Source organism: Rhinolophus ferrumequinum, chromosome X (genome assembly GCF_004115265.2).
Source record: "Rhinolophus ferrumequinum isolate MPI-CBG mRhiFer1 chromosome X, mRhiFer1_v1.p, whole genome shotgun sequence".
NCBI classification, from domain to species: domain Eukaryota; kingdom Metazoa; phylum Chordata; class Mammalia; order Chiroptera; family Rhinolophidae; genus Rhinolophus; species Rhinolophus ferrumequinum.
The window spans coordinates 104,861,249-104,933,337 of NC_046284.1; the positions used below are offsets into that span (position 1 = coordinate 104,861,249).

A 72,089-nucleotide genomic window follows, 5' to 3' on the forward strand; every position below is an offset into this window, starting at 1 on the left:
CTAACGCCGAGGTCGCTGGTTCGATTCCCACATGGGCCAGTGAGCTGCGCCCTCTACAGCTAAGACTATGAAAAACTGCTCTCCCTGGAGCTGAGCTGCGATGAACAGCCGGAGGTCATTGTGTGCTGCTGTGAGCTGCTGTGAGCGACCGACCAACTACTGGCGACTGTCTGCCTCAGCTGGGGGGAGCGCAAGGCTCATAATACCAGCATGGGCCAGGGAGCTGCGTCCTACACAACTAGAATGAGAAAATGGCTTAAAAACCGGGGTGGGGGGTCAAGGGCCAAAAAAAAACCGTTAGACCTGCGCACGTCTGGATTTACATACTACCTCTGAAACTCAAGGGCTATTTTATCCTGAGAAAGTTAACTTCTTGGAGTTTTAATTTCTTACTGATATTCTAGGTCTTCTACATCTCACAATGTTATTTAAATTATATAACATGTACAAAGATATTTTGAATATGTAAATGGATAAATGAATAAGAGCAAACCTGTTAAATATATGAACTTATTCTTGCAAAACTTAAGAATAACTGTCATCAATCTTTGTATCTTACAATATTTGTGGTGGGGGACTCTGTGGGGACACAGTCCCAGAGAGCAGTTTCCAGGCTCTCGACCTCACGTGCAAAGGTGCTGGCTCGGGTAGTAGATGGCGCTCAGGTGTGACTGGTTGGCCATCAGCTATAACTACTAGCCAATTAGCCAATTAGCCGCTAATATAAGTGCCGTGACTGTGTTGGTTGGTTGGTTGGCTAGTTGGCAGGCAGAAAAGTGGATGGTGGACTGCGGATCATGTGGATCCTACTCCCTGTGTCTCCAACCCAGCCGCCAGTGAGAATATAGTGGTATGACTCCCCCAGCTATGGCTCCACTGGTGTTCCTTTTTGGCCTCACCATATCCTGCGTTCTTATGCGGGGAGCGGGACCAGAGACCCCTCATGACACCCTGCATGGCGCAGCAAGCAGGGTACGGCGCCCGCCAGAATGCCCAGAGGGGTAATGGAGCAGTTTATATGTGTGAAAGCTCAGCTTCGGGAGGCCTGTGAGGAGCGGTGCCAGAAGTGGGAGGTGCAGTCTGCCTGGGAGACTCGAGCCTCCAGACGGCACACAACCCTCTTGGATATAGAAGGCGTCGCCTTCCTTTTCATAATCTGCTGCTGCTGTAGGCTCTGAGGGTTGTGGACATCTTGCACCGAGGAAGGCCACCACCCACTCGGACACCTGGCACAGCGAGCAGGATTCCGGCCAGGTAAGAATGGAGTCTGACTCTGGGCAGGAGGACATGTGGCCCCCATACAGTGTGTGGTACCCTGTAGCCACTGTTCTCAGGAGTTGGACCCCCGAGGAGAGTTGGGAGGACATGGATGGCTCTCCGGCCAGTGTGGAGAGGGCCCTGCAGGTTCTAGCTGAGCAGTTGCCGGAGTTGGCGAAGGTTACAGCCGGCCATGTGGGCTAGATGTAACTCACTGCCTTGCGTCAATACGTGGAGGACGGGCTTAATGAATTAGCTCAGGTGCCACACCAGCAGCCCCAGGGGGGAAGCTCTGGAAGCTCGGGAACGCTGGTTGGAGGAGGTTCTCACCGCGTTGCATCATATCTCGGAGGAAGCACTTGCTGGAATAGCCCAGGTGCAGGACCAGGTGTCCCGGTGGGAGGCGTTGGAAGCTCAGGTCCGTCTGTTAGAGGAGGAGCCCCACAGTGGAGACTCTGAGGCAGAGGCGGACTATGTGAGTGGAGACAATGTAGCTCCCAACCCCCAAGCCCTGCCCATCTTGAAGCAAAAGGTAAAGCACGAGCAACTTTTGGGCTGCGGGGGCATTGCTGCCGGCAACCCAGCTGTGACTGAGTTCACAACCTACACCCCTTACACTCCCACTGAGTTGCAGGAGCTGGGGAGGCGGTACAGACAGAGCCCTGGAGAGCCAGTCCCGGCTTGGCTACTGCGTTTATGGGACGAGGGAGCAGACAGCATTCTCTGCTCCCCAGTCGAAAGGGAAAAGCTAGGCTTTGTGATGCAGCATCCATCCCTGTGACAAAGGTTACAGAATTGCCATAGGTTGGCCCAAGACCAGGGTAACCATTCTCTAATGGAGTGGCTCACGGCTGCGGTACACACAGTATGGGGAGAGGTTGGCGAGCTGCCAGGCACTGTGAGTAAATGGCAGTCATATACGGAACTTACTCAAATCATCCGTGAAATGGGTATGAGACATGCTATGTTCAACCCTAATGTGCAGGGGCCGGATGACGGGCGTTTTACAACCAGCATGAGAGATCTGGTTTTGGATACTGCCCCTGCGAGTGCTTTTGGATCCTTGGTTGCCATTCTTATGACCTATGTGGGGCGGTGGATCCATGAAGTTACCATTGCCATGGCCAGCCTAGGGGATGTTGAAAGCCGGCAGCAAAGGTAGTTAAGACAGGAGGTCCGAGAAGTTAAGGCCTGGAAGCCCAAATCAAAATTAAGGAGGCAAGGTCACGGGCCTCAGAGAGTAACACACGCACAGATGTGGCGTGATCTGGTGGCAGCAGGGGTTGATCAGGAAAAAATAGACCGAAATCCAATGCACTCTGTTAGAACTTTGGAAACAGTTGTGCCCGGAACAGCAATTCCGGCAAAGCCTGAAGGAGAAGTCTGGGAAAGCGCAACCAGTGTCCTTCAGGACTTCATGTGGCCGCTTGAGGCTGACTCCTTTCAGCTTGATTAGGGGTGGGGCCTAGGTACCCAGTCAGAGGGGACTAATGGCGACCAAAAGCCCCACGTGGAACTGTCCATACATTGGTCCCCTTCTAATGTGCAGAGGGTTTCGGCCCCAGTTGACACCGGCACAAAACTGCAGTCTTGTTTATGGGAACCTTGGTTGTGCCCCGAAAGACTGCTGGTACACTGACAACCCTGTCGGTGCCCTGGGCACTCTGGCTGTGCCCAGAAAGTAGGTGGACATCGAGGGACACCCCCTGGGACATTACTTGAACTGGACTGAAACTTTTTCTCGTGAGCTGGGTTCCTGACACAGGCCCCTCGTGGAAGACGCTTATCGAGTAGATTGTGAGGCAAGACCCTGTAGGGGTGGAGTGTGGGGACAGAGTCCCAGCGAGCAGTTTCCAGGCTTTTGGCCTCACATGGAAAGGTGCTGGCTCGGGTACTAGATGGCCATCAGCTGTGACTGGTTGGCCTTCAGCTGTAACCAGTTAGCCAATTAGCCACTAATATAACTGCCGAGACTGTGGTGGTTGGTTGGTTGGCTAGTTGGCAGGCAGGAAAGTGGACGGCGGACTGCGGATCATGTGGATCCTACTCCCTGTGTCTCCAACCCAGCTGCCAGTGAGAATATAGTGGTATCACTCTCCTATCTATGGCTCCGTGGGTGTTCCTTTTTGGCCTCACCATGTCCTGCGTTCTTATGCGGGGAGCAGGATCAGAGACCCCACATGATACACTGCATGACAGACCCTTATACGTATTAAGGGCATATACTTTACCATATATTTACGTAAATTATACCACACAAACTTGTGTGATATAATCTATTCATTTTACATACCGTGTTTCCCCGAAAATAAGACCTAACCAGAAAATAAGCCCTAGCATGATTTTTCAGGATGACATCCCCTGAACATAAGCCCTAATATGTCTTTTGGAGCAAATCTTAATGTAAGACCCGATCTTATGTTCAGAAATAATAATGTAAGACCAGAGTCTTATTTAGGAAAATCAGAATCTCTGAGTGTTTTTGTTTTGTTTTGTTTTGTTTTGATTTGTTGATATCTGAACTTTATTAAATATAATTGCTGGGAATCAAGGACATTTTGTCAATTTTATCAAGACCACTGTATTAATACCATCATATTTAATCTTCAGAATAAGTCTATAAAATAAGTACTATTACTACCCCATTTCATAGATGAAAGAAATGGATTTTTAGAAGAATTACTAGCATGTGAGGAAGCAAGTGTTGAAATCCAACTTTGTTGGACTTTAAAGTCTATAATTTTTCAATTAGTAATGGTACCTGAATTAATTCAGTGACTAGAACACAATATGTAAGTAATATATTTTGATGAATGCATACTGATTACTTTTATAGTTTGCTACTTTGGGTTAATATTTTATTCTCCTACCCTGTAAAGGGGGTGAAACATCAATCAATCTGTGGATGACAGAAAAATACCTGGCTGATGTTCCAACCACCTTATATTAACATAATCTGTGATAGAGAATTTCACAACACCTGGCACCCCTAAAATTAGAATAAATTTAAGACTATTAAGACCGGGTATAACAAAAGAAAAATATTCTCATTTAACAGATAAGATTTTTTGAATGTTCCTTTGAGATAGAGTTGTTACTTTACAGAATTACATAAAGAAAACTCTGCTCCACATTGACCATAATCTCTTAAAAGATGGAACAGTTAGAATATTGCAGGGAAAGTAGGATAGTAGACAATTACATTACAGAAAGGTGTGGGAGGATGAAAAGTATAATTTGTTTGATCAGCATAGAAAATGTTGAATGATGTAACAAAACCATGGATAGATATTTTTTAAAAAGGAAAGAAATACTACTTATAATGGGTTGAATTGTTTCCTCCAAAAAGATATGTTGAAATCCTAACCCAAGGAACCTTTCAATGTGACCTTATTTGGAAATAGGGTCTTTGAAGATGTAATCAAGTTAAGATGAGGTCATTAAGGTGAGTCTTAATCCAATATGACTAGTGCACTTATACAAAGAGGGAAATTTCAGACACACACAGACAGAAGAATGCCATTTGAAAACACAGACACAAGAAAAGACACCTATGTAAAGATGGAGGCAGAGGCAAGAGTTACGTTGCCACAAGCCAAGGAACACTTGGAGCTACCAGAAGCTGGAATGCGAGGCAAGGAGGGATCTGGCCCCAGAGGCTTCACAGGGAGCAAGGCCCTGTGTGGGGACAGAGCCCCAAAAAGCAGTTTCCAGGCTCTCGGCCTCACATAGAAAGGTGCTGGCTCAGGTAGTAAATGGCCATCGACTGTGATCAAATGGCCAGCAGCTGTGACTAGTTGGCCGTCAGCTGTAACCAGTGAGCCATTAGCCATGAATATAACTGCCGTGGCTAGGCTAGCAAAAAAAAGGGGAGCTAGCAAGAAGATGGTGGCTGAGTCTGCAGGCAGCACAGTGAGGGTTGAGAATTGTGTTGCTCCTGTTCCTGTGTCTCCAACCCAGTGCCAGTGAGAGTATAGTGGTATGACTCCCCTACCTATGGCTCCGTGGGTGTTCCTTTTGGCCTCACCATGTCCTGCGTTCTTATGTGGGGAGTGGGAGCTAAGACCCTGCAGGCCTCCCCGCACGAACTTGGCGTAGTCGGCAGGATACCCTGCATGACACCCTGCCAAGATATTGATTTCAACTTCTAACCTCCAGACTTAGAATAAATTTCTGATGTTTTAAGCCACCAAGATTATAGTACTTCCTTACAGCAGTCCTAGGAAACTAATACACTATTTTTAAAATCTTCATTGAAAAAAAAAAAAAAAGAAAAAAACTCCATACTTACCTTTTCATAGGCCACAGAGTACACAAAGTTGCTTTGGAGTGGAGAGTTGTGTGAAACTCTCAATTTTCACTCTGTAAATATCTTAATATGGATATATTCTCATTCTTGACGAAGATTTGAAGTGAGAATGAAAGCTTTTTCACTGTTTCATAAATCTGTGATAACATGATTTTTTTCTTTGTCTTCAATGATAAACATGATTTTTTCCTCATTGCTCTGTTTGCTCAAATCTGGACAAAGTAAGACTTAGCAGAGAAAGGTTGAGCCAACCTATATTTTCCTCTGAATTACCAAGATTAGAGGCTTCAGCATTAGTTATTTGGTAATTTCTTGAAGGTTTTACATTTCACTTTGATACAGGGTCCTGGCCAGAACATACTACCAGAATACAGCAGTTTACAAAAGCATGAATACCTTCTCTGTGTGAGTTATTGATTGCTGTGTAACAAACTTCCCCAAAACTTACCAGCTTAAACCAACAACAGTTAGTATCTCATAGTTACTATGAGTCAGGAATCTGAACACGATTGAACTGGGTCTTTTGTCTTCAGGTTTCTTTCAAGCTTCATTCATCTATAGACTCAACTGGGAACAATCTGCTTCCTACTTTATGGGGTTGTTGGCAAGATTGAATTCCATGTGTGCTGTCGGATTGACTCCTCAGGTCTCCTGAGCTGTTGGCTGGAGGCCCTCCCTTGGTTCCTTGACATGTGGGCCTCTCTTTAGAGCATCTCACGACGTAGCACCTAGCTATATCATCAAGTGAGAAGGCAAGAGAGAGTACGAGCAAAAAAGAGTTCCAGTACGATGGAAGGCACGTACTTTTGTAACCTAATCACACAAGTGATATCGCATCACTTTTGACATACTCTATTCATTAGAATAAAATATCCTAATAATCCTAATTCTACTCATTACAAACAAGACACTAGGTCCAACTTATACTTTAGGGGAGGGTTTACACAGGGCATGAATACCGGGAAACTAGGATCATTGGGAGCCACTGTAGAAACTGTTGACCATATTATTGTGGGGTCAAAAGATAAATATGCCCACTACCATTAAATGATATTTATTGCAATAACACATAATAATAAATAGCTTCTCATAATCTGAAATCAATAAGTAGGTGTAATGATCTTATTAAAAAAAGACTTTGCAATTAATAATACAGAAATTACATAAATTTTAAAGAAAAAAGCAAAAGACAGTAATTGAGAATTGCAAGTTAATATTTTGGCAAATTCATATAACAATGCCAAATATTTAGCCAACAATTTTAAGTATTCCATACTGGATGAGAGTAAATGCTTTGAAGTCATACATATATAGGTTTAAATCTAGGGTCCACCACTTACTAGTTGTGTGACTTTAGGCAAATTATTTAAAACTTCTGAATGTTTATTTCTTCACCTGTAAGTTGAGGGTCTTAATGCCTGCATATCAGATATTTAAATCTGATCTTACATATGTGATGTTTAAACTGAATAAATAGTAGCCATTGCTATTGTATGAGTTTTAATATTTTAGGATGACCATTTTCTTTGCAATGACAGAGAGTTATAATTAATTAGAACAGAAGGAGTGTTTAAATATCAGTTAGAATGTAATCATTGAAGCCAGGAGTAACATGGGGCAGAGGAATAAGGTTCATTTATGACAAGCAAAGATACCGTGTTTCCCCGAAAATAAGACCGGGTATTATAGTAAGCTGTGCTCCAAAAGACACATTAGGGCTTATGTTCAGGGGGTGTCATCCTGAAAAATTATGCTAGGGCTTATTTTCCGTTAGGTCTTATTTTTGGGAAACACGGTACAGAAAAATCATGGGACAGGTGAAAAATTCTGCCTATAAACTGAACAAAATCAGAAAACAATGCTGAGGAAAAGATAGTACATTCAGGTATACAAAGAAAGTATGAAATTTGGCAGTGATTCCTGATAATGATATCCTTGCACCCCAGGGACTGGTTTTATTGATATTCACATGCATATGACAGTTTTTGACCTATTTCTTCCTAAAGTGATTATATCATTTGTATAGAAGAGAAATCTGAATTTGAGAAGATTAAGAGATATACCTATGTCTCCCGTTTACCAGCTAAATGGGAGATATTGGGTTTAAACATAGGTCTTCTGACTTCAAGGTAAGTGAGCTTCCACTATAATCCTTGTGCCAATAAAATGCTAGAATTAGGGCCAGATGAGATTGATCTAAAAGGCAATCAAATCATTTAGGTTAATATACTTTTTAAATGATTGTGTTCATTTGCATTTGATTTATATTTGTTTCCATGTTGCAAAAAAAGTATGTATTTTTCACACGACACAATGGAATGGATGTTGCACACTAATTATTGCAGCTCAGATGGTAAAGCCAGAAAACTCAGGTGCATGAGCAAAATACAAGGTCCATGTCTCCTCATGTATAACATCATGAGCAAGAAAATGCAGCCATAACATTCTATTTTGTTTCTGAATTTCTAAAACTCTAAAGAAAATAAAATTATATTTTTCCAGCTCTTTATTGTATATGTTTGGCATGTTCTTTCAGGTAAAGCCCGAAATGAGTAGTCTATACATGTATATAATGCTGTGCAATGGCAGTGTAGGTAACCCACAACAATATATTTATTGGGGCTGAATAAACAAGCTAACTTAACTAGAATAGCTTCAAACAATTTTTTTTAAAAAAGAAGAAGAAAGTTGGAAGAATCATAGTATTTGATTCTAAGAATTTCTATATAGCTACAGTGTGATTTTGACAGAGACATGTAGATCAATGGAAGAGAAGAGAGAAGCAAAAAATAGACTCACACAAATTGATTTTTTCCCCAAAGTGTAAAAGAATTCAGTGGAAGAAGATAGTCTTTTTAACAACAGTGCATAAATAGGCAAAAAAAAAAAAAAGAAAAAAAAGAAAAAATTGAACCTCAACCTAAACTTCACATCTCATACAAAAATTAACTCAAAATGCATTACAGACTTAAATGTAAAATGTAAAACTATCAAACTTTTAGAAGAGAACAGTAAGGAAAAAATATTCCTGACCTAAGATTAGGTAAAGAGTTCTTTAAAATGACACCAAAAGCACAATCCATACAAGAAAAAAAAAGGATAATTTGGACATCACCAAATTATTTATTTTTTTTACTTTGCAAAATACACCGCTAAGAGGATTAAAAGACAAGACGCAGACTGGGAAAAAATATTTAGAAATCACATCTCTGACAAAGGACTCATCAGGTACATAAATGTATTAATCCAACACGTTGTACACGCAAAACTTACACAGTACAATGTCAAGTATATCTCAATAAAAAATAAAAAGAATATATAAAGAATTCTCTAAACTGAATAGTAAGAAAATCTGTAATCCAGTTAGAAAATGGGCAAAGGCTTGAATAGACACTCTACCAAAGAAGATATCCAGCAAGAACATTTTTGACTAATGGAGCAGAAGGTGAAAAAGTTTTGGAAAATATTTGTTTCACTGACAGAGGTACCAACCTTTTCTTTCTCATCTTTCTTCATATTCCTGCCTAGAAAAGTACGTACCATTTGGAAATGCAATAGCCACGTTGAAATGAGAAAGACAAAACTCGCTTGATCAGGATGGTCAACTCGGAAGCTATAAAAAAAGTGATACCTTAATGATATTATTGAGTTACTGTATCAACTTTCCCCCCTATTTTTAGGGTTAAATTTCTTCTTTCTCCCTTGAATATTGTCCCATGAAAAAAGGAAAATAAATACACTGGCAATGTGAGTGATCTGTATTATTTGAGAACATTCAATTATGCTATAGAGGGCGAGAAAACAAATGAAATAGACGAAGAAGTTATACAGTGTTAAGTACAGAGAGTAAGTTAAACAAATAGCTCAGGAAATATGGCTGAACCGCACAGGATTTGTTAAGAATCAATAATAAGTAAGCAAGTGTCTTGTAAGCCATAGGCAAACTTCATGATATCTCTTAAATTTAGAAAGCAAGTTAGTAACTGGTTGAAGAATCCAACTCCTGGCTAAAAACCTGTGTGTGATTTTTCAGGCCTACCCACAGGCAATTATAATGGCTTTATCTGACAGGAGGAAGCAGCCCTCCCCACACCAGACTTGGTGCAGTCAATACATTTTAGCCTCTGAAGGCAGTTGCAGCCGAGGTCTCAGGCCCCATGGCTGGTCACACTATTTCATATATTTATATTCCTAGCCCCTGTGCCTTCATTCCTAGGTCTCGATCAGAGGCCTTGGACAGAGGTCTTCTTCAGGCGCCTTTGCTAAGGAATCTTTAGGGGTTAGTAAAGAGGGGGAAATTTGAAGACACTGTTCTCCACTCTGACTCAGTATTCAATACTTGTCCACTCCTAGCTCTTTCCTCTCACCCCCACCCCCCCCACCTCATTCCCACCTCAGGGTCCGTAAAACTGCTGGAGCCTTTTATTCAGGACTGCCTCAACAGTGAGACAGCCCCCACATCTGTGCAGATCCACCTGACCCTTGACCCGTCCACCCCTCCATGGAGGAAAATGGAACAGAGTGAGTCAGCACTTTCTTCAGCTTTAAACTTTCACTTACACCATCACAGTAAGTGATTAAAGACTTAACTCTTTCCTTGTTGGCTTGCTGCTTTAATCAGCTACTCTGATACCTGACAGCTCATCTCTCCTCCCCCAAACTCACCTGAACTCCTGACACTTGTAAAACATATCAATATCTAATATATGATGGGAACAAGAAGTGTGTTATGTATAGATAAAAAGGAATGGAAGGACAAAGTATTAATCATGCCAAACTTGGGCTGACATTTGTGTCATCCCTAGTCAGTCACCCATGGGCGTTTCGAATATGGTTCCATTCTGGTCCCATATGACATCTGCCTAAGTAATACACACGTGCGCACGCGCGCGCACGCACACACACACCCCATAGATCTTCATAAGGCTAATTGATGAGCTCCAGCTGTTGAGCAGGCGTATTGCCCCTACATACCTCCAAAAGAGCAAGCATGTGTTTGGCATAGAAGATTAATTTTGACCCACTTACTTAAAACTCAATTCTTGTCCTCATAAACAACTTTCAGGGGAAGGCTAATGCAATAGAGTTAGAGAAAGGCACATGAACCTTGCACAACCCATGATTCAGGCAGCCCCTTACAGTGGAAAGCAGTCCTTCAATCCCCATTTCATATGGTGGATATGTTAACATACCTCCTCCTTCAACCCTTACTTTTAACTCTGTGATTTAAATGGGTTTATTAAACTGTGATTAAACTACCTTGATTTGGTCTGTTAACCTTGGTTCTATGCAACATCGGGTAAAGTTTGCCTGACAGTCTATGTAGAAGCAACTATTGAATCAGGGTTATTTCTCATGTCACATCAATTAAGACTATCAATTGTCTCTTGAGACCTGCTTTGTTTTTATATATAGAATATTAACTGCCATTCATTTAAAATGTTTCTGCAGTTTCAGTTTTGACTTTTAGGAAAAAGTAATTAAAAGACTGTGTTTCTCCCCTAGTTTCTAGGCCGATATATTAGATTTTGTTTTTCAAATGTTTAGTTTTTAATTAATCGTCACTGGATTGTTACATGTGTGAACTTATGCTATGTAAATTATATCTCAATAAAATTGTTAAAACAATCAATTCCATTTCTCTAGGCCAGAAATGTAAAGTCAGAAATCAAAATTTAGAAAACATTATCATTGTCAATAGTATGAAAAACAGGAGGAATTTGGTGCAAATTAATAGCAGATAAGCAAGATTTGTACAGTGAAAAGTTGAAGAAAATCACTGAAAGTTACTAGAGATAATCTAAGTACATGGATCAATATTCCATGATAATGGATTTGAAGAGATAGTATTGTTAGATATCAATATTCCTCAAATAGATCTACAGTTTCAACATCATCATTCTCAAAATGCCTGCCAGAGGTTTTGCAGAAATGGATAAGCTAAACATCGAATGGAAATGTAGAGGAGGCAAAATGGCCAAAACAATTTGAAAAAGAAAAACAATTTTGGAGGAATAACACTTCCAGATTTTAAAATATACTATAAAACTACACGCACTAACAGAGTGTGGTACTGACATTAGTTTACACATACAGATAAAGAGAACACCATTGAGACTCCAGAAATAAAACCATACATATTGGAATCCTTTGTGTTTGGAAAAGTTGCCAAAGTAGTTCAATGAGGACACTATGCTTGTTAAATAGGCCAGTCACAGAAGGACAAATGCCCCATGATTCCACTTATAAGAGGTATTTAAAATATTCAAACTCATAGAAGCAGAGAGTAGAATGGTGGTAGCCAGGGACTGGGGGCAGGGGGAGACAGGGAGTGGCTATTCAGTGGTATAAAGTATCACTTATGCAAGATGAATAGTTTTAGAGATCTGCTGTACAACACAGTTAACTATAGGTAAGAACACATATTGTGCACTTAAATATTTGTTAAGAGAGTACATCTCATGTTAAGTGTTCTTGCCACAATAAAAAAAAAAAAAAGACAAAATTATAGAGACAATAAAAAGATTAGTAGTTACCAGGGGTTTCAGAGGCGAGAGAAGGGATGATTAGGTAGAGCACAGGGAATTTTTAGGGTTGTGAAACTATTCTGTCTGATATTGTGATGGTGGGTAAATAACATTATGCATTGGTGTGGGGACAGAGCCCCAAAAAGCAGTTTCCAGGCTCTCGGCCTCACATAGAAAGGTGCTGGCTCAGGTAGTAAATGGCCATCGACTGTGATTGGATGGCCATCAGCTGTGGCTAGTTGGCCGTCAGCTGTAACCATTGAGCCATTGGGCACTAATATAACTGCCATGGCTAGGCTAGCAGAAAAAATGGGGGCTAGCAAGAGGATGGTGGCTGAGCCTGCAAGCGGCACAGTGAGGGTTGAGAATTGTGTTGCTCCTGTTTCCTGTATCTCCAACCCAGCCACCAATGAGAGTATAGTGGTATGACTCCCCTACCTATGGCTCCGTGGGTGTTCCTTTTTGGCCTCACCATGTCCTGCGTTCTTATGTGGGGAGTGGGACCAGAGACCCCGCCTGACACCCCGCACGACACTTGGCGAAGTCGGCAGGATCCCCTGCACTACACATGGCGCAGCGAGCAGGGTACGGTGCCGGCCAAAGCTCTCCAAAGGACAGTGGAGCAGTTTGTGCATATGAACACTCAGTTGCAGGAAGACCAGGAGGAGCAGCTGCCTGAGAGCTGGACCCCGTGGAGGGGTGGGAAGACGCGGACGGTTCCCCAACCAGCAGAGGTCGGAGAAAGCGAAGGTCATTGCGGCCCTGTGAGCTGGGAAGTGCTTGCTGAGACAGCCCGGATGCAGGACTTGTAGTCCCAGGAGGAAACACTTGCTGAGTCCTCCGTGGGAGCTGAGGGTGAGGTCAAGGTCATCCCTCACCCCCAGGACAGCCCTGGCGAATGACTATGGACTATGGGGAATTGCCTTTCACCCCTAATGGACAGCTTGACTATTTGTTTGGGAACATACCACTATGTAGTGGAACTGGCAGATGTTTGCTATTGTGTCTTGACTGGCCACCATTGAGAATATGTAAGCACCTTGACTGTGAGTCGCTATTGTTCCAGCACGGTACCCTGAGAGGCCCAGAGAGAGTGGCAGTGCCCCGAGAGCCCTGGCTGTGTCCAGGAAGTCTGGCTGTGCCCAGAAGTACTGGTGGTGCCCTGAGAAACCCTGGCTGTGCCCGGGGAGACTAGTGTTACCCTAAGAAGTCCAGGAAGTCTGGCTGTGCCCAGAAGTACTGGTGGTGCCCTGAGAAACCCTGGCTGTGCCCGGGGAGACTAGTGGTACCCTAAGAAGTCCAGGAAGTCTGGCTGTGCCCAGAAGTACTGGTGGTGCCCTGAGAAACCCTGGCTGTGCCCGGGGAGACTAGTGGTACCCTAAGAAGTCCAGGAAGTCTGGCTGTGCCTAGAAGTACTGGTGGTGCCCTGAGAAACCCTGGCTGTGACCAGAGAGCTTGGCTGTGTCCAGGAAATAACCTTCACCTCCAGGCTCCTCGCACAGGGCCCCTCGCGGAAGACGCTTGTCGCGTGAATTGTGAGGCGAGAGCCTGTAGGGGTGGAGTGTGGGGACAGAGCCCCAAAAAGCAGTTTCCAGGCTCTCGGCCTCACATAGAAAGGTGCTGGCTCAGGTAATAAATGGCCATCGACTGTGATTGGATGGCCATCAGCTGTGGCTAGTTGGCCGTCAGCTGTAACCATTGAGCCATTGGGCACTAATATAACTGCCGTGGCTAGGCTAGCAGAAAATGGGGGCTAGCGAGAAGATGGTGGCTGAGTCTGCAAGCGGCACAGTGAGGGTTGAGAATTGTGTTGCTCCTGTTTCCTGTGTCTCCAACCCAGCCGCCAGTGAGAGTATAGTGGTATGACTCCCCTACCTATGGCTCCGTGGGTGTTCCTTTTTGGCCTAGCCATATCCTGCGTTTTAGTGTGGGGAGCGGGACCGGAGACCCCGCCTGACACCCCGCACGACACTTGGCGTAGTCGGCAGGATCCCCTGCACTACAATTGGTTTATCAAAATCTATGGACTCAGACAACACAAAGAATGAACCCTAATGTAAACTGTGGGCTTCAGTTAGCAATAATTTTTAAATATTGTATCATCAAGTGTAGCAAATGTTCCACACCAATGACAGAGATTAATAACGGGAAATTGTGGGTGAGGGAAACTGTGAAAGGGGAATATATGGAAAGTCTGTGCTTTCTGATGAATTTTTGTGTAAACCTAAAACTGCTCTAAAATGTAAATTCTATTAAAAAAAATTCAGTGAGGAATATGGTCATCTTTTCTGCAAAAGATGCTCCATTTGAATATACATGCTCAGAAAGATGGTTATAGACAGCTCACACTGACAAAAAAAAAAAAAAACACCTCAAAATATATTATGGACATGACTAGAAGGAAAACAATCTCAAAAATCTTAAATGAAATCATTGAGTAAATACCTGTGATCAGGGGATACGCAAAAAATGTTTGACAACAACCAAAAGTACAAATAAAAACTAAATGACGGGCCGGCCCGGTGGCTCAGGCGGTTAGAGCTCCATGCTCCTAACTCCAAAGGCTGCCGGTTCGATTCCCACATGGGCCAGTGGGCTCTCAACCACAAGGTTGCCAGTTCAATTCCTCGACTCCCACAAGGGATGGTGGGCTGCACCCCCTGCAACTAGCAACGGCAACTGGACCTGGAGCTGAGCTGCGCCCTCCACAGCTAAGATTGAAAGGACAACTACTTGACTTGGATAAAAGTCCTGGAAGTACACACTGTTCCCCAATAAAGTCCTGTTCCCCTTCCGCAATAAAAATCTTTAAAAAAAAATAAATAAAACAAACAAAAAAAACCTAAATGACATCAGCAAAATTAAAAACGTTTGTGCTACAGAAGTCTCTATTAATGAAGGACAAAGAGAAGAAACACACTGAAAAAAATATTTGCAAATAACGTAAGAGGTAATGAAAGTGAGTCCAGAATATATAAAAATTATTTTCAACTGAAGAAGTGCAACACAAATAACCAAATTTTTTAAAAATTGGCTGAAATTTGAAGCGATATTTCACAAAGGTAAAACTATGAATGACCAAGAAGCACATGAAATAACACTTAAACCATTAACAGGAAGTGAAATGAGTGTAACACTTTTGTCCTGAAGAGTTGCTGTAATTAAAAAAAAAAAAAGTGGGGGTGGGAGATGAGGGTAAGGGGGATCAAATATACGGTGATGGAAGGAGAACTGACTCTGGGTGGTGAACACACAATGTAATTTATAGATGATGTGATATAGAATTGCACACCTGAAATCTGTGTAATTTTAATAACAATTGTCACCCCAATAAATTTAAATTAAAAAAAAAAAGTTTTCATACCATAAAAAAAAAAAAAAAAGAATACAGGAAATAACCAACATGGTCAAAATGTGAAGTCACGGGGAACCTTATACATTCGTGGTAGGAATGCAAAAATTTGCAGCTACTTTGGAAAACAGTATGACAATTTCTAATAATTATTTCCAACAGGATACAGCTATAGCAGGATTAGTAAACTACACAAAAAAAATTAAAACCTATATTCACCAAAAAACATGGGCACAACGGTCATGGCACCATCATTCATAGCATCAAATAAATGGAAAGGAACATGTGTCATTCAACCAGACATTATACATAAAAAAGTTCCATCCATATGTGGAATACAATTCCATGGAATACAAATCCATGTTCATGGATTAGAACAGTCAATATTGTTTAAAATGCCAATAGAATTAGGCAGATCTACAGATTCAAAACTGTCACTATTAAAATACCATATGAATTTTTGCATAAATTGACAAGTTGATGTTAAAATTAATGTGGCAATGCAAAGGTCCAAGAAGAGTCTAAATAATCTTCAGAGTGGGAGAACAAACACTTTCCAAGTTCAAAATGTACTACAAGCCTATAGTTATCTAGAGAGTATGATACTGGCACTACGATCGAAATATAGGCCAATGGAATAGAATTCAGATCTATAAATAAACCCATATACGTTGGTTCAATTGAATTTTGACAACACTGTCAAACCAATTTGTTGCTGAATGGTAGTCTTTTCTAAATGTGATGCTAGGGAAATTGGATGTCCATATGCATAATATAAAGGCAGACTCTAAATTCACAGCAAATAAAACTATTAACTCAAAATGGATCATAGACTTCAGTGTAACTGTCAAAATTTTAGAAGAAAATATACATGCACATCTTTGTTCCTCTAACATTTGCAATGATTGTTAGATACAATACTGAAACATACTAAAAAAAAAAGAAAAAAGAAAAAAGAAGAAAGAATTTTAACTTCATCAAAATAAAAACCTTTGAGCTTCAAAAGTGAATATCAAGAAAGTATTAAGGAAGAGCCCAGATAACTCAATTGAATGTGGGCATTCATAGATGTTTCCCTCAAGATCTATAAATGAGAAGAAAGAACATGATAAGGTGCTCAACACCGACAGTTTTTTGAAAAATGCAAGTTAAAATGACACTTCATGGACAGTGTAGGTGCCTGACCACTACAGTGTACACCTGAAGCTGAAGCTGAATAATAATCAATGTCAATTATAATTTTACATATATAGATTATATATATATATATATAAAATATTACATATATAGACATACATATATTATCTATATAGTCACATGATGTGAAGTACAGCATAGGGAATAGAGAGAGTGGAATTGTAACAGCTATATACGATGTCAGAGGGGTAGTAGATTGGGGGAGAGGGGTAATCATTTTGTGAGGGGGTGTAAATGTCTGACTATTACATTGTTTTGTACACCTGAAACTAATTTTTAAAAATTTAATTGTTAAAAAAAATGACAAGGAGATACGAATTCACAATTACTCGAATGGTAGTAATAAAACAGAAAATAACAAGTATTATGGAGGATGGTAGAGAAACTGAAACCCTCACAAGTTGCTAGTGGAAATATAAAATATTACAATCACTTTGGAAAAGTTTGCCTGGTTGACAAAATGTTAAACAAACATTTAGTACAAGATTCCATATTTGAAAAATTAATTTCTATCCAAGATAAAGATTTTCACCTGAAGTTTTATAGCATCTTTATTCATAATGGCCAAATATCCAGAAAAGGCAAATCAGTAGAGACAGAATGTAGTATGAAACCTGAAAAACATTAAAGTAAGTTAAAGAAGATACTCAAAAATAACAAGTATATAAAATGTCTAGAGAAGGAAAATATATAGTAGATTAGTGAGTGCCGGAGGTTATCAATGGGAAAAAGAAGTGACTGGAAACAGGTCCAAGGTTTCTTTGCTATGGTAGTATTGTTAAAAATTAGATTTTGCTGGTGGCATACAACTTGCATATTTATTAAAATTCATTGAATTTTACACTTAACAACAGTGAATTTTATGCTATGTAAATTATATCTCAATAAAATCGCTAAAAAATCAGTTCCATTTCTACCAGCAATGTCAAATCAGAAATAAAAAATTGAGAAGATATTATCATGTCAATAGCATGGATCAGAAGAGAATACTTGATACAAAATAAATATAAGTATAGCAAAACTTGTACACTGAAAACTAGAAAACATTGCTGAAGGAAACTGAAGATATCTAAATAATTCAAGAAACATTTCATGTTAATGGATTCAAAGAGTCACTGTTTGGATGTCAATAATCCTAGCAGATCTAAAAATTCAACCACAATGTTACCAAAATACCACTTGCTTTTTTTGCAGAACTTGACAAGCTGAGGATAAATTTCATATGGCAATCCAAAGGATCCAGCACAGCCAAAATAATCTTGAAAATTAAAAGGAATTTAGAGAATTTTCTCCGACTACAGAACTAACTACAAATCTACAGTTATCTGGATAGTGTAGTACTGACCATAGGATAGACATATAGATTAATGGGACATAATTGAGAGTCACAGATAAGTCAGCCTGGGGCAAATACTTGCTAATCTTGTATCAGATAAGGCAACTGTATCCAGAATACATAAATTATTCTTTCAACTCCAGAAGAAAACACATAACTCAATTAAATGCGGGCAAAAGATTTGAATAGAAATTTCATTCAAGAAGATATATAAATGAACAAGAAGCACAGAAAAACAGGAATGACGGCTATCTTAAAAGTTAGGTGTAAGTGAATGTTTCACAACTTAGTATATTTATGAGAAGTCATTGAACTGTACACTTAAAACTGAAGAATTTATGGTATATAAATTATGCCTAAATAAAGTTGTAAAATAATTGCATTTCTGTACACAAGCAATGATGAACCTGAAAATGAACACTGAAATTTAAAGGTAGAAATTTATTTGCTATGAAACTCATTCATATCTGCTATTTTTATTTCCAATATTGGAATCATATTTTTCACTGTTTCTCCTTCATTCATTTATTGCTAAGAAGAAAACTAGAAACAATACAATATTATGATAATAGCCTAGATTGTTATTAAAGAAGAATTTCTACTATCTTAAAAGAAGATAATGGAGGCTGTATATCAGTGTCAACACATGTATTTTAATAGAATATATTATTTTTCAAAAACTTGTACAGATTTTGTAATCGGGCACATATCCATTAGTGACTTCAAATATTAGGATGTGAGATTATGCCTAATACATGTATACCTGATTAACATTAACATTTGATTCAGGATTTTTTGGTGTCACATAATTATTATTTAACATTGCCTAGAATTATACATGTTGAGAGATTAAGCTAAATTTAGGATAACTCAAAGATTAATGTGTAAAATGCTTTACTGATTCAAACTGTTTTATCAACTTGTTCATTTGTATCCTTAATCATACTCAGAATAATGAATATTTTTGTTTATTTTTACTTTATTCTTCAGATCCCAGATGATGACAAAACCACAACAGGTGTCTCTAATCAACTTTTATATCACCTACCCAAGAATGAAAGAACTTAGAAATTTGGCCCATAGCCTGCCCTTTCTGTGGCTGTGTTTTCTACACCAGCCTTCCTTCAACTGTAGTTCACCAATGCCCAAATGCCATGGAATCAATTTTATTAGAATATGTGGAACTTTTGATTATAACAGCATGCATGCAAACAATTTAATACATTCACATATTAACTCAAGACTTTTATTTAGTAAAGCTCTTGCTATAACTTTGTCTTTCCAGTTCTAACCCCAAGACTGAGACTAGTTATGTCTACGTAATCTCAGGAAACCACACACACACACACACACACACACTATACTATACTATACTATACTATACCATATCACCAACAGAATTGGTTCTTATGGAAATCATAAACTGTCTGATCATTTCCATTGCAAGTTCTGTATAATTGTGGGGACAGAGCCAGAAGAGCAGTTTCCAGGCTCTCAGCCTCACGTGGAAAGGTGCTGGCTCAGGTAGTAGATGGCTATCAGCTGTGACTAGTTGGCCATCAGCTGTTACCGGTTAGCCATTAGCCACTGATAGAACTGCCGTGGCTAAGCTAGCAAGCACGGAGTGCAGTTAGCAAGTGGGGTTGGTTGGCAGAGAAGCAGACGGCAGGTTGCAGATCGTGTGGCTCCTGCTTCCTGTGTCTCCAACCCAGCTGCCAGCAAGACTATACTGGTATAACTCCCCTATCTATGGCTCCATTGGTGTTCCTGTTTGGCCTCACCATGTCCTGCTTTCTTATGTGGGGAGTGGGACCAGAGACTCTGCATGACAAATGGCGCAGCGAGCAGGGTATGGTGCCGGCCAGAATTTTCAAAGGGGTAATGGAGCAGTTTATATATATGAAAGCTCAGTTTTGTGAGCAGGGTATGGTGCCGGCCAGAACTTTCCGAAGGATGATGGAGCAGTTTGTGCGTATGAACGCTCAGTCTCGGGAAGCCCATGAGGAGCAGAGTCGGGACCAGAAAACACGACCTGCTTGGGAGAAACATGACACCTAGGTGAATTGGTGGTCCTCTGAAGCCTCCGGATGGCATGCTACTCTGCTGGCCAAATCAAATGTCATCTTCCTTTTGGTGGTCTGCTGCTGCCGTGGGCTCCTAGAGTTGTGGACATCTGATGCCGAGCCCTCCACCCACTCGGACACCTGGCACGGCGAGCAGGATTCCGGCCAGGTAGGAATGGTGTCTGACTCTGGGCAGGAGGACAGGTGGCCCCTAAAGCAGTGTGTGGATCCCGGTAGTCACTGTTCTCAGGTGTTGGACCCCCAAGGTGGGGTGGGAGGACATGGATGGCTCTCCAGCCAGCGTGGAGAGGGCCCTGCCGGTTCTGGGTGAGTGACTGCTGGAGGAGGCAAAGGGTACAGCCGGCCGTGTGGGTTGGATGTTCCTCATGGCCTTGCGTCATAATATGGAGGATGTGCTTAATGAAATAGCTCAGGTGCTGGATCAGCAGCCCCGGGGGGAGGCGCTGGAAGCTCGGGACCCCCCGGTGGAGGAGGTTCTCACAATGGTGCATCATAACTCGGAGGAAGCGCTTGCTGGAATAGCCCAGGTGCGGGACCAGGTGTCCCTGTGGGAGGCGTTGGAAGCTTGTGCCCGTCTGTTAGAGGAGGAGTGTGGGGACAGAGTCCCAGAGAGCAATTTCCAGGCTCTCGGCTTCACGTGGAAAGGTGCTGGCTCGGGTAGTAGATGGCCATCAGCTATGACTGGTTGGCCATCAGCTGTAACCAGTTAGCCATTAGCCACTGATATAACTGCCACAGCTAAGCTAGCAAGCATGGATTGCAGTTAGCAAGTGGGGTTGATTGGCAGAGAAGCGGAAGGCAGGTTGCAGATCGTGTGGCTCCTGCTTCCTGTGTCTCCAGCCCAGCTGCCAGTGAGATTATAGTGGTGTGACTCCACTATCTATGGCTCCGTTGGTGTTCCTTTTGACCTCACCATATCCTGCATTCTTGTGCGGGGAGCAGGAGCTGAGACCCTGCATGACAATAATCATTTAAATTATTTTCTCAAATTATGAAAATCCTTAGCGTTCATAACTTAAAACCCTTGAGATAAACTCCCTCTACTCAAAATCAGGTTATATCTTCATTTCAGTTCTCTTTAATAAAGAGATGACTCAAACTCCTTCTGATTTCCTTTTTACACTGGATTTTTTTTTTTTTTTCACTGTTTCTGCATTCATCCCTTTCTGATCATTTTACCTTTGTTCATACTTTCTGCCTTGGTGCCTTGTTTGAGTCCGCGGTTCTTTTTGTCCTTTCAATACATAGTTCATAACAATTTAAGATGTTTTGGAACTGCTTTTACATAGAATACATATTTAGTAGTCTGTATGTCTAATATAACTATCTTTTTTGCACAAAAGAGACTTATTTAAAACATACAAATAATTAGAAATATTTTATACAAATGAAGTATAACTTATTTACACAGTATTCTCATTCAATTAGGTACTCATTGTTTCCAAATAAGACTGAACTGATTCTAACTCATTATTAATATCTATAAAGCACCCAGGGGATACTTTATGTAGCTTAAGCATAAAAATTTTTGCTTTTCTTTTTACAGTTATTATTATTGTAATTTGGATATATTCATTTGCTATCAACTTGGAGATGGGGAATTCCTACGCTTCGGGGGTCACATTTTTTTATCTTTTCAAGTTAGTATAACAAAATTTTACAAGTTTTAAATAGAAGAGAATTGTTGAAGCTCTGGAGGATTTTAATTTAATCTGAAAATCACTATGAGCAGGAAAATAATTTTGAAAGGTTTGAATTTTCACTGATTACTAGTTAAGACATTGTCAAGAGCTCTGTAAATACTACACAAATACTTTCTTATATCCTTCAGTACTTTTGTGTTTTGCTGTCCCTGAGCAGACAAATAATGTTTAATAATCCTCCAACTCTATCTGAAATTGTTAATACTTGTTAATCAGCAATGCTAAAATACTCTAATCGTTTGTTACCGTTATAAAAAAACAATACCTAAAAGAATTTACTTGTGTTGAGAAGAGGGAGGCTGAGAGGAGGATGAGCAGGATAAGGGGGGTCAAATTTATGGTGATGAAGGGAGATTAGACTTTGGGTGGTGAGCACACAATGCAATATACAGATGATGTATTATAGAATTGTACACTTGAAACTTATTAACCAATGTCATCTCAAAAGCTTAAATAAAAAAAGAACTTACCTAGATGCCAACAATATGTCTTTATCCTTGAAATTACATCAATTAAAAATGCCAAACACCAGAAATATCTCCTTGAATTTCTTACGTATTGATTTACATGCTAATTCATTCATGTTAATTTTCCTCATTCTAATGTATTCAACAACAGAGCATCTAAACCATGGAGGCCACAGATCCTTTCGTCCACTACCCCTATGCATTTTTCTGCTTGACTTAGATCAATTCATTTGAAGCAGAGAATGGCTTTTGGGTGAAGGTTGTCTGAGGAGATGGCATCTTCTAACCTTGAAAAATGGTGTACAAATAGAAGTGGGGAACCAAGAGGGAAGGAAGAGACTATGATTGATTATAACTAGCCATACCTTCCACTTCAACACCCAAACCATGACTGCGCACAATAACATTCTCTCTCATGCTTTACACCTAAGTAGGAAAGTAAAGTGGAGATAAATCTATTCAAATCTAGATAAAAGACTTTAATTTTTCATTAAATGATATAATTTGATGTATTATAATTTAACACCAAAGTCTTTCTTAACTGGTTTTATTTTAACCTACACAAATTAAGCCATTCAATTAATCTGGTTTTCTTCCCCATCACCAATTACACAGTATTTTACAAAAAGTTAAATGACCTTTATGCGTTTACTACTTGAAAAAATCACCTTTTCATCATGTCTTATGTTAATAATGGTTAACATTTCAGAAAGAATTTAAAACAACATTGCATTGACCCAAGCTTGTCAGATTACAAATGATAGCCACTTGGAGTTTTACGTTATTACTGAATTAATAAAACCACGCATAGAATGAAGACACCAACACACACACACATACACATACAAATTAAAAACAAGACAATTTGGAATTACTCTTTCAGGTACAGGGGGGCTTGCCTGAAACATAAATGAGACGCTATTGTAAGGTAGAATAGTAATCTCAACATACCAGTTTATGTGATTTTGACAGATGTCGTTCTTGGCGTAAAGAAAAGAGTTTAGAATGTTAATGAAGAGAAACTGACATGTGAATTAATCCTATAACTTGCAGTCAAGGGAAGCTGTCCTCCACATTCTCTTCTCAGGTTCTTTCCACTAACATTCTACAAAATCTTCAAATAAGATAGTTCATTAAAAATATTTTCAGATTTTTTCCCAAGGAGCATTCTCAAAGTACCAAGTATAACCACATTCAAACACCAGATTTTTCCTCCTGGTATTGCTGAAGTTGTTGAATGTCTCTAGGGACTTGACTCAAATAGATGTACACATTTTCATTCCATACATTTTGAAAATATTACAACATCATATCTGAAGGTGAGTTATGAAGAAAGAATAAAGATAAGAGGGAACTATGCCAAGAACTTTAAATGGGAAGGTAATTAGCTCTTTTTCATGAAACTGAAGGGAACTCTTATTTTCTATGCACTCAAGTTAGGAATTAGCATTATTTCCATTGACTTACCTCTGAAAGTAGAAAATATTTGGCATATTATTTTTCCCTCATACCCAAATTTTCAGCTGGGTCCACATTGATCACCACAATCTCAAAGGGTTGTTGCATTTCTCAAGTTCATTCAATTTGCCATATGATTAACAATGACAGTCTGGGAGGGAAAAAAAAGTAGGTATCACTTAGAAAAACATAATTCAATTCAAATTTCTAAAACTTTATTATGCATCTAATATATGTCAAGGGATGTGGGAAATAGAAATACTAAAATGAACAACATATGCTTATAGAAAAATCAGCTTTCCAAGGTAAGTTATTTAAAATATTTTAGAATAGAAATGCTTATCTTACCAAGATCACAATTAACAAAGTCATCTAATTCAGATCACAGATGACACATCTATAATATGTCCAGGTCAACTCTTTGCTAGTTGACTACCCAATGAGAAAAAGTAAATAAATCCAGTTAAAGGGAATATTAATGATAAATCCAATACTTCCATCCTAACAAATAAACTTTTCTATTATTTTTTTCCCAAAACATTCAAACTCATCAGATCCAAAATATACTTACCATCTTCTTTCCCAAATCCATACTTACTCTAGTTTTTCTAACCCAGTAAATGGCATCATCATTCACTTTTTTGCGAAGGGGAATCAATTATGCCACCTCCTTTATCTCATTTGATTTACCCCCTTATTGAAAGCATCTCTAAGTACTTTGAATAACTTTAGGATTTTATGCAATATTGCCCAAACTAGCATTATTTTTTTTTACTATAATAACTTTTTATCTGTTTCTCCAGCATCTGCTTATACTCCTTCCTAATTTATTCTCCACATATTAAAACTTTAAGTACACACTTTAAAAACACACATAATTAAAAATACACACATTTGAACATGTCACCCCATTGCTCAAAACCACTTGTTCAAAAATCCATAAAAGGTTTCTTATTGCTCTTATGATAAAGACCAAAATTCCTAGCATCGACTAAAGCCCAGCAAAATTTCGTGTTTTATGTACTTCATCTCATGCCATGCTCCACATTATTCTCCAAACTTGAACAGCACTGACCTTCAAGTTCTGGAAAGTTATAAGCACATACTGTTTCTGGAATGTTCTTCTGTCCGTCTTACCCCATTTTGACTTAGTTAATACATATTCATATTTTATACTTTAGCTTAAATCTAACATCTTCAAGGAAAGCCTCCCTGACACATCTCTTCCCTAACCAGGCTGAGTGCCCTAGCGTAGCAGTCAGGGACCAGTTAGAAAACAGAACCCACTCCAGGTAGGTCAACAGCTGGAATTTAATATAGGAGATACGTTATAATGGTGTCCTTTATATGAGCTGAAAGAACAAACAGAAAATGAGGCACCCATGAATTCACAACTACAGGAAACTGCCGCCATGACCAGAGCTGAACTAAAGTCTAGGGAAGAAGTGGTGTTACCAGATGTCAGGGATTAAAGCCACCAAATAGGTGCTTGAAGCACAGAGGTAGAAGCTGGCAAGTTGGAGCTACAGCCAAGAAAGAAACAGCCACTGCCGAGTGGCCCTCCTAAAGCAAAGAGTGAGGCGAAGTATCCTGGCCTCTCTCTGCTTAGGACACTTCAATCTTCTCCCCACGCCCACCATTGGTCAAACTCATAAAGATGCCAGATGGCAGTGGAGCCTGCACCATGCTGTGTGCAGGATTAGTCCTTGTAATATAAAACAGAACAAGGAAGGAAAGAGAATGGATCTGAGAGCAAACAGGCAAATAACTGGCACGCTCTGTTTCATGCTGCCAAACATCTTCTAATTTGTCTTTCAGAACTCTTCATGATTAATATCTGCTTTTCCACTGACGTGTGAGCTCTTTAGGAGAGGAATCACATATGACAATTAAGTTCATGAACTCATCCTTGAAAAAGTGCTACATACCTCATTGCTGAATATCACTACGGTCACCTTCAAAGTACTCCCTTTGGGAAGCTATGCACCGATGCCAGTGCCTAGTCCACCCTTCAAAGCCATTTTGGAATTCTTTCTGGAATGGCCATCAGAGCTGTCATCATATTACACTTGATGCCCTGAATGTCATCAAAATGTCTTCCTTTCAATATTTCCTTTACCTCTGGGTAAAGAAAGAAGTCATTGGGGGCCAGATCAAGTGAGTGGGGAGGGTGTTCCAATACAGTTATTTGTTGACTGGCTAAAGACTCCCTCATAGACAGCGCCGTGTGAGCTGGTGCATTGTTGTGATGCAAGAGCCATGAATTGTTGGCAAAAAGTTCAGGTCGTCTGACTTTTCCACACAGCGTTTTCAGTACTTCCAACTAGTAAACTTGGTTAACTGTTTGCTCAGTTGGTACAAATTTATAATGAATAATCTCTCTGATATCAAAAAAGGTTAGCAACATCACTGCAACAAGTTTGCGAACTTAATTGTCCAACCTGGTATGTCTTTTTAGTGTTGTAACTCCAATGCCTACAGTGTTTCCCCAAAAATAAGACCTAACTGGAAAATAAGCCCTAGCATGATTTTTCAGGATGACATTCCCTGAACATAAGCCCTAATGCCTCTTTTGGAGCAAAAAAATAATATAAGACCAGGTCTTATTTTCGGGGAAACACGGCAGCATGGTCCTTGATAAATGTATTGAATAAGTATAAAAATCATTTAATCAATCAACTAACTCTTGTGACATTTAAAACAATCTTTTTACCACTATAATAAAATTAATCTATCTGGTGAGGTTTTCCAGGTATTCTAAACATAACTGGGGACCATGAGCCTGTTTTAGTATCTTATGAAAGTCACGAACCCTTTCGCCAGAAAAATGCATACAAGCACACAGAATTTTACGTTGTTTTTTAGGGGGTGAAGGGGCTCATAGACAGACTGAAGCCCATTCAAGATTTTCTTGTACTTCTAGAAACAACATGATCCTTTCTGGGTGGGTGTAGAATTATTAGGATGTATTTGTTTTCACAATATCTGGGACCCACTACTGTCATTTAGTGAGAGGGGACCAGGTAATGTCAACTTCTTGCAGAGAAAAATGTTCCCACCCAAAATGCCTGTACTGACACATCATGAAACTCAGGGCCTCGGATTAAAATTATACTGGAGAGGAAAATTACTTGCCCATAAAATTCAAAATAGTGGTTCCCTCTTTCTTTGGTGACAAAGACATTTACCGTGAAAGCAGCCTAATTTTAAAATGGCTTCTGGGACTATATACATGTTCCATATTTATAAATATTTAATTTACATAACAGATGTCACTGAGCTTTGATAAATTTACACACAAGAGAAATGTAAATACATCAAATGCAGTATAGTAGTGAATATTTATTTGGAATTTTATCAGTTACCTATTTCTCCATAGCAAATTATCCCAAAACTTGATGACTTAAAACAGCACACATTTATTAGCTCACCAGAAATGCACGTCAGGAATCCAGGTGCAGTTTACATTTGTCCTCTGGCTCAGGGACCACCAGGTTGCAATCAAGGCACTGGATAGGGCTGTGATCTCATGTGGAAGCTCTATTGGGGAAGGGCCTACTTTCAAGCTTACTTACACTTATACGGTTGTAATCAGGATGCAGTTCCTGGAGGACTCTTGGCCAAAGGGCTTCAGTTTCTTCCTGGCTGTTGGTCAGAGACTACCCTCAGTTCCTTGCCACATAATCCTCTCCAGATGGCGTCTTATTTCATCAGATCTAGCAAGAGAGAGTGCCAGAATGAGAGAGAGAGTAACCAAAAGGGAAGTCACAGTCCTTCATAGCATATCTAGGAAGTGATGTCCCCTCACTTCTGCCATATTCTGTTCATTAGAAGCAAGTAACTAGGTTGAGTCTGTACACAAATAAAGGGGGGATTACACAAAGGCATAAATAACAGTTGGCAGGATCATTGGGAGTCATTATAGAAGGTTCTGTACCATAAGGATAAAGCCATAAAGACAAAAGGAAATAAGCTTCTTGAAAAAAAAAATTAAGTTGTCTAATGGTAGTTTTATTTTTGCTGCTAAACAGTCAGTGTTTTCATTCATAATTTATTTAACAATTAAACTTTCTCTTCATCAAAAGACAAATATATAAGTACTATGTAAAATTTCTCTCCATTTTCATTCTAGTAACTCCCACCTTCTCTGTATCGGGGCATTCTTTTAAAGGCACGTTTAAAAAGAAGGGAGGGATTATGTTTCATAAGGTAAGATAAAATAAACTTGAATGATTTACTACAGAATAGTTTGACTATCTTACTCCTGGGAGTGACAATATAATTTTACTTGTGAGAAGACCTTTACAATTCATTAGCGTATAACTTATGAGTCTTTCACACAAAGAAAGCAAGTGTAATCCAACTCTTTATGAGTGAGACACCCTATATTTATTTTTCATAAAACTAAGTAGAGATGCCTTCAGATATTTCATTACTCTTAAAGAATTAAATGGCTCTAGCAAAAGTTAACTTTCTCTTCTCAGCAGGCAAATAAAACAAGTGCCTATTAATACGCAAATCCACTCTCCAGCTTGTATATATTTTAATAAAAAGAAGAAGAAATTTACATTTTCAAAATGGTCTTAAATTTTGTACCTCCCCCATAATTACATGTGCTATTGTTCAAAGAAGGGATGTGTGCTAATACTTAATTTTAGTTCAAAAATGTTATCTTACTTGGAGTGATAGTGTTAACAATAGTTAAAGCTCTGTATGTAACTGAGAAAGTAACTGCCTTCCTGGATGTCAAGTCTAAAAATATCCATCCCCGAAATAAGAGAATGACAAGACAATTGGACACATGAGACTAAAGATTCATCGAAAATCATAGTTGAGAGTGAACTCAGATCAATGGGGCCATTGCAACGAAGCCATATATGTGGTGAGCTAACCATCCACATTTTAGGCATTATCATTCTAAAAATAACAAAAAGATTTATTGTAGAAAGCTTACTAAGTTTAAATGTGGAGCATTTTTTTTTAGGCATGTTAGTGGTCTTTGAATAACTGTACATAGGCTCATTTAACACTGCTGATTACTAAAAGCCCATTGAAAGCCCCCAACCCACCCGCCCCATACACTGTATATCTTAAAATACAGTGTCTGTAGGTTTTGATGGCAAAATGGGTTTGGAGAACTTCTCAAATAAGGGTTTAAAGAGAACATTGGGTCACCAGTAGAGGACTGGGCAAATGCCTACACAGAAAAATGTCAAAATAAAGTCCAGCAGGGCAGCTAAAACACACACATAGAAGCACTGAAAATAAGCTTATTTTTTCCCCTATTTATCCTGGAATCATTTCTGTTCATGTCTTGTAAGAACAAAGAAGTCCAAATTCCAGACTTCTCCAGACCAATTACCATTCTATTTCAAATCTACTCAAAGAAAGTAGGTTATGTCCTATACATTGCTCTTACAATTTTTCAGGAAAGAAAAGGTATAAGAACTAGGAAAACAATTCCAGCTCTTGTTTGCCATTACTTCCAGGAATTTAAGGGTGAGGAAAGAACACAGAAGAATGCATCATCTATCTTTCAAGAAGTTGCCTACTTTCAATTTGTCCTGGGGAGTAACGGAGGAAGAAAAGGAGGGTAGCAATATTCTATTTGGCCACTTACAACTTATGAAACAGTTTTATCTGCTGATATAGTGATAGAGTTTGCCCGAAATTAAACAGAGGCAAACCTAAAAAAGAAAGAAGAGCAATGCTGTGATAAGAAAAGAGAGGCACAAGAGGTAAAATTAATCTCAGTCGCCAATTTCGTTGTGGTTCTTTATGACTAGGCAATGACACCTCTCTCTTTAGCCTTGAGAGTAACCCTGAGCCTTTTTGATGAAATAGCTCTGTGGCATAAAAATATTCAGTTCATCATTTCTGAAGTCCCTCCAAAGGCTCTCTACAGAACGTTTAGGTGTCACATCCACCTAAATAGAATGAAAAGATGAAATAATCATTGTATCACACCACAGCCCCATTATTGTGATATTCTAAATGTCATGTAAGTACCTCAACCTCAATTTGTCCAAACTAATCTGTCCTAAATCTGCCCATCTTTCTAACTGAAAGACATCACCATCTATCAAGTTGGTAATTATTTTTTATTGTGTCTCTACTTGCCCTCATATCCTTATTCTAATCAATCAGGAAGTTCTGTTAAATAAAACCTTTAAATGTCTCTGGAATTTATCAACTCCTTTCCCTCTGCTAAAATTGTAGTTCCGATCACATTTCTGCAACATTATGAATACCCCTGGCTTGCTTTCCTTCTCCATCCGCACACAGTTGTAATAAAGATAGGATAGTGCTCTCCTCATCCTTTCAAGTTGATTTAGTTTACATGATTTTCATGACCTATACCTGCTTTTCTTTTTATCTGTGGTCCTTGCCTCCCTCCCACACACACATCTATAATCCCAATTGTACTTCAAGATGCAACTTAATCATTATTTCCTCTTGGATCACTTCCCTGACATGACTAGGTTGTCTTCTGTGCTTCTATAATGTGCTTACATTACACGTGTTTAATTGTCTTCCTTTCAGGACTGAAAATGAGACAGGGTCTAAGGCTGAACATTCATCTTAGCACTCACCTTTGAGTCACCAGCAAATTTCCTGGCTCATAGGAGGCATCCCATAAATACTCACTGGATACTTGAAATAACTTCAAATAACTTCCATAAATATCAGTGCCCGTTTTAAATGTCTAATCATTGATAGTGTGTTGGTTTGCATTGACACATTACCACAATTCATTTTGTTAGTTGAGCACGAACTGCATTCTCTGATATTTTCAGCACTTGTCTGGCAAACCTTTGGTGCAAAAATATTTTAATCGTATTTCCCACGTCCCCTCTCAGGAAAGAAGTCTTATTCTAATCATATCACAAAGGAAACTGAGACAAAAAGAGGAGTTATGTGATTTGCCTAAGTGCCGCAATGACAATCCAAAATAAATCCCAAATGAATCCTCTGAATATTCTGAGTCTAATATGACTGCCTAACTCCTGAGCTGTGTTCTTTAACATTCATGGGGGTAAAATGTATTTTTCAAAAGTGTTAGGCCCTTGAAAATGAATGTTATTTTGGTTTATAACAGACGTGTAAATATCTTCAATATAAATTGGCTCTGGGCTGGAAAATGCTAGCAAAATTTAGAAATTTTGAGAAGTGAATTGATAACTAAGGAAGGCATCCACGATTTGGAAAACTTGACTTTGGTGATCAAAATGTCCCAGGAGGAAATTTCATACCTCAGAGTAATGGGTGTCATAATCCTAGTGTTCTCAGTAATTTAAAATCCTTTTGTGTAAGTAGTAACCCATGCCAAGGTTAAGACGGCACAGATTGGCTGTGCTCTGGACTCGAGCTCTAAGTGAAACTGGGAGACCTGACCGATTTTCACAAGAAAACCAATTAACAGCAAAGGTATTGAGAAAGGGCAAGAGTACCTGGAGACGGAGGACTCCTGTGGAGGATTCCTATTACACAGCATTCACCATCTCACTCCAAAATGCTCCTTACACCAGTCCCTCCTCCAAAGCCTCCCAGGAAGGAAGCCAGTCCTGGGGTTCCTTGCTTCGAGGAGGTTCTCCATTGTGGTCTTCACCTCAGGCAGTGCCAGAGCCAGGGAGGTGGGAGAGGGTCTTCATGTCTCTTACGCAACTTCCTCAGATCCTAAACACTCACTCTTTTCAGACTTAAGGCAGGCACATCCAAGGCTTGATAAGTTAGCATTTAACACCTAGCCCTCAGCCAACAACAAAAAGCCTTCAACGCCTTAGACCCATTCCCCTTAAAAGGGAACGCAGTGTGTTAAAGAACACTTTTTTGTTATTCGGTATAAAATATTTAAATGCACCTACATGTTTGAATAATCACAGGCGCAGTCTAAGTGTTTTATGCCTGTTACCTCTTTTAATCCCATAACAACCAGATGAGGTAGGTAATGCTTCCACTTTAGAGATGCATACATTGAGGCCCTGACATAGTAGGAGGCTTGTCCATGTAATATGACCTGTCATATAACTAATGCCTGGCAGAGCCTCCATTGCAATTTTGGGTTTGAGCTCTTAACCACCAGGGCTGTCTCCTCTCACAGGCTGGATATGTGTGCATATGTGGGTGGGATACAGATATGGATGCAAATGTCAATATAGATGAAGATAGATATACGCCACTATATCTACAGTTATCTTTTGAGTATAAAATAAGTAGTAAATACATATCATTGTACCTGTTTCAATGTGCTTCTTTATTTTCTTTGTAAGTTTTCTTCTTTCAGTGCCTTGTTTCACTAACTAGGTTTCTTGAAACCTTTCTTTCCTTGAACTATTTTCTGTGTTGGATAATTGCTTCTTGTACCATGAGCTACTGACACTTCCCTGAAATAACTGAAAAGACCTAAGGGACAGATTTATCGTCAGAGGCCTTAGGTGTTAATACCCTGGGGATGCCAGTTGAGCCTGAACATTAGAGCCCTAGGGAATGGATATGCCTTATCACTTTTCTTTTCTTTGCTGATTATTCTTAATAAATGGCAAAGACTCCTGTGAGTATGTGCCCAGAGCAACTTCAACAATACTGCAAAAAAGGCATATTCTTCCTCTCATTCTTCCATTGTTGAATTAAAGTAAAACAGAGACTTATATTGCCACAGGCAATGTAAGTACACACGACATGGGGGTTAGATAATTAGGAATGTATCATTTTAGAATAATGAAGGATTTCTTTAAAAATATTTAGAATTGCTAAATATTAGAATATTTCTCTTTGACGTATTCAACTAGAGTTTGTTGTGAAGAGAGGAAATGCAACAAAAAGAAGTCAGATTAACAATCAGTTTCAAAAGAAATTATAAAGGCACTGATAAGGTTAAGTGTGTTTGGAGAAGACTGGCATTTGCCTTCAGATGAAAGAAAACAATTCAGCTGATGTGAGCCCTCGTTCTCTGCTTCTATCATTGAACAGAAAATAGGAAGAAATTAAAACTGGAAGGTTTATTTGAGAGAAAAGTCAAAAAAGTGTCCCACTGGTGCAAATTGAATGATATTAGAAAATATTATCCATGAAAATTGTTACATCTTCTTACCTAGAGGTTTTTAAAACTAAAGGAAAAAGAATAGCTGCTCAGGATAATAAAGCCAGTTTAAATAATCCCATTCTGGCTGTGGATGCCATGTGCTTATATGTCTGGGGGAAGAGAGAAGAAAGGTATCAATCAGATAGTCTCGAATGGAAAATTTTAAAAGGGGCTTTTCCTATATAATTGCATTAAAACAGATAACTTGAGAAATGAATGACAGGTTCCATTATGTAATCATTACAAAAACGATCCTATTGAACAATGAAAAAGACAAATGGCTCTAAAATCTATGTTTACAAAGACCTTTTATGAAGCCACAGTGGGGAAAAATACAGAAAGAAAAAAAGACATTTGGAAAGGAAAAGGAAAAGGTACAAAAAGTGAAAGGGGCAAGATAATACCGAAGGCAAAAATTCTTGTAGCACATGCCTGTTTAAACTAGTGTTTCAGTTAAAGCTTAATACAATCAGAAGCATGAACAAAAAGGAAAATTAAATTCAAGGTTAGTTTATCTCAATTTAGAGCAAAAAATAATAAATAGGATAAGAATATTTCTATTTGGGGGTAAATACTTTAAAGAAGAGAGATGACCAATTAGAAGCATTTGCTATCTAATTATCCTCTATGCTTTCCATTAAGGAGAAAAAGACGGGGGGAGAAATAGAAAGGGGGATATAGAGATATGTATTTGCTGGGCCCAAAACGCTTAAGCATCTAACTTGATCATGTTATAAAGTAGATATACAACGTAGCTTCAGTACCTATTAAAAAAAAAAAAAGGAAAAGAGAATGGTGATGTGTTGTGTAGCAGAGCTTAAGTGCAGATTCTTAAGTCTGACTACCGGTTTCAAATCTGAACTCAGAATGTTTACTTACTGTGGAAACTTGGGCAAGTTTGTTAACCTCATTATCCTCATGCAGAAATATTTAGGAAAGAACTCAAAAAGATCTAGCTGGTGAAACCAGATATTAAATAACAAATTTTAATAAAATCAGGAGAGATTTAATTTTTTTATAATTAAGTATTTCCACTCTAGAATTGAATATTATTCAATAGAGATAGATGCATAGAAAGAGAGAGAGAAAGAAAGAAAGGAAGGGGGGAAAGGAGGGAGGGAGGAAAAGAGGAAGGAAGGGAGGAAAGAAAAGAGAAAAGAAAAGGAAAGGAAAGGAAAGGAAAGGAAAGGAAAGGAAAAGAAAAGAAAAGAAAAGAAAAGAAAAGAAAAGAAAAGAAAAAAGAAAAGAAAAGAAAAAAGAAAGAGAGAAAGGAATTATATCTATCATCTATCTATCCGTCTCTGGCTACAGGTATTACTGTTTATAATTGAGAGATGGCATGTCTAGAAATTAAGAAAGCAAGGCATCCGTGACCTTGAAGAAGTTTCTTATTCTTTCTATACCCCAGGTTCTGTACCACTAAAGTGCAAAAAATAAAGATATCTGCCTTACAAAGATTCAGTGAGAGCACCTATGGAGTACTTTGAATGGTGTCCACCACGCAGAAAACACTGGCAACTGTTAAGAGCTGATTAATGAATGAATCTTCATATTGTGTGTCAGCAGTGTACAAGCCTCTTTTCTAGACACTGGAAATATAGCAGTGAATGTAACAAACATTCTTGCCCTTGTTTTAGGGCAACATAATGTTATTGTTAAAGTTAGGAATGTGATACTTGTTTTGAGAGTCTGTTTGACTATTTTAAGATGGAAAAAACTCGAGCACATTTAAGAGATAAAAGAAATTATTCCTAGGCAGAGTTTAAAGATTGAAGTCACAGAAGGAATAATTTATGGCATAAGAGGTTTCAGGAGGCCAGAAATGGCGTGATATGCAGAGTACAGGTTAAAAGGTTATTCTTGAAGAAAAGAAGGCTCACTCCTTTTTCTGAGATGAAAAAGAGAGAGGTAGAAATTGCTAAACATATTGATAAGGTTGTTTGAAAATGGAAGGTAAGCCTTGAGTCGGCATCTATTCTTTTGGTGAAGTATTAGGTGAGGTCTTTTGCTGAAAGATCATTGGGGTGGAATGGAAGAGTTGAGGAGAAAATGTTGATAGTTAATAACTATCAAATGTAGATAAGAGGGAATGTTGACCATGAACTTATAGGAGGGCTAAAACACAAATTTGCTGACAGGCAATGACATCTCAGTGAAGATCCATTTGATGAGATGTTTTCTTACACATGTTATCTACGTCTCTTTGGCAAGTAGAAAGAGTGATTTTTATACATTGTTTTATGTGCTCTTTCATCAAATATTCCCTGAACGCCAATTGTCTTCTAGGTAATGCAATACAGGGGAGAATAAGACTGGCCAGGACCCATCTTTGCCTTTGGTGGGGTGGAGAGGGGAATAGAATAGAAGTATAATAAGACAAGAAGTGAGGCCTTATAGGATGCTAAGGAGCCCGGACTTATAGAGAGGAGTGTGAGAACACTGGGTGCTGTAAGAGAAACACAGCAGAAAAAGAAAGGGGGTTGCTAAAAGAACACATTTACTTTTTAATTATTTTCCTGGAGAAAAGTCTGACAATAAATGTCACTTATTGCTTTACTATAAATGTGCAGAAATGCTGGTGAAAAAAATCTTGGATGACCAGAAGTTCAAATAAGCTGGTTTTACTACATCAGACGTGAAAAGAGGCCTACCAACTGTGTCTTTTTAAAACTACTTTGTGCATTTTAAACACTTAGTAGATTATGAAAACTGAAAATGATTACTAATAGTCATTCTCAGCTGGGGATGATTTGGCCCACCAGGGGGACGTCTGGCACTGTTTGGACACATTTTCGGTTATCACACCCGGAGACAGGGTGCTAATGGCACTTAGTGGGTGGATAATAGCTACCCTACTCTACCTAATCAACCAACAAAAAAAAAAAAAAAATAGGAATTTTTAAGGCATTAAAATAAATAAATTTATCAAAATTTACTTTATAGGGTCACATTTCATGGGAAATATAATACCTAACAGCCATCTGAGACATAAAGGAACAATATAGTTATTGTATTTAAGGAGCTATGAAATACACATTGATTACTAAGACGTTTTATCTTTGTTTTACATGATATTGTATATGTCGCCTATAAATCTGATAAAGAAATTTGCTAATTTAAGATTTAAAAATTCTTCTTTTAAGTAAACTGTAAACACAAACTTGATATTTCTCTGAATGATGTTAACATACAATTCAAAAATATATTCCTACACCACGGTGCCAGCTCTCCTGCCCAAAAAGTGAGAGCAGATCATGAAGCAATAACAAAAACAAAAGGTTATTTTTCAGAAGAAATGAACCACGTCTACAACTTCAAGTAGTAACATATCCAAAACCAACACTAGCCATGATGTTTAAGATTTTTCCTTCACTTGTCATGAAAACATTGTGTTTCTATTTCTGACTTAATCCAGTTATCTCACCAAAAATCAAAATAGGGCATTCCTTTAAATGTTAATGGAATTAAGGCAAAAATGTTAAGTTGAAATCAATTGTTGACTAAAAAATGAAAATTTACATTTTATGATATAAATATATCTAGTGCTATATTGAAGAAATGAAGATGATTACTATCTCTAAGTAAAAAATGAGTGGTTTTTCACTCCAAATTATGCTCATTGCTATTACTTATATAACGAGGTTGGTTGTAGGGTAATTAGTAAGTAGTCAGCTAATGGTAATTCCTGGAGATCTAGGTAGGAACAGGAAATAATATGGTCTATCAGGATAGAGAAAAAGAGGAAATCCATGTATTATGAAATTTAAAACAAAACTCCAAGAGTCTAGAAGTATCGATTTGAGCAGTAGAAAAAGAGGAGAGTATGGCACTGAAAGTCAAAGTCAAATATTTACATGAGGTCAAAAGAACATTTACCCCCTTTTATTTCCTCCTTTAAATCCATGCAGAGTAAGCCAAAGATTCAGGAGCTTCCAAGGAAGCCAGGCACTCAATGGAGAATGTGCTAGTGCTAGTAGAAATTGCCTAAGGATCCAAGAAAATACTTAAAGTAGTTCTTACCACTGAACAATAGGAAGATAATATAAGAGATGGTACTGCTGCAATGCACACAGAACAGAATGATATTTTCAACCGAGAATAAAAGTTTTTAAATATCCACACATTTTAACATTCTGTATATAGGGTGACTGTGTGTGTGTGTGTGTGTGTGTGTGTGTGTGTGTGTGTGTATCCCTCTTTGCCCATCAAAGTTTTGGGTTGTACCTGTTTTATCCAAGCTTGTGGAAGATTGCATTAAGATCCCCAATTCTTCATCCGTCCTTCTATCCATACCCTTGGCTATATAATTTTGCTATGATCCCCTACTCTAAGTGGGATATACTTTCCCATCTCTTGACTCTAGGTTTGGCCATGGACTTGCTTTGGACAAGACATGACCCACACAGACGCTTGAAATAGACTGGATATTTTAATATTAGAAAATTAGGGCTCTTTCAGTACCTGAGAGTCAATGAAAAAGCTGTCGCTTCTACCTGAGATTTAACCCATGGTTGGGGAAGGAATGTTTGACAGAACATGGAGGAAAACATCCAACTTATTCAATGGTTTTTCATGCAATTAAAAGACTAAAACAGGAAAATATTGCTTCTTTTGTCACCATCAATAAGAAGAAAACTATCCAAAAGAGTGGGATTAGAGCAGGGGAAATGCCACATGTATCTTATAAATTAGAAATATGTCCTGTTAAAACTATCTATTTATTCTGTAAGACAACTGCGAATAAATTTCAAATTCACCATTTTATCCTCAGTGCTTGGTATAGGGCCTGTATATAGGGGTTGTTCAATAACTATGTGAGGATTAAATACATTGATTGTTGGAAATCATCCTAGAAAGAATGTGTATTCATTATGTATTTATTTTATAAATAATTGTTGAGAAATTACTGTGTATCATGTCTTATGGCAAGTGCTAGGCACATAATGGTGAGAAAAATGAATAGATAAGTCACAGGTCTGGTTGCAAAAAAACAGAATAAGTGAAGCACAAAATAGGAAGATGATGCTAAGTGCTATGGAGAAAAGATACATCATAGAAAACAGATGGGTTGGGATGGAAGGTCTGCAATTTTAAAAAGGTCGTTAGGGGAAGGTCTCACTGGGGGAAAAAAGGGGGCATTTGAATAAATTTTTTAATGAGGTGAGAGTATAGATCATGTTCCAGGTAAAAGAAAGGGCAGATGCAAAGGTCCTGAGGCAGGAGTGTGCCTGATGTGCTTCAGACCTAGCAAGGTGACTAGTGTGGCTGGAGCAGAATTAGGAAGAAACAGATTATTAAGTGAAGTGTTCAGATAGATCAAGAGGGCTAGGTCTTGTTGGACTTTCCAAACCATAGTTAGAACTTTGGCTTTTATTTTAAGTAAGATGGAAACACAATGATTTTGAGCAGAAAAGTGGGAGAATATAACATGTTTTAAGTGAATCCTCTCCAGCTATTGTGTTGAGAATATACTAGAGGGTGGAAAAGGCAGAAGTCAGGAGAGGAGACTTATAGATTTCCAAATTAGAGATGATGGTGGTCCAAAAAAGCAACAGTCCATGAAATAAGTTACCTGGAGAACTTTTAGAGAACATGCATGTGTGTTTTTCACTAATGATTTTGAAGCTGAAAATTTGAAAGGAGATACATTTGAATAATTCTATTTTTAATGGTACTTCATAAAATTAAAAATTGCCTTGTTCTTCCCACTCTTTAATGTTCTCTCTTCTTACAGACAGAATATTTAGATAGCTAAATATTCTATATGCATACATGTGGTTTGAGTTGTCTATACCTAAAATTCAGGGATGTATGACCCATTCCTTTATTGTCTTCTAAAATGACTCTGGAAAATATAAAATTTAAGCCCCAAGTAGTCATAAAATATCAATGAGTTACAAGAGCCTTACCTAAAACTATTTATTTGCAGGGCCAAGTAATCAAGAATTACTTCTGATTCCCCTAAGGTCATGAGGGGGCAAGCGTGAAAAAGGTATCCAAAACAGACGAGGGATCCAGTCTTAAGATTAAATCTACCCATTTTGATTTTGAACTAGTCTCAAAGGTTTTCCTTTAGAAAATAAAATGGAGAAACATCAAATAGCAATGAGAGTTGGGGTGAAAATCACATTGTTTTAAAGATCTGCTATTACAATGTATGCATATTCTAAGAGAAAGCATTGCATCCTGGGAAAAGCAAAGTGGAGAGTTGGAACTCCACAGGCCTATTTTCATATTGTAACATTATCACTTTCTGCAGAGGTTTGAACCAAACGTTTGATTCAGTTTTAGAATTTTGTTTTTCCTCTCTAATATGGTGGTAATAATATCTTCCTCAAGCCATTACTGTATGAGGATTAAATAAAAAATAAATAATGCCTATAGAAGGGACTTACATGGTTCCTGGAATATGGCTTTTTATTCAATTACCTTGCTTTCTGTAAAACAACAAAAAATTAATAATCTTAGGAATTGAGAAGTACTGAAGCCAAAAAGGGCATTGTTCTTCCCAAACCAAGTAAGACAGGAACTGAAGGAGTCTGCTGCAGAAATAGCAATGAGAAATGTGGACTTGAGGCTCCTTTAGACTATAAAGAGATTCTAGTTAACCTAATTAAGATAACTGGACCTTAATTGACCTAAGGGAAACTCCCTGTGATAAAATTGTGAGAACACATAGATTTGTGCTGACTGCTTCTTAGAGAATGAAACCTGAGGGCATATTCAGACTTAGTGTTATAATTGATTCTGATAGAAACTTTAATATAGAAACTTTAATATAACCACAGCAGAGAAAAAAATTGGACATTAGCATACATGCCATTATTATTATTATCTGCATATTCTCTCTTATTGAAATAAGACAGGAGTTTTAAACCAGTACATATACCAATTTTTGTATTAGTTATTTATTAATCCTTATCTCTAAGTATTATTTATAATCTGTACACGTTTCTAAGCCAGGAGGTCCGAGCATTGATTTGAATTTTCTCTTGAAATGATTGTCATTTGCATTTAATTCCCCAAGTGCCCCTGCTGTCCTGTCCTGGGAATGTCCCTGTAGTATAATGTCCTAGAGGCGACATTGCAAGAGAGGTGTGTAAAAGTTTTTCTGTGCTCTAGTTGAGAATTGTCAACACCTCCAATGCTATATAAAATGAAGTGATTGTTACAAGTAGGACTCTTCAAGTCCAAATTTGCTTGATGTGGCCCAATTCTCAGTTTTTCCCTTGCAATCACAGGGTTAATTTTTTTTGGGGGGAAATGTCTTAAGAAAACTGCAGAATTTGCTGCTACATCAAAAATCAACTTGGTTACTATTAAAATTATATTTAACAGAGTTGCCATATACAAGCTTCTATTTTTCGGTTGGCTATACACAGATGTGGATCTAAAGGAGGAAGTGTGTGACTTTCATCTTCTCTTGATAATTTTATGTTGATTACAAATTATATAGATGGAAGGAATGTGAAATAAAGTATAATGAAGGCCAAGAAAAGAGGGGGATAGCATAGTTCAGTGGCTGGGAAAACCAATTTTGGAATCAGAAATACGTGTTCAAATCAGAGTTTTTCAACATATTAGCAGTGTGACCTTTGGTGATTTAACCTCTCTAGATTCATTTCCTGTTCTTAAAAGGATGCTTAATACTCATATATCACTAGGTTATTATAAAAATTAAGAAAATATACAAATTTCTTGTCACAATGTCTTGAACATGTAAGCACTCAAGCATTATATTTGCTCAATTACGTTATTACCTTTCTTTGTAATAATGAGACGCCCTCAAGTATTGTTATTATTACTTAGTTGTTGTAGTAGTGATTATTACTGTAATTATTAAGAAAAGAAATAAAACAATGGACCTGTGATGTTCAATATTCATTCTTGGCTAATTTGAGCTCAGTTTCCCTCCGGCCCACTCCTTTCCTAACAATGAGGAATGTGGTTATAGATTACAAAAAGTTTAGGAAAAAGTTTCCCCATTGTGCAGACATAGGCCAAGCCTTATGGAGAAGACCCAACTACAGATCTCTGATTATTTGTAATGGCCCACAGCTCACTTGCTCCTGCTTCTTTCAGGGAGATGGGGGAGCACTTTCCTTGTCATATTATGTCAGGTATGGACTTGGTAACGACATAAGTGATTAAGCTTTCTTTTGTCTAAGATCCTGAGTCTCCACCCCCAGACACTCGATGAATGAAAAATGTTTCTGGGGGACAAAAGCTTTTATGGAAAAAATAGTGCTCTTTGCTCTAATTCCTAAGCCACCATCTGTAAACGGCAGCAATTTGCCTTAACGGTTATAGAATGTTGCTTTGGGATCGAATCCTGGGAGATTCTTAAGAATCCTGATGTAACCGCGGCTTCCCTAGGCAACTGAGAGCTGGCTGAGAGGCTCACTTTGGAAGCCCATATTAAGAGAGTGTGGGAGAGCAAAATGAAGGATGGAGAGAATGAAATGGAAGTACAGCTCAGCGGGACTCCAGGGAACCCTACTGACCTCAAGAGCCAGGGTCCCAGTAGCGACAACTGCAACACCTGTGATTTTCCGAAACTGTCTTCTCCGCCACCGTCGCAGCCACAGCAACCTCAGTTGCCATTGACTCATGAAGCGGGGCCCCACACCAAGAGTGGGGCTACGATGAAGACGCCACAGATCCCTTTTGTGAACAAGTATCGTCGCCGCGTAAAACTTTATGCCCTGAATGAAGACCAGCTATGGTCCTATCTTGACACTGGATATGTCTACTCCACTTACGTGGACCGTCTCCAGGGACTGTCACTACTAGTACGGTCAGAGTCCGACGGCTCACTGATCTTGGAGTCAAAGATACATCCAAACACACCGTATAAGAAAAAAAGGGGGATATTAATTGTTTGGTCCGAGGCTGAGAACCACGGAATGGCGTTGAGTTTCAAGGACAGAGCCGGTTGTCGTGAGATCTGGGAAGACATTTGCCGGGTTCAAGGTATAGAACCAACTGTCGACATCACACAAGACCTGTTGGATATTTCAGAAGAAGAAGAATGTGATGAAATGTCAGAAACGGGTCGTCCGGTTGAGCTTCCTAACTGTGAACTCAATAACCTGGAAGAGATTGCTAACTTAGTTACCATGGCTTTCGTTTCACATACCGGTAAGGAAAGGCTCGCCTTGATCTTGGAAAAGGAGGACTATATTCCAAAACTACTGCAACTGTTACACACTTGTGAGACCCTAGGAGACATCGAAGGCTTACATCAATTGCATGAAATTATTATAAGAATCTTACTCCTCAACAAGACATTTCTGTTTGAGATCATGTTTTCTGATGAGTGTATCATGAATGTAATGGGATGTCTTGAATATGATCCTGCTTTGACTCAACCAAAAAGGCACAGGGAATTCTTGACCCAACATGCAAAGTTCAAGGAAGTGGTGCCAATAACAAACTGTGAACTTAGGCAAAAAATACATCAGACATACAGGGTACAGTACATTCTCAACATCATTTTGCCTGTACCATCCCTATTTGAAGACAGTTGTCTTTCTAATCTTAAAACTTTTATTTTCTTTAACAAGGTTGAGATAGTCCACATGCTGCAGAAAGATAACAAGTTTTTGCCTCAAGTTCTTGCACAGTTAAAAGATAAGACTACAGATGATGATAAGCGGCGTGAATTTATATTTTTTTTCAAGGAATTCTGTTCATTTTCTCAAACATTACAGCCTCAAAGCAAGGATGCACTACTCAAAACATTGACACAATTGGGAATTCTTCCTGCTCTTAAAATTGCAATCAGCCTGGATGATGTGCAAATAAGGTCAGCTGCTACTGACATATTTGCTTGTCTAGTGGAATATAATCCGTCGGTGATTCGAGAATTCATAATAAAAGAATCCTTGTGGAATGAAGATTGTAACCTTTTCATTAATTTAGTAATTAAACGAATGATCTGTGATACTGATCAAGAGCTAGGAAATGCTCTTCATTTAATGGGACTTCTTCGTTCTCTACTTGATGCAGACAGTGTGCTGGTGACACGTAATAATAACTGTGAAAGAAGTGAGTTTCTACATTTCTTCTATAAACATTGTATGCATAACCTCATAGCGCCACTCTTGGACACCACTTCAGAAGATACATGTGAAGAGGATGATATACTTGGAACTGACAAAAACAGCAAAAATTGCCTCAATAATTATCAAACAGCACAGCTGCTTAGCTTAATTTTAGAGCTGCTCACATTTTGTGTGCAACATCACACATATTACATAAAAAACTATATTTTGAACAAAGACTTGCTAAGAAGAGTCTTGATCTTGATGAATTCGAAGCAGACTTTCCTGATCTTGTGTGCTCTTCGCTTTATGAGAAGTATAATTGGCATTAAAGATGAATTTTATAATCGTTACATCATCAAGGGAAATCTTTTAGAGCCGGTTGTAAATGCTCTTTTGGAAAATGGAAGTCGGTACAATATGTTGAATTCAGCTATTCTTGAACTATTTGAATACATAAGAGTGGAAAATATCAAGTCTCTTGTTACACATATAGTTGAAAAGTTTTATGAAACACTTGAATGGATTGAATATGTTCAGACATTCAAAGGTTTGAAGATGAAATATGAACAAGAGAAAGACCGACAGAGTCAAATACAGAAGAAGTTGAATTTTATACTGTATAATAAAATATTTCGCAAATGTGACAGAGTCTGTGAAAAGGAAGAAACTTGTTATAAAGAAAATATAGAGGAAGGAGAAGCAGTTATGCAACCACTGGAAAATGATTTTCAAGTTCATTGTATGGAGACTGAAAAAACAAAAGAAAATAAAAACAAGGAAGATATTCCTAAAAGAACAACTTCTGGTGACAACAAATTTACTTTCCCCCTTTCTGTTGGTGCTACTAATGGAACAGGTAGCTCAACTGGTAGTAACATAGTTGGTTTAGTGGATTATCCGGATGATGATGAAGAAGAAAAGGAAGATGAAACACCCCCCATGAAAAGACCACATCTAAGCCCATAACATCTTAATGGAGACTCTCAACATCATTAAAGTCTACATTACTAAAATTCTATAAACATCAATTAGCTGAAAAGTCTGAATCCAAAAACTTTCTTATGTGAACTTACTAGTGTGCAATAAGTAACAACTATGTTCAGTGTTATCATCTAAAAGAGTTTAGTTCTATAAAATCCAAACTTCCTAAATCTTAAAAAAAAAAAAAAAAAAAAAGAAAAAACCTAACCAGAACTCACTGGTAACATCTGAGCAAGAAAAGTCTTAGTTTGGGGGAAGGAAACAGGTTGATAACATAGCATTAATGTAGTTTTATATGGAAAACAAAGCCAACTAGAAGCTACTTACATTTCTCTGAAGATTTAACAAAAATTCAGCCTTTTGGATAATTGGAAGGAAGTAACTTTCAGTGTATATTTTCATAAATAAAAAAGCTGGATTCAAACTGTGCAGTTGTTAATGTAGTTTTTCTTAGATAAGAGATGCCAAGAATCAATCCAGTGGTATTCTAAAAGGGTGTCCTCTAGGACCTTGGCAGTGGGTAGAAGAGCGTGCTTTCAACTGCCTAGATTGTGGAAGATACTCGGAAGTCATTTTCTGTTCACTATTAAAGGTGTGTCTGACTCCAGAGCAGCAGGTAAGTTTTAAAGTGTAATTTACAAAGACTAACATACAAAAAATAGTGCTGATTGACATGGCACTTAATATCTAAAAACCATTTTGGACCAAGAAAGTTTCTGAGGAGTCAAATTCCACATACAGTCCATGAAGTCTTTTTCTATAAACAAACAAGGGTGTAATATGAAAAGTGCTTTGTTAAAGAGTGAATGCAAATGAATTTCTAAAAGTAAATTGCAGCAAATAGTTAACAGGTTTTATTTTTAGAGGAACAAGTTAACTGGGTCCATTTATCCTGAATTAACTTAAATTGAAGCAGTTTCTCTTGTTTTGAAGATGTTAAGGTTAATTTTAATTTTGACCAAGATGGGCTGTCTGTGTAGATGTGAAGTAGAGTTTTCCAGAAGACAGATATTTATTTTGTATTAAAAATACCACTGTACTTCTTTTGTACCATTTAGTGATGATATTCATACTGAACTATACAATTCAGGAATTAAAAAGTGACCCTGTAATTCCAAAAATAAAAGAGCCCATTTTACTTTATTTATTTATTTGTTTGTTGATTGCCAGATAGCAGAATTTTATGATTTTATTAAAACACAGTTTGCACATAAGCTGTCTATTCATTTTCTTCACTGGGCAGCCTGGCATTGGGAGGTATTGGTGACTATGAAGGGCTGCTGAGCTGCTCTTTCCACCATGGCTTTGTGGTTCTCTGAGGGCACGTTCTGAGCAATCTCAGCACAGTAAGATTTGTTGCACATCTGCAGCACTTCAAGCTCCTTGCCGTTGTGGACCAGGAATTCCCGAAAGCCACTGGGCAGCACGTGCTTTGTTTTCTTGTTACTCCCATAACCAGTGATGGGCATCAAGATCTGGCCCTTGAATCTCTTTTTTTTTTTTTGGCCCTTGAATCTTCTGCGAACCCCTCCCACCTCCCCACCCCCCATCAATGCCTCTTGGTCTCCGCCAGCTACACTTAATTTTGACATATTGGTCTGACTGGTGCCGGATGAACTTCTTGGTCCTCTTTGTGGTGATCTTGGGCTTCACGAGTAGTCTGAGACAGCAGTCATGATACCAAGTAAGAGATGGGTGCCACCTCTGTAGGCAGCGTTGAGGAAGAGCAAAAGAGAGACCATTTTAAATGTACTATTGTACCAATAGGAGACACATCTTATGGAAAACTAAGACTATTGTGTAAGAGCTGCAAAAAGTGTGTATTCCTAAAATGACAAATAATCATTTTACCATATATAGTCTGGTAAAGTGTGGACATGACCTCAGGAGATATCATCAGACATTATTGAGGGCATGGCGCACCAGGGGAACTGCATTTCCACATCTCTCAAACCATGCTAGTTACGTATTGTAATGGGATTATTCAAAGTCAAGTGACTTTGTGAGTGTACGCGTTATGTCAAAAAAGGCAGTTTGTTGGGGCGGCTGGATGGCTCAGTGGGTTAGAGCACGAGCTCTGAACAACAGGGTTGCCGGTTCAATTCCCACATGGGCCAGTGAGCTGCGCCCTCCACAACTAGATTGAAGGACAACGATTTGACTTGGAGCTGATGGGCCCTGGAAAAACACACTGTTCCCCAACATTCCTCAATAAAGAAAAAAAAAGGCAGTTTGTTTAAAAAGCATTTCATGTTTTCCTTCTGGCTGGACTGTCATGGGGAATGTTATCCATAGTACACACATTTACATGCATACACAGAATTTTGCTTTAAGAAAAATATACTTCACTCTTTATTTTGGTGGGAGTAGCCCCAGTTCCTTAACAGAGAAGCTATTTACATCTAGACAGAGAAGAACAATTTTTTGATGCTCTTTTTTCTGTTCCCTTCAGCTAGTTTTAATCAACCATAAAAAATGGACAGTGTAGGAGAAAAAAAGTGAATATTTGCATTTGTTGTTGTATTGTCCTCACTGAGTTTGTAAGGCACGACAAGGGAGGGCATAAGGGTAATGGGAAGTTAGGGGGGAAAAGGGGGGGAAAAAAAGGACAGGCATCCTGTTGAGCTGTGTAACCTCTATAAGCCCTTCTCTAGTCTCAGCTACTTAATGTTAGGGAAACAACATGACAAGCAAAATGGTACAAAGCCAAATTGCCCATCAGATGGCATAACCTACCATTAAGGGAACATTTAAGAGGGCAACAAAACACAGAAGAGCAATCTTTACTGTCTACACACTGAGTGAAAAATTGACCAAAATGTTCAGTCTCTCTAGATATTTTGTTTGAGAAGATACCATGTCAAAAGTGTTTAATTTCTTCTTTAAGTTTTTTAGAAGTAATTTAAAAATGCCCCTCAAGTGGGTTATTTTTGAAATGAAGAAACAATTTGGATGGCTCTGTATTTACAGTAACATTCAGGTGATCATTTTTGGAGAGGTGCCCTGGGTTTGTCAAGGTTTTGGCTTTTAATACATGACTTCCAGTAATTTTTATGGCTTTGTGATTTTCTAAAAATACCAATAAGGGGAGTATGACATAACAAATAAAAGCTTCATATTCCGACAGCCCGTGATAACAATGCAAGCTCTGACTTTTACCAACTCTATGACCTTAGACAACTTACTTATTTTGGACTCTGGCTACAATTTGTCCATCTTGTCTTAAAAATTAGAAACTACATGTAAATTACCAAGGATATAGTTAGTACTCATAACTACCTTTTACTGTGTTTCCCCGAAAATAAGACCGAGCCGAACAATCAGCAATAATACGTCTTTTGGAGCAAAAATTAATATAAGACCCAGTATTATATTACATTATATTATGTTATATTATTATATTATTATATTATGTTGTATTGTATTGTATTATATTATATTATATTACATTATATTATATTATATTAGACCTGGTCTTATAGTAAAATAATACCAGGTCTTATATTAATTTTTGCTCCAAAAGGTGCCTTAGCGCTGATTGTCCAGCTAGGTCTTATTTTCAGGGAAACACAGTAAAACTGATTATCATCAGCACCAGCAGTATAATAATTTCCAAGAAATGGGGGGGGGTCTCTAAAGCCAGGTATAAGCACTTATATCACAAGTTATGCTCATAAATCAATCCTATATTCTGGATTAAATTGATAGCAACATGAGAAATTAGAAATAAATGAGTTCAATTCTTGTTGGCAGGCAAGTCTACATGTATGCATCGTGCCCTGCTGAGAAGACACAACTAAAATAAACAGCATAAAAGTATTAAAAGAAACCTTCATAGCAATGAAGACACTCGGGGGGTGTGGTGTCTGGGTATTAACCAAGGAATGAAAGATGTCAGGAGTGAAGAGAGAAATTGAAATTAGAAGAGACAGAGTAAAGGGGGGGGGGCACATCGAAGATTTATAAACATGACAAGAGCCCGTAAGATCTATCCCCATTCCTTCCCATTCTGTCCCATCTCAGAAAGCACAGCAGTCAACTACAATGTTTCTCTAGATAACAGATCAAAAGCCCTTTCCCTAGAGCAATTAAAATATTAGGTTGGTGCAAAGGTAATTGCAGTTTAAAAGGTTAAAAATAATTGCAAAAACAGCAATTACTTTTGCACCAACCTAATAACAGGCAAAGCTGAGGGCCCTGGCATGGATGTTGTTGCCTCAGAGTTAAGCCCTTCTCTTTAGGGTATTGAAAGATCCAAGATGCTGAAAGGTTAGCAACCTAAGGTGCAGTCACTGTGTTTTCAAGAGAGACTTGTTAATGCCTGTCTCCCACCCAAGAAGTACAATCTCAAGAACACAAATGGTACCCGTGGAAAGGAAGTCTTTACAATTAATTGGCAGGCCCATGAGCTAGTACCTACATCAGGCAGGCAACACAGGTTGAGAATGCTAGCAGGTAAATCTTAATGTTGTCAGTTCAGTTAAAATAACGGCCTAGATCTTGTTTTGGAGGGTCTGCTAAATGCAGTCAATCCAATCTTCTTGTTTGTCCATGCCACCAGCATGGTGGTGTGACCTTAGTCTACCCCAGTGGAATGTCTGAGATTGGGGTGATGATGACATCCAGAGGGTGTGTGTGTGTGTTGTAGGAGCTGAGACCATCCCCTGATTTTTCTGATTGACCTCTTGATCTCTAAGATTAAGGGGAAAGGTTGTTAGAGCTACCTGGCGGGGGATGGCAGACGCAGCCGTCAGTTAAGTTCAAGGTGATTGCAGCAGTTTGAGAGAAACACACCAGAATATTTTCCTTGGGGAGAAACACTACAGAGGTAGATCTGAAATACAAGTGTCACTGATGTTGCTTCTTCCCCTGTGCAGCCCTAGGTGCTAGATTGTTGCTCTCCCTCCACCTCCACAATACCTGAGAGTCCCTTGCCAGTAATTATAACTTTGTCCTTTTTTTCAATCATTCTCTACCCTCAACCAAACTTTTCATCTAGACGGATCAGATGTAAGAGGGACAAAGACATTTTTATAAAACCAGAATTAAGTTTGAATCATATAGGTCCCATTTGTTCCAGGCTTCCACCAGACAGAATACCAACCAGGCTGGTCTGGGGACAGAAATATGCCCAGGAATGGTCAGGATAGAATCCTAAATTTTCAAAAGCGGTCTATGCAATTTCCCATCCCTTTAGTCCTGATTCGATGACAAAATTGCTTTACTCTGATGTAGGCCTTCTCAACCACACCGCTGTTGACATTTTGAGCCAGGTAATTTATTGTTTCAGGAGGCTGTCCTGTGCACTGTAGGATATTTAGCGGCATTCCTGACATCCACCCAGTATATGCCAGCAGCACACCCCCAGCTGTGACAACCAAAAATGTGTCCAGAAGAAGCTAAATATTCATCAAAGGGGCAAAGTCAGCCACAGCTGTGAACCACTAGCCTAAACCACTAGTCTATGGAGTGTAATTCAAAGGCATCTTTTACTTTGTGGATACTGGGTCCACATCAACTAGATTGAGTCACCTTTTCCTTTTACCCTTCACCTAAAAGGGCCAAGTTCGTACAAGGGTCAGGTGCATAGCATACTTTCGTAAAAAGAGAATGGACTTTGCTTGGAATTACAGAGATCCCAGTTCTGTTTTTCAATACCAGTGTAACTCTGGCATTTTCTTTGACACCTCTAATTCTCGGTTTTCTTATCTGTAATATATGGCAAACAACACTGTTACGGGGAAGTGTGTCCCCCAAAATTCATAAGTTGAAGTCCCAACTCCCAGTACTTCAGATGGGACTATATTTGGAGACAGGGTCTTAAAAGAGATAATTAAGTTAAACTGAGGTCATCAGGGTGGAACCAACTCCAACATGACTAGTGTCTTTAGAAGAAGAAATTTGAACACAGCCGTACACACAGAGGACAGACCATGTGAAGGCACAGAGAGAATATGGCCGTCTACAAGCCAAGGGGCGAGGCCTCCAAAGAAACCAACTTTGCTGACCTTGATCTTGGACTTCTAGCCTCCTGAACTGTTCAGAAAACAAATTTCTGTTGTTTAAGCTGCCTGGACTAGGGTACTTTGTAATGGCAGCCTTCGCAAACTAACATAAACACCTAATAGCAAGAAGTTTTGTGAGGATTAAAGAAATGTATCTTACAAATATCATAGAATTATTATGATAAAGAGTTCACAATTGAGATATGACAATAGCTTTCCTTTATTGAGCATGTACTATATGTCAAGTGAACGTTCCTAGGCAAATTACCTACATTACTTCTAACTTCACAATAAACCTGAAAGGTAGGTGTAGTGGCCATGAGAATGCCCCTTGTAGAAAGGGCGTATAATTGATTAAAATGTAGAACCCCAGCCACTATGCTCTTTGCCTCACTTTCTCCCAGCCCATGCTCCCTAGGAGCTGCTCCCAGCCAGTGGTTTGCATGATCGAGGGATTGGGAGATTGGAGACTCCTCTGACTGGAGACTGATTTGAGGACTTTCAGAAGGTCTTCCTGAACATTCTTTAGACTGCATGGTGATCTAGGGGGCTTCTATCATTCCCTTTCTTCTCCACTTCGGGGCAAAACCGATGTCACGATCTGATGGCTCTTCCAACCTTCTCTAGTTTGCTCTCTATTTCCTCTCACTGGCATTTTCCCTAATAAAATCCTTGCATGCGAAATCCTCTCCACAGGTCTGCTTTTTGGAGAACAGTATGTATTTTGACTCTATTTTACAGAGAAAAAAGAGAGGCGCACAGAAGTGTGTGCTCAGAATTACATGACTTGTACTAGTGAGACTGTATTCAAGTGTGTCTATCTGATTCCATAGACTCAGTTCTTTCTCCTACGTATAACGTGTCTTGAAATGTATGGTGAAAGTGCTTTTAACATTAAAACCATTAGATGCTCCCACCATATGTCTATTAATACTAATGTAGAAATCGGAAATCAACATACCAGGTCTATGAACAACCTGTGCACACAAAGAGTAACAGTGTCCCTCCTTCCTCTGCTTTACCCATGCTTCCAAAGGTCGTGTTAGGCTAGCACTACTTGAAATCTCCTCCACGAAAACACAGCACCGTACTCTGCAAACCACTGTTATCACACTTACCACAGGAGTTGCTAAAGGGATAGCTAGTGAAAATTTCCCTCTTGCCTCAGAGATAAAAGAGAGAGAAAACAGCTAACTTTCACTTGGTGCCAAACACCGTGATAAGTACTTTATATGTGTGGTGGGATACTTTGACCTTAAGAGTGGAGGTCCACATCACCTCTTCTCCTCATGCATTCCCCCATGCGAGTATTTTGTTGCTGGTCTAAGAAAAATGTTAGGAATTTACTTAATTTGCTGAGATTAAGTTTCAGTCCCATTACAAAATGGGGGCTTGAAATAGAAATGATGTTGAATTATATACAACTTGAAATTAAACATCTTGCACTTCTGAGTGTCTAGACTGAGTTTCCTAGCCACTAGCCTTGTGGCAACTCATGTTTCTTTCTACCTTTCTATTGGATTATTTGAATGTTGGTTTCCCTTTTCCCGTTTATTGCTTTGGAAGGTATTCTTTCGATTCTAATCTGATAGCTAGTTACCTTTAAATTGTAACATGTACACTTCATTTTACAAAGATTAAATTTCATCAGTCTATCCTTCCCTGGAATAATAAAGGAAATCGTTTTCTATCCATCCCCCTATAGTATTGCATGTGATTGCTGTTTTCTTATATCTGACACTTTTTAGCTGTTCTTACTAGAAGGTTTTTGGTCTCCAAACTGTTGGAATAAGAAACAAACCAAATTTGAAATACATTATTTCCTGGCCCCACCACAATGACTAAATTGAGCAATTATGTAGGTAGTATTTGGAGAAAACTGCAGAAAATTACTTTTGCTGGAGAGTTACTAAGGCAACCTTTTAGAAAAGAAGGACATATGAAAATGGGCGGAGGAGCCTGATAAACAATAATATTTGTTTCTTCTGTACATGTTTTCAAAGATACCCTACAAAATCTGAAGAGTGCTTCAGTCTACCATATTTGGCAATGAAAAGCATACAGTATTTTTAGTGTGTTTCCAAAGATTATGAAATATCAAAGTGCTGTAGATTTACTTCATTCCAAAAATAAGATATTCTGTGGAAAACTATTCATATTTTTCTCAGATTTGAGTTATTACTCTTTAAATATAATTAAATTTTGTATGATTTCTACTGATCCTAAATATGAAGGTCCTTTTCAATTTATAATAGATTACATATTATGGGTTAAAATCACACTATGTTAGAGTATAGAAAATATGTCACTTTCCTTTAAATAAATACATTTTTGTTCATTAGTTTTTCCAGTTTTATTGAGATACAATTGACATATAACATGGAATTAGTCCAAGGTGTGCAACAAAATGATTTGATATATGTATATATTAAGAATTGATCACCAAAATAAGTTTAGGTAACATCAATCACCTCACAAAGTTACAAATTCTTTTAGATAAATACATTTTTAATGACAGTATTAGGCATCATAGTTTTGCTTATGTTCACTAATATTATAGACATAGGCGAAAAGTGTATTGCATGGAATATAGGTTTAGAATGGCTGGGTTTGTGTCATTATTGAAGTACTGTCCACCTATCAGGCTTTTCAGATCATTCATATCACCTCTCTAAGTTTCAGGGTATTTATCTATAAAATGATGCTTATACTATAAATAACAATGTAGGTAAAATTATAAAATTTTAAAACACCGTGGGGAGGTTCATGAGTGTTTTCCCCTTAGTTAATCTGACATTGTAGACATTGTTCTTTTATATCAAAAAACTACTGTGGTTTCATTATTATTTCTCAAGTAAAGTATTATATAAGAGTATACAGATGTGTAACCCCATATTGATACCCTGAAATTGGACTATAAGCAATGATTTACAGGAACATCTTTATGTTTTTTCTTTTTAAGGTATTCAACTTACATGTATGACAATTGGCACATTTTCTTTTTTTCCTATCTATATTCTGAAATGTATAAAACAATATTTAATACATGAATATAGTATTCCTATAAAAATACCAACTAACAAGATTAAAATCTCTTTTTGCCATTACCTGACATCTTAGATTTATCACTCCTACACAGTGCTCAGGAACTCATCCTTATCATTTTTTATGTACATGAATTTGGTGTTCCATGAATTTTATATAAATATACTCATAACAAATTCATATTATAGCTATACATATATGTATGTAAAAAACATATTTTATTATGTAACATAAATAGTTATTTTTGTCTTTTCCATTCTCTTTCCCTTTCCTTGAGAAGTATCCTAACTTTTTAAGAGGAAATTTAGCCAAGTAGTTTGGGTGAGATTGACACTACCCCATCATTAGCCCTGAGGATGTATTAGTGTACTCCTTGACATTTGCCATTGATACATGGATAAATACACAAAAAAGACAAAGCAAATGAAATGCATACGTTTCTAGGAATTACACTCTCTTCTTCCATGAGAACTACTTGAAAAGATTCTCTTTGCTATTGGATGCAAATGAGAAATGTGCTGCTTTTGGAGCTGGTGGCAGCCATACTTTGAGAACAAGGATAGAAACTTCCTGCAGAAGGAACCACTATCGAAGAAGCAAGGCAGATAATTGTATAGAGAGAAATTCATCTGCAATGTTTAATTCCTAGATCAAGCTGCTTCTGAAGCTTTACTTTTGGACAACTGAGTAACCAGAGAAAATGTTTCCTTTGTAATTGACTTAGGTTGGGTTTTCTGTTATTTGAAATATTACAAGAATATTACAGATGAATTCTGTTAATCTTCAAAGAAATAAATTAACTCCAATGCTATTTTAACTGTCCCAAGGCACAGACAGAGAAAAGAAGCCTCCAAACACTTCAAAAATTGGATTGAAATTTTACTAGGAAAAAAAAACAAACAGAAAAGGAGAGGCCCCAAAGAAAGATTTAATTCATATCGAAGCAAATTCCTATCGAAGCAGTATCACCAATTGTAGCTTATCGGTGCATCATGAGCATTTTTCCAGAGAGTAAAAACATATTTTCATATTAATATTAGAAATAAGAAAAAAAATATTCGTTACACAGAAGGCTAAAAAATTATAAAATTTAATACCCATGTCTGGTAAAAAGTTAATACCTTGTTACGTGTGTATAACATGTATGCATTTACTGATATATAGCCAATACATACTGGTATAGCATACAAGGTGGTGTGCAATTTGACTGGTTGTTCAATATTCATTGATAGAGGTCAGAATCTATTGGGTAGATGCTGTAGTATGTTTTGAATATCATTCCATTGTATGTACTGGTGTGTGTGTGTGTGTGTGTGTGTGTTAAAATGTGTTCTATATATACATATGAAAATCAGCATTACATTTAATGGTACATCTCTATAGGAATATCTATTATAGTCAAGAACGAGATAAAAATGCTAATTACCAACCATTATTTTCCATTGAACTGTGGTTCCTAGCCTATGCAATCGGATAAGAAAGAGTAAGAAATGAGAGCTAGCTATAAATATTGGGAACAAGGAAGATATATTATCTTTTTCAGATCTTACTACTATATACTGTGAAGATCCAAAGAATTTGAAAAACATAAAGAGAATTCAGTGAGTGTGTTGATTACGCAATTAGTAAATGATAACCAATAACTTTCCTTTATCCAATAATGAACACAGTAGCTACTTAAAATTAAATGCCTAGTAATAAATATGATAAGAAATGTATAAAACCTATATGAAGAAAGCATTAAATTTCTTAAGATGTAAAGTCGTTTAATAAGATTTTAAATAAAAATTCTTTAATAATGATATGCCCTGATTTGAGACAGGAAATCAGCATTGTAAGGAATTCCATTTTCCAAACATAAAATCGTTAATAGAATGCAATTCGAGGATAAGTACTATGAGGATTTTTTTTAAAAAAATAACAAAATGATTCTGAAATTCATCTAGAAATATTACTAGTCAAGAGACTTTTATGAAAAGAATAATGTTAGAGGATGAGTTCTAGCAGATTTCAAACTATGTAAGTCCAGTTTATTGGAAACATTACTGTATTGGCACAGCAAGAAAGAAACATTTCAGTGGAAAAAATAAGATTTAAAGATTTATGTATGAGGTTTCTAATATGCTAAATATAGGGTAAGCTATGTTATGCAAAAATGGTGTTGGTTTAGCTGTCTAAACGCTAGGAGAAAAATGCAGCTTCATTTCACATCACCTGGCTTATTAAAATAAATTTTGCAGAAATCAAATATTTCAGTAAAATAAATCATAAACCTACTAGAAGTTTATTTTGTAAAGATTTTACTATTTGTAGATGGTAAAGGCCTTTTCTTAAAAAATAATGACAGGAAATCCAAGTAGTGACAAAGGGAAAGACTGATACAACTGATGACACAAAAATGTTCTGTATTGGTGGGAAAAAGCCAGATATATATCCCTTTTTCTCTGGGTTATACTTTCTTTTTTACAATGAAAGTAGAAAAACACAAACGACTAAATTTAATGGTAGGTGAAAACATAAATTAACAGTTCACAGAAAATGCAATACCAAAAATCAGTAAATGTAATCACATACTCTGTGGCAAGCTGAAAAAGATATCCTCCCCAAAAGATATTCACATCCTAATCCCTGGAAAACTGTGCAGGTTACTTTATATGGCAAAGTCTTTGCAGATATGATTAATGAAGGGTCTTGGGGCAGGAAGTTTACCCTGGATTCTACAGGTCGACTCTAAATGCAATCACATGTATCCTTCTAAGAAGAAGGCAGGGGAAGATCTAACACACACAAACAGAGAAGACAATGTGAAGACTGAGCAGAGAGAGATTAGAAATCTTCGCCTCCAAGATTGGAACGTTGTGGCCAAAATCCATGAAATGCTAAGCAGTCACCAGAAACATTCTCTCCTAGAGCCTCTGGAGGGAATTTGGCCCTGCTGATACACTGATTTGCACCCAATGAGATGAATTTTTGAAATTTTGGCTTCTAGAACTGAGAGAATTTTTGTTGTTGTTGTTGTTGTTGTTGTTGTTGTTTTAAGCTACCCAGTTTGTGGTAATTTGTTACAGCAGCCGTGGTAAACTAGTTCATGCTCTACTAATTAAAAATACAAATTAAAATAATACTGGGATGTTATTCTGTGCTTATCTCATGGGCAAAGATTTAAAACCTTGATGAAATATGGTGATAGAAGAAAAGTGGGGTACTTATATTCTATTGCACTACAGTTTCAACATATGCATAGAAATAAACACAACCCTTGATTCATACATTAACTTCTTGGAATTTTTTCTGCTAATGTATTCAAAAATCATGAAGAAACAAATGTTCCTTGATATTTATTGCAGCGTTGTTTAGAGTAGCAAATTCTGTAAGCTTACGTGTCCATCATTGAGTGACTAGAATTACACTATAGCTATAATGGTAATATTTGTAACATAGTACGCATATATGTAAGATTACTTTAAATGAAGCATGAGTCCATTTATGCAGTTCATAGAAGGAATCTATATGAAAAAAAGCTTTTGTGACCTAGAGCCCACTCTTGAGACTATAAAGGAGTTTAAAGAGAATTTCTTTTGAGATATTTGCAGTAAGACTCTGATTCTTCCTCTCATTTCACCATTACACTTATCTCTTGGAAGCAAAGGACGAAGGTATTTTTCATTGCTGGTTTAGTGAGCGAGGCTTTGAGGAAACTAGCTGAAGATTTTGAAAAGTGTCCACTGAAGTTTGGGGAACACAGTGGCCTGGTGTTTGACTCATACCTGAGAATTCTAAAGAGGCTGTGGAATTATCCAGAGAGAAAAAGGGTCATATTAAGAACAAACTGCACTTCCACCTACAGAATGAGCAAGGCTGTGAGCGTGTTTTCCACAAACTGGTATGTTGATATGCAGAGAAGTAGAGAGAAAAGAGCTGGAAGCCATCTAAGCAGCGACTTGGCCCAAAAAAAGATACCTGAAAGAGAGCTGAGGCTCCAGTCTGGAAAGTCTATGGGGTAGGCTATGAGACACCAAGGAATTTAAGAGCCATCACACACATCATATGGGTGAACTTTTCAGTGATTCTTTGCCCAGCCTTGGGTAGTGTGTTCTCATGCAAATCTGCTGATCAGTAATCAGCTGAACACTTGAGAGGGACCTTTTGTAGATATCTGGAGTTCTCTCTCTGTACAATTCTCTGCAATACTCTTTGCTGAGAATAATGGCCACCATGGTCTCCCTGAACTGTCACTTCCATCCCAGGGACCCTCCGGGGCAGTGCCCAGAAACTCTATGGCCAGGAAATTCTCTCTAAGGAGTAAGCTTAGGTAATTCTAGGCCTCACCTTGTTTATGTCGCATATCTCCAGAATCTCTGTTCTTTGTTGACTGATGTACAACAGTGTATTGCAACTGTTGTCTGTTTTGGGTGTTCCAGGTGAGAGGCTGAATCCAGTCCCTATTATTTCACCTTAGTCAGAAGTACTACTGTAAAGTTTATAAAGTAGAAAATATACAATAAAATTCTAAACAAATGGGAGTCTTCTCCATTTTACACATATGCCTATCTTCCCATATATACATATATGACTTTTGAAATAAATTTCTAAAAGAATGAATCTTTTGTCCTCACCTAGTTAACTTCCTTCAGATCTCAGCTCACTCTTTCAAGATTCGTTTTCCTCATCTCTCACTTCAAGGCTGTTTACTCACAATTCATAGCATATGCCTCAATTACAATTTTATTTTTATGTAAGCAGCCGTTTGGTTAAGCTCAATTTTCCTTCCTAGAATGTAAGCACTATGAGGATGGGTGTCTAGGGTTTTTTGTTTTCCTCGCTAATCTCTCCCCAGTGGCTATTTGTTGTACTGCTAGAGAACAGGGAACTGTGTCTCTTAAATACTATGAGATATTGCAGAAAGGTCGAATGTAGATAGATATGTTCCATAGGCAGAAAGAACAGAGCTAAGGGGAGAGAGGAGGGAGGAAGGGAAGGAGGAAGTGAGGGAAACAAAGGAAGGAGAAGATAAGATCATTCTTAAGAGAAGGTGCCACTACAGCTCATTGTAATAGATTATAATACTATTAGCATTGCTGGCAGGGAATAATCTTCACCCCCTGTGTTGCCATCACAGTTGTGACAAAGACCAAATATGGACAAAAATCCCGTCTCCCAACGGGAAGGAGTGCTCAACAAAGGCCTACCCTGGAAAGACCAGTAACGCTACCCCTGAATAATCAATCGTATTTCGTGCCCTCATTCGAATATAACCATAAATTTCCTTTTTCTTTGGTGCAGTTGTTCTCTTTCTGGGCCTGTCCACTCCTGCATTTTGGGAGCGTATTCTCTTTCTTTCTTTTAATAAATCCACTGCTTGTTTGGCTTTGTTTGCATGTCTTTTCATTCGTCCTGGAATTCCTTCCTGCAATGATATAAGAACCCCTGTTCTCCAGTAATAAATAGAGTCACACTGATGGAGAAATTTGAACAAAGAGAAATATTTCCTAAGGATAGGCCATCAAATGTATTTGCTAACATGTTCCCTATAAGAATTTTGAAAAACTATGTACCTCCCACATCTTTTAAGTAATTTCTGATACACTGTAAAAATTGTACTTTAAAATAAAACCATGACATTTTTTGAATTGCAACTGATGGAACTTAAATATCACTATGAGTTTTTACTCATCAACATCCACTGGAAAAAATGCATGAACAAGATCTTTACATTTAGAGATTCTGTATTTTCCTTTTACCTCCTGCAAATTGTCTTAATCAATTTTATGTTCAAACATGTTTTGTTGATCACTGTTAATGAAAAATGTACAAAAACTTAGAAATAAGACACTTAAGACTACACAGGACTTCAAATTGAAGTTCGATAAAGAGCATGTTTTTCTTTTTCATACTAAAGCATTGTCTAAATGTTCACTTCAGATTATTGGATTCTTTAAAAAAATTTTACCTTTGTTTAGGTTACAATTTATTGCTTATGAGGGTCTAGACTTTGTGAAGTTACATGTTAACTTATACGGGTGGTATTCAGTAGAGATGCATTATTTCTCAGATAGTATTTAGGGAAAATAGTCCTAATAATTTATTTTTCCAGAAAGGTATTGATGTAGGTGATGTTGGATCTGCTAGCAGTTTCTGAGTGTGGGCCGGGATCGTGTCTCGTGAAGCCGAAGAATGGAAACATGGACCAGGGAGAGGCAAAAAGTTTTAAAAAGAGGATGGTTTATTAGAAGCAGGAGAAGAGGTTGCAGCTCCCGAGCGGGAGGGGGTCCCGAATGGGGGGGGTGCCCCATGATTGAGGCAAAAGCTCCTATTTTTATACCTTCCCTTGCCTGCTTGGGGAAGGGGAGCTGTTTGAAGAAGGGAACTTGTTTGAAGAAGGGAACTGGCACCTTCTAATGAAATTCGTCTGCCAGGTTTGTTCTGCTTCCCCATCCTAAAGGAATTAGCAAAGTAACTCACCCTTATCTATCAGATCTGCTCCGTTTGTCAGGCCAAAAGGAATTTTATGATTAACTTCAGGGCCTTGTTACATTATGTTGAAGAGTGAAGGAGTGATTTCAAAACCTGAAGTTTTAGGATATGACTGTCTTTGTTTATTCCACCAGGGACCTCCCTGTCTACCTAGGGACATGCTAACTCTCCTGTATCAATATTAAAGAACTTGTCTCCAATTTAGCAACCATATTTCAGAACGCCTTTCTTAAACTGACAGCATAACTGCTGTTTGAATTCTCCTTTGAATCAGCTTTCCCACATGCTGTTTCACTCATTATTGAGTTAAATAAATATTTCACATGTGTTCATTGTATAACTTTAACTTTTGAAAGTTATTCTTGTATAACCTCCAGCCATAAGAAAACAAAAATATAGTTTATACGCGGATTGAAATTGTATTTTATGCCTGTGGGAATAAGGATTTAAGGGTTATTTAAAAATAAAATTCAGTTTGAAGATACTGGCTTTATTAAGTGATTCATGAATCGGGCAGCATTCCGTTTAACAGTTAAAAGGGAACTCTAGTGAGATGTGCAAAATGGAAGGTTTTTATAGGCTGAATGAGGGTGGGATTAAGGTTTAAAAAGTCCTGCAAGGACACCTTCCCTTAGAGGAAGGCGAGGGTCTTATCAGGCAGATTGTCTCACTAGTGTTAATCAGGAAATTCCAGACTGATTGTTTTAAAATTCCACTGCTAGGAGAGGCTAAAGCTGCAATTAGGTTAGTTATTAAGTTTTAGTTTGCTGACTTGGCTTAGTAAAAGTGACTCAATTTTGGCCCATTGTTGTTTTTAACCAAGTTAAAATATATCTTGTGGATTTCGTTGTGTTACTGTAGGGGAGCAGAGTTTGCCATCCCAAATGTGCCTCTTTGGGGATATTGACTATTTTAGGCTGGTTAATTTTAAGAACCACCAGATAGGGGAGAAGCTCTGAAAACCCAGTAGAAGTTACCCTTTGTGAAGGACATTTACATTCGTCAGGGAAATCTCCATCTGTAAGGGTGTCTCCCTCCCTGTACCAGGCCTGCCTTCACTGTCAATGGAGAAGGCGAGGACTTCAATCTACATAACAACCTGACTCTTGTCTACTGTGTGCTTTTCCTTATCACCTCCCATAATTGACACCCCCACCCCCAACATCTTCTTTTGTCTTTAGCTGAAGGTGGTATTTAAGGTGATGGCTTCTGCCATTTTGGCGAGTCACACAATTTTCCTGGGTCTCTCCTATGTATACAGGACATATACCTGTTATTGGACTTTAATTTGTTTTTCTCCTGCTAATTTGTCTCATTGAAACAAGGGTCCTCACGATTTTGGTTTGATTTTGTGACTATAGCTTTAGAAATCATTCCCCCCCACCCTCTAAAACTCTCATAGACCTAGCCTTTTCCCCTAATAATAGTTAACCCCTGAGGCTGCAGAAGACAATAGCCTGGACCTGACCTCTGACAGGCTAAAGATAACATCTGGACCTAAGTTATGTTTCAGCACCTGAGCCAAGGTGGACCCACCCCTTGGCTACTTTTCCATGAAACCAGACAGGGACACCAGAGCAGACCTCAGAGCTGTCCTCAAAACCTGAAGAAATAATTTGTTCCCCTTACCTCACCTCCAACCAATTAGCTCTCTACACGACTCCCCTAATCCACGGTGTCTTGTGATTTTGTCCTATATAATCTGGAATCTATATGCCATCGGGGAGACATGTCTGTCAGAGCACTAGCTTACCTGTTCTCTGGATTGGCACTGATCCTGTAATAAATTACTTCTTCCTCCACTGCAAACGCCTGTTCCTGCATTTATTTGGGCCAGTGCACAAAGGTAAAATAAACTCAAATATTGGGGTTTGATAACATCATGTCAATTTGATTATTAGACCAGCCAGGAAAACCTTGATGGGTAAAGGAAAAGTTTTGCTCCCTGACATTACAATGATGGTTAGCATAAAATTGGTTAAAACAATAAGTACATTTTATATATTGATAATTATTACAAAGTAAAGTTTCGTGAAATCTGTACTTCCTCTTAAAATAAAATGATAGGAATTATCCTCATTATTTAATATCAGCCAGCTAACATTTTATTTTTTATTAATGGGTGGAAGAAAATATTAAATATTTTACAAGATGAAATGAGAATTGAGTTTATAAAGGAGATGAATATTTCAGAATGATTTGATAAAATAGGTTTTTACCTTCATTATCAAAAAAGCCTATACTAAATTTGAATGAAATCAGATAATTCTATTATTTTTGAGTTTTATCCAGTGTATCTGGAAAATGTTCCATATGAGCCTTTCAGTTCCATATAACAGTATTAAGAGCATTACCTAGTACTACTTTAGCTATTGGAGGTAATTTTCTTTCTGGCTAATGACTCACCCTTAGGGATGAACTCACCCTTAGGGAGAAAAGCTGAAAAGAGTTGCCTATATTTCTATATATGTGGAAAACATCATTTCAAGCATTCAGTATATCTTACAGAAACAGGAGGGCAACTGAGTCCAGGGCTCGTGCACCGCTCAACTAATAGACCAACATACGAGTCGAGCCATAGGACAAGCGTTAATTATCAGAGCACCGGTGGTCTGAGAAGGCAGCGGGTTCACACCTCAAAATCTGCCTTAACAGTCTCAGACTGGCTGGGGTATTTAAGGGAAAATCCGGGTGTTCCTCTAAAGGCTATGTAATGGTTCTAAGGGGTCTGCATGGAGCCTTTCCTCTGGCAACATGATTCTCTGGTGGCGTCAGCAACCCAGGAGCAATGATAGGAATAGCCTGGAAAGTAATGCTAGACCATTGAGATTGTGATCAATAAGCCTCAGGGTATTAATCATAAGTTTCAGGGTAATTTTCTAAAACGGGGAACTGGGTAGGACTGGGGACATTCCGAGCTCAAGCCACAGGGGGGTGATCCTTAAGCTATAGGTCAAGGAAAGCTGAGGCCTGGACTTTGCAAGGCCTCTATTACTGGGGATCCCAACTGGGCCCTGTTTCAATATACCGTGTTTCCCCAAAAATAATACCTACCGGGAAAATAAGCCCTAGCATGATTTTTCAGGATGACATCCCCTGAACATAAGACCTAATGCGTCTTTTGGAGCAAAAATTAATATAAAACCCGGTCTTATTTTCGGGGAAACACGGTAGCTGTCTTACACTATAAGTGTACAGGGCAGAAGGGACAAGGGAGTTCTCTGGGAACTTTTATGAGGTCACTAATCCCATTCGTGAAGGCTCTGCTCTTAAGACCTGCTCTTAGGACCTGCTCTAATTACCTCCCAAAGGCCCCACCTCCAAACACCATCACACTGGGGATTAGGTTTCCACATTTGAATTTTGGGGGATACATTCAGTCTGTAGCTGCTTCATTACTAAAACTTTCTTTACTTTTCTCTCATGAGACTCCCCTTCAAAGGAGATGTATTCCTTAACGGTAATCTGACGGAGGAGAGAAAGGCATTAAACAAATATCATCATTACTCCTACCCTCACACTGTACCACATAACTGAACTCAGAACATTTCATCACAGGGCAAAATACCAAATTTCTAACAGATGGCTCATAACTGAAATATGTTGAAAACAGGAAAATACAGGGAACTTAATCGGTTTATACTTCCTTGATTCAAGTTTAAAGTAAGCTTTCCCTTTGTTGGTGCCCTGGAGATTTTCACACCCTGAGGTAATGCTCCATTGTAGGACTAGGATGGGTGAGAATTGCAAAGAAGACTCAATATGTAATTCTTATGTAAAGAGAGAGGAATTCTGTGAACTCATACCTTTCACAGTCAAATCAATTTCAGAGAAGTGTATATATGGAAGGGTATTATTAGGGAATTTATCCCTTTAAAATGATCTATTCATAATTCTCCACCTCCGGAAAAGTTTTGGCTAACCTCCACGAATGAATGAGCTCCAGATAGAAGGCTATTTGTCCAAGGCATTCAGTGTGAGCTTCAGAGCAGAGAAATACAGAAAGCAGAAATTTGCCTGTTGGCAGTGTTTTCTCATTTTTTTCTTATGGTAAGCGTCACCTGGGGTTCCAGCTAGACTTTGCAAATCTGCACTTCCCTGGAGATTTTGATTCAATAGGTCTGTAGTGGGACCCTGCATCTGTAGTTTTAACAAGTGCTCAGGTGACATTTGCAGCATCTAAAAGTAGATACACTTTGAGAAAATGCCTCAAGGACGAGGGTTTCAAATCTGGCTTCTCGGTTATTGATTTAGGGGAGCTAAAAAACTAAAACAACAACAAAACAGGTTCCAGGCTTATTTCAACTATATCCGAATTTCTAGGGGGTAGAGCATAGACATAATTTTTTATTAATGAAGACTTTACTTTTTGGAGCAGTTTTAGATTCACAGAAAAATTGAGGGGAACACACAGAGATTTTCCATATACTCCCTTCCCCCACACATACATTAGCTCCTCCATTATCAACATCCCTCATGAGAGTGGTACATTTTTCACAATTGATGAACCTACATTAACACATCATAATCATCCAGAGTCCATCGTTTACCTTAGGGTTCACTCTTGGTCTTGTACATCCTATGGGTTTGGAGAAATACATAATGACAAGTATCTATCATTATTGTATTGTTAACCTACAAAGAAAAGGCCAACAAGCGGTTATTTGAGATCAAAAGAAAACAAAACAAAACAAAAGCTATTCTGGAAACACTGTCTCAGGCAGAAAACATAATAGTGTTCCAATTAGGAGGTGAAGTCAAGGGGTATTTATGAGAAAGGGAAAGGAAATAATTACATGAATTGAAGGAACAAATTTCTGTGGGTGCAGATAAGCTAAGGAAGGAATTTCTATAGATGCAGATAAGCTAATATTGTGATGCTAATTATAAAGAATGTCTGTAATTTTCAGTCTTGATAGTCATAAATACCTGCTTCCCTGTTAGTTTTGCAGTCATTTGGCTTACAATTTTGCTTTAGGTCTAGTCCAAAGGTTATTTTGCCCTAACGTTTTTACATTCCAAAGGTTTGAGGAGTAAGGCCTGCAAGGCAGTTCCTCTGGGATGGCGGCTCCAACTCCATTTTGAAGTGGCTCCATTTATATTTTTTTTATATCATCATACAGAGGATTTTCACTGCCCTAAAAGTCCTCTGTACTCTTACCTATTCATTCCTCCACCCTTCCTCAACCCCTGGCTCATCTTTTTATTATCTCCATAGTTTTGTTTTTTCCAGAATGTCATACAATTTGAATCATATAGTACTTAGCCTTTTCAAATTGACTTATTTCATTTAGTATTGTGCATTTAAGTTTCCTCTATGTCTTTTTATAGCTTGACAGCTCATTTCTTTTTCGAGCTGAATAATATTCCATTGTCTCAATATACCACAGTTTATTATTCATTTACCTGCTGAAGGATATCTTAGTTGCTTTCGAGTTTTGGCGTTTATGAATCAAGTTGCTATAAACCTCAGTGTGCAAGTTTTTTGTGTGGACCTAAGTTTTCAGATCCTTTGGGTAAATACCACGTAGTGTGATTGCTGGATCATATGGTAAGAGTATGTTTAGTTTTGTAAGAAAGTCCCAAACTGTCTCCCAAAGTGGCTGAACCATTTTGTGTTCCCACCAGCAATGAGTGAGAATTCCTGGTACCCCGATTTGGTGTTGTCAGTGTTCAGATTTTGGCCATTCTAATAGCTGTGTAGTGGTATCTCACTGTTATTTTAATTTGCATTTTTCTGATGACATATCATGTGGTGCACCTTTTCATATGCTTGTTTGCCATCTGTAGAGACATCACTTTTTAAAGTTCCTCAGATGTTTCAGTGCAAAATTTGGAATGCAGGAGGGTAGCAAAGTACTTCATAATGGCCAAATCTGGCCCACTGCCTGGTTTTGTAAATGCAGTTTTATTGGAACATAGCCACACCAATTTGTTTATATATTGTCTATGGCTGTTTTTATGCTGCAATGGCATGGCTGAGTAGTTGTGACAGAGACCATATGGCATGTGAGGGAAAGCAGAATTTGCTACCCCAAAATATGCCTTTTGGGATATTGATTATTTTAAACTGGTTATTTTTAAGAAACAAGACTCAGGAAGAACCATTGACCTCCCCCTTAACTGCCTAAAAAATATCTAGATAGCGGATCTGCTACAGGAAGGAAGATATTATCATAGATAACTATACTTGAATACGGACTAGTGTGTGATACACAAGAAGGAGCCTAGGGATGCCCTAGATTCAAAATCCTCTCTGTGCTCCATTGTTAAAGATAGCCCAGCAAACATCTATTTACCAAACGTTTGCTTTTCCATTTTCCTGTGAATTGCCTTCCTGCCCTTTGAAGTCCCAAACCACAACCCCCACCCTCACCCCCTTCAGCTCAAGATGGCCTATAAGCCTTACCTGCCTGATCTGTACAGGAGTCAGAGTATTATGGAACCACCCTATGTACATACGTACATAATAAAATTTGGTCCCTTTCCTCCTGTTACTCTGTCTCATGTTAATTTGATTATTAGTCCAGCCAGAAGAACTAAGAAATGTAGAAGAAAAATTAATTCCTCCCCACCCATGCATGCAAAGCCTGAAATATTTACTATCTGACCCTTATAGAAAATGTTTGCTTACCACTGCCTCAGATTTAGAGCAAGCATCATGGCCTTTTAAGGTTACTTTCGAAAGACCTGGGATAATTGAGAACTTGTACCTCAACTCTGAGAAACATGACTTATAGTATCAGGTTCTCCCTCAATATTGTACTTCTTTAACAAGTGGATCATTTTGCAGGAAAGGACTCCTAGAGGGGTCTGAGGGAAACAAACAGAACAAGGTCTGAGGTAACTCCAGACTTCTACAGCACAGACAAATAATTATTTATGAAATGTGTGTTTGGAATTGCAATTTATTTATGGCAAGCTAGTATATAAAAAGAATTCCTGTCCAGAGGAGAGGAAGTTGGTTAACCACTAATATTTGGAATTAATCCATAGTCAAGTTTCCAATAGTAATGTGAATTTTACAGAGAATGTGCAGAGTCTATATGAATAAACTCTAACCTCTGCTGAAGCATACAATAGAGCTCCTGTATACATGAAAACTGTTTTCTTATATGGGAAGATTCAGTATTGGTTATCAATTTTTCCTATACTAATCTATAATTTCAACACAATTCAAAATAAGTTTACCTTTATCAATGAAAAATAATCGAAAAAGGTTATAGAAAAATGAAGACAAAAGAATTTCTAGGGGAAAAGTACAAAGCTGGAAATCAAGGGGAATTCTTCTCCAGATATTCAATTATTTATAATGTATAAAATGAAATGTGTTATTGGCTCAGGAATAGACAAATCATTGGAATATACTAATATATGAAGAATTAGCTTTTTATATCAATTGGGGAAAACAATAGATTTCTTTCATTGTCTCTCAAATATGATGAAAAGTGTTCACTAATCATGAGTTAGAAAAATTATTGTAAAAGCTAAATATTATAATGTTACATTTCCTGGATGATGTGTGACCACATTAGGGAAGATAAACAAGCGCCTGGAAATCAATAGACAGCACTTGTCTGGGACATGATCAGTCTCAGACTGTCTAATAAATGATGTTAGGAAAATCTGTTTGGTATATATAGAAAAATAACACCTGACCCCTGCTTTATCGAATATAAAAAGATGAATTCCAGATGGTTTAGAAAACTACATATGAAAGATAATATTATAAAGTTAATATAGAACAATTTAGAAGAATGTATTTGTCAACTAAGTTTGAGAAAGAACTTCTCATCGCTTCTCAGCCTTTTGGCTAAGATCAAGTAGAGAAAGAACTTCTTAAATAAGGCTCAAAAAGCATCAGTCATGAGGCCCAGAAAAGGATTGATTCGATCATGTCAAAAAACAGTAGTCCCTCCCTTATCTGCAGTTTCACTTTCTGTGGTTTCAGTTATATGTGGTCAACAGCAGTCTGAGAATATGAAATGGAAAATTCCAGAAATACAGAATTCATAAGTTTTAAATCACACACTGTTTGAGTAGTGCGATGAAATCACCTGCCGTCCAGTTCCATCCTGCCTGGGATGTGAATCATCCCTTTGCCCAGCGTGTTCACACTGTAGACACTCCCTGCCCGTCAGTTATTTTGTCGCCGTCTCTGTTATCAGATCGACTGTCATGGTATCACAGTGCTTGTGTTCAAGTCACCCTTATTTTACTTATTAATGCCACGTTCCCATAACTTTTATTACAGTATATTGTTATGATTGTTCTGTTTTATTATTAGTTATTCTTGTTGCTCTCTTACTGTACTTAATTTATAAATTAAACCTTATCATAGGTAGATATGTATAGGAAAAACCGTAGTATAATAGGGCTCGGTACTATTCACAATTTCAGGCATCCATTGGGCGGTCTTGGAATGTATCCCCCACAAATTAGGAGTGGCTTCTGTAAAGCTTTCTGAGTTTTTTCATCAATGAGGGATACCCAGAATAAGTCTAACCAATGGACCAAAGATGAGAAAAAGATATTTGTAACATCTGAAATGAATAAAAACATAAGCAGAGGCTATAAATAGACAATTCAGCAAAGAGGATACCCAACAGGTGAATGCATATATAAAAATTTAATCAAACTCATTTGTAATAAAAAAAAATGAAATTACAATAACAAGAAGATACCACTTTACATTGGCAAATAAAAAATTGCGCATTGCAAGTATTGGTGCAGATGTGGGAAATGGAAACGCTGGGTCCTTCTGTTGGGTGCGTTAATTATTGCAAATCTGTATATAGACTTGTCAGCACTTAGTCAAATTAAAGTCGAATGTACTCTAGACTGTAGTGATACCACTGAGCATATACCTGAAAACCATTCAAAGGTTCTGAAAATTTTAATGGATAAACAAATTGTGCTATATTCATAAAATGGAGCGATGTTCTGATACATGTTGTCTCAGTTTCCTAGGGTTTCTGTAACAATGTACCACAACCTGTGTAGCTTTAGAAAACAGAAATTTATTGTCTCACAGTTCTGGAGGCTAGAAGTCTGAAATCAAGGTGTCAGCAGGGCCACGCACCCTCTGAAACCTGTAGGGGAGAATCCTTCCTTGCCTCTTCCCAGTTTCTGGTGGTTTCCAGGCAATCTTTGGTGTTCCTTGGCTTGGAGATGCATCACTCTAACCATCCGTCATCACTTGGCATTCTTCCTGTGTGTATCTTCACATAGTCTTCTCTCTATGAATGTCTGTATCAGTGTCCAAGTTCTCCCTTTTTATAAGGACACCAGTCATAGTGGATTACGCTCCACCTTGCAGCTGCAACACTTCAGTCCCTGCTTCTATCATCACATGACAAATTCCTCTTGCATGTCGGTATCTCTGTGTCTCTTCTTATAAGGACGCTAGTCATAGTGGAATAAGGGTCCACCTTACTCCAGTAAGACCTCATCTTAACTTAAATAATTATATCTGCACTGACCCCATTTCCAAATAAAGTCACATTCTGAGATACTGGATGTTAGGACAGCAACATATCTTCACGGTGGACAAAATTTCACCCATAATAGTGAATCTTAAAACAATTACGAAGATAATACAGGTTCAGTTCCAGACTACTGAAATAAAGAGAATATCACAATAAAGCAAGTCACCCACATTTTTAGGTTTCCCAGTGAATATAAACATTATGTTTACACTACAATGTACACTACAATGTAGTCTATTTAGTGTGCAATAACATTATGTCCAGAAAACAATGTATATGCCTGAATTAAAAAATACTTGATTGCTAAAATAATATTAGCAATCTGAGCCTTCAGGGAGTTGTAATCTTCTTGCTGATGGAAGGTCTTGCCGTAGTAACATCACTGATCACAGATCACCACAACAAATGTAATAATAATGAAAAAGTTTGAAATATCACAAGAATTACCAAAATGTGACACACAGACACAAAGTGAGCAAATGCTGTTAGAAAAATGGTGCCAATAGACTTGCTCAATGCAGGGTTGCCTCGAACCTTTAATTTGTAAAAAAAAACTGCAATATCTGTGAAGCACAAGAAAGCAAAATGCGATAAAATGAGGTATGTCTGTATTCTGAGTGAAAGAAGGCTGACAAGAAAAAGTTTGTACTGCATGATCCTATTTAAATAAGACTTCAAGAAATTCAAATGAATGTATAATAGCATAAAAGGGTTGCCTACAGGTGAAGTAGGGGACAGTGTTGCAGTTTAAAAGGAGAGATTATAAAGGGCTGTGAGGAAATTTGGGGGGACGATGCATATGTTTATTATCTTGATGGTTGCATGGATATATACATATGTGAAAATTTATGAAACTATGCACATTAAATATGTGCAATTTATTCAATGACAATTATGTCTTAATATTTATGTTAAAAATAGGTGTAAGTTTTCATATTCCTAAAAAAGTATTCAGTATTATGCATTTCAGGATTCTATATTTTATGTAGGCTTTGACACTGAAAAACTTTGACATATACAGAAAAAAAGGCATAATGATGTCTTAACTCACAATTTATCTTTACTTTTTGACCCATGTAGACACACTTGCTATTGGAAGGAAGCATATGTATTATTTTATCAATAACTCTAAGTAGCATGCCATGCTTTTTTTCAGTCGTGTGATGGTCTAAATATATATGCCTGGACCTAAGTTACCCCTAACCTATGTCCCCAGAAAAGGTTTAAACCAATTCTGCTCTCATTAAATTTAAATGAAATCCAAGCACTTTAATTGTTTTTGCCTCTCAGTGAATGGAACAGATATTATTGTGTGAATATTAATGGTGGTCCTGGTCTAGAAATTAATTCTTTTTGCACACTTCATTGCACATGTGCATATTCCATCACAGCATTAATGCAACAGTGAGGTAACAGGCTATTTATCATGCAAACTGTTTAACCATGGTGGCAGAAAAGGGATCCATTTATATCACAAATCCAGAGCACATTAAATCCTATTGTTTTAACACAGTGTGTTATTTGGCAATAAGTTTGTCCTTCATACCTCCCTTTAACTACCCTTAATTACTCTGGAGAAAAGGGGAAAAGGGAATTTCTCCAAACCTCTCCCCATGCTCTTTCTATCCTCTCTCTTTCCCTATTCTCCTCTTATTATTATTTTGCCCCACCTCGTACTATTTTCTCTCCTATTCTATTGAAACTCCTTCCTCATTAAAAAAAACTTATTTATTATTTCCCTAAATCTGGTAAAACAACAAGAAAATGAAGTATCAAGAAAATGTTGGGGTTTTGTATTCTTTTTAAAAAAATTATATGGCAAGGTGGTCTAAAATGGTTAAACTGACATCTTTTAAAAATGCCTATCATTATTCCGCTTTCCACCATCCAGATACGATTATTTATTCTTATTTCAGCTTGGAGAGTTTATGGTTACCCAGGTATTTGTTACAGATAAACTTTGTAAATGGTAAGTTTAAAGAAAGGAATTGAGAATAAAAATTTTAGATTGCATCTAATGAATACCATTTATTTAATAACCTGCTTTGCAAATAAAAAGACCTTAATGATAGGTTAGGGCTTAATAATTTATATGAAAAAATGATCATTTTCAGATGTCTAAAATATCTAGCAATTTATAAAATATTCTAAATATGCAGAAGAATTGGAAAAACTATTAATTAGCTGCATGCTTTTTTAACTTTTTATTTGGTAAGACAGTTTAACCTTTTATTTCTCTTGTACCAAAACTAAAATAAAATATAAAAAAAAATTCAACAATTCCAAAATCTAATTTCTACTGGGTTTATAGTTATCTTTGCAAAGTATAGTATATCTTGTAATATCTCTCATATTTAAAACATCTTACAGGGAATGGCCGGATGGCTCAGTTTGTTAGAGAGTGAGCTCTTGACAACAAGGTTGCTGGTTCAATTCCTACATGGGATGGTGGGCTGCGCCCCCTCCAGCTAAAGATTGAAAATGGCGACTGGACTTGGAGCTGAGCTGTGCCCTCCACACCTAGACTGAAGTACAACAACTTGACTTGGAGCTGATGGGCCCTGGAAAAACACACTGTTCCTCAGCATTCCCCAATTAAAAAAAAAAATTTAAATACCTTACATAAATAATCCAATTTTCACTTTTTAGAATTCCTTGAATAGGTGTTAGAATTTTTTTTAAAGTAATTGATTTTTTAAATTCAGCATTAAGTAGTGGCTGATTCAACTTTGTATGTGGCATGTTATATTTTACTTCAGGTGTCTCCCAGCATTCTTTTCTTTTCCTGGGGCATCAAAGGGCAGTTATTGATCTAACTATTTTCCACATTTCTTCCCATGTAGTTATATTTCATGCATGATGATTCCTTCTTTACTAATTTTGCCTCCCTCCGCCGTTTATTATTTGCTGCCAGTTTATTAGGTGGGCATTTTATCCTCATAAAAACATTTTTAGTATACATCTACTATAGAGACATATTGTGGTTAAAAGGGTGAAAGATCAATGTATAAATGAGTAAATGTTATTTTGTCTGAGAACACTTGTTCTAGCGTTCTGCTTCATATGCCAGGCAGATTTATTCACGTCCTCCATTGAACTCTGTTCCTATTATGGGTATGTCTTTCATTTTTAAATTTAGTTTTATATGTATATCTCTCATGTAGACAACAAGCTTCTGATGGACTAGCTCTGGATTTTACCAATATTTATATGCCTGGCATGTAGGAGAGCTTTAATAAATGTGTACTGAATTAATGTAAAATACCCCATGGTCT

The 72,089-nt window shown here is 37.9% G+C and overlaps 1 protein-coding gene and 1 pseudogene across 1 annotated transcript; one reads left to right on the plus strand and one right to left on the minus strand.

Annotated features, from left to right (window-relative positions):
* The first annotated feature begins 41,213 nt into the window (after positions 1–41,213).
* On the plus strand, positions 41,214–43,787 carry LOC117020099 (serine/threonine-protein phosphatase 4 regulatory subunit 3B-like). The gene is made up of 2 exons (XM_033102372.1): positions 41,214–42,954; positions 43,114–43,787. The coding sequence occupies exons 1-2, from the start codon at positions 41,214–41,216 to the stop codon at positions 43,785–43,787; spliced, it is 2,415 nt and encodes an 804-aa protein (XP_032958263.1).
* A 1,234-nt stretch (positions 43,788–45,021) lies between these two features.
* LOC117020152 (60S ribosomal protein L32-like) lies at positions 45,022–50,343 on the minus strand (annotated as a pseudogene).
* Between the last annotated feature and the right edge of the window lie 21,746 nt (positions 50,344–72,089).

Coding starts and splice junctions, on each gene's coding strand:
- LOC117020099 (XM_033102372.1), top strand. CDS start 41,214: ATGAAGGATGGAGAGAATGAAATGGAAGTACAGCTCAGCGGGACTCCA. Junction 42,955..43,113: donor AAACAGCAAAAATTGCCTCA/ATAATTATCAAA, acceptor TCCTGATCTTGT/GTGCTCTTCGCTTTATGAGA.